The sequence below is a fragment of the Patella vulgata genome, chromosome 4, assembly GCF_932274485.2.
Source record: "Patella vulgata chromosome 4, xgPatVulg1.2, whole genome shotgun sequence".
Taxonomy (NCBI): Eukaryota; Metazoa; Mollusca; class Gastropoda; family Patellidae; genus Patella; species Patella vulgata.
In genome coordinates, this window is record NC_065882.2 from 79,336,028 (window position 1) to 79,408,116 (window position 72,089).

The 72,089-nt window shown below is 36.4% G+C and overlaps 2 protein-coding genes across 2 annotated transcripts in view; both read right to left on the minus strand.

Moving 5' to 3' along the window:
* The window catches only part of LOC126819402 (scavenger receptor class F member 2-like), a 5,121-nt gene extending 5,049 nt beyond the window's left edge, over nucleotides 1–72 (minus strand). The window contains exon 1 of the mRNA XM_056100519.1: nucleotides 1–72. This exon is cut by the window's left edge and continues 28 nt beyond it. The gene's annotated coding sequence lies outside the window, so the exon portion shown is untranslated.
* An 11,119-nt stretch (nucleotides 73–11,191) lies between these two features.
* On the minus strand, nucleotides 11,192–44,209 carry LOC126818101 (receptor-type tyrosine-protein phosphatase kappa-like). The gene is made up of 11 exons (XM_056100666.1): nucleotides 44,075–44,209; nucleotides 42,561–42,648; nucleotides 42,102–42,178; nucleotides 41,795–41,834; nucleotides 41,481–41,578; nucleotides 40,844–40,966; nucleotides 39,982–40,133; nucleotides 38,732–38,867; nucleotides 38,503–38,652; nucleotides 38,303–38,402; nucleotides 11,192–11,268 (listed from the first exon to the last, which is right to left on the minus strand). The coding sequence occupies exons 2-11, from the start codon at nucleotides 42,607–42,609 to the stop codon at nucleotides 11,192–11,194; spliced, it is 1,002 nt and encodes a 333-aa protein (XP_055956641.1). The 5' UTR covers nucleotides 42,610–42,648; nucleotides 44,075–44,209.
* Nucleotides 44,210–72,089: the final 27,880 nt, after the last annotated feature.

Genomic DNA, 72,089 nt, shown 5'->3' on the forward strand with positions numbered 1-72,089 from the left:
GTTCTCTCTATAAAACTCATCTATAGGATATACAGTATTACCACATGATTGACAGTTAGTGTTGATGGTATCTCTACATACATCTAATGCTGGAATGATTACACGATTATATACGGTTATATTGGGTCATCCACAACCCCCCCCCCCCCAAAAAAAAACAAACAAAAAAAACAAAAAAACCCCAACAAATATGTATAGTTTAAGTTTACTACATTTACCATAATCTACATGAAATAAACAAAACATATTAAAACAAATCATAAATCCACAAAATGTTACTCCCGACAACAGTTCGATTCTTAGATCACTTATACGGTGCTCAACTCTTCCGTATTTTCGTTTTATAAATATATACTGTACACAAACATGAGCATTTGCAATTTTTAAAGATATGTTGTAATTGGAGTGATAAACATCCTTTTACAGTGTGTTTCTAATCATATATTTGATTGATTCGTGAGTAAATTTTGAATGCAAGAGAAGTGAATAATATTTAAGATACTCTAACCAATGACACATGAACTAACCTTATTATGTTAACCGTTAACTAGATAGACAGTAATAATAATGATACAGTCTATAATTCTTTGTTTGATCGTACAATAATCATAATATATTTACATTCCAAATACATACAATGGTCTAAAACATTAAAATGTCAACATGTTCATAGTTTAAAAGCACGTTTAAAAAGTTGAGTTTTAAGATTCTGTTTAAAAACAGCAACATTGGTAGAGTGGTTTTTTTTACATGACAAGGTAATTCATTCCACTCGTTAGTAGATGCGCCAAAAAATGCCCGTTCACCAATTTTAGGTTTTACTGTAACACGACATAAGTTTTTATCAGCAAAGCGCAGGTTCCTACATTGTTTATACGGTGTTAAAAGTTCATTAAACATACATTATGCAAGAGCTTAATCTGCCTATTGCAGGTCTTTCTTTAGGCCTAACATGTTATCTAAATTATTAATTAGACATTAATTAACTTATCTAGAGTATAATCAACTCCCGATGTCAATGCTAGCCTGCGATATTTATTGGATTATGATCCGATTTGCTGTTCTACTTCCATTTTTGATTTAATAATGAAGTGGATAATCGAGACTATGTTTTTATCGTACCGACTTTGCTTAATTCTCGGTTCAAAGTGGATCAATTTGACTGAAATTTTCAGCAAATCACCTTTACATCATGTAGGTTTTAACTATTATAGTGTGAAGGACCAACTCAAGATACTGTGGAGAACAGCTATTATTTAGACAATTAATAGTTAAAACGCCAATCTTACAATTAATTTGTTGATAAACTGGTAGCCAACGAAGGTTTTGAAGTACTGGAGTAATGTGTTTAGATTATTTAGTTACAGATTGTATTCTGATTGTTTAGTGGATATCTGATGATGGTAAATGGTATAGAAGTGAATTGCAATAATCTATTCTGGAGAGAACAAAAGCGTTAATTAACATTTTTAGAGATATCTGACGCTATAAATGGTCGAAGTTTACCAGTGTTGTATATATGAAAATTTGACGACTTGCAAATGGTAGAGATGTAGCTTTTCATTTTAAGATCTTGATCAAAGTAAACTCCAAGATTTTAAAATGATTGTGAGGATGTTATTGCTGAATCACCGATCGAGAAAGCGATTTTCTGCTGATCAACATGACCTCTGTCTTTTCATCATTTATACACGCCTCACGTTAACAGAGTTCAGTGGTTTCAAAGCAAGATATACTTGTGTGTCGTCAAGGTAAAGCTGAAAGTTAATTCCAGGTTTTCGGATGATATCGCGAATTGGTGTTGTATAGGCAGCGAATAAAAGAGGACAAAGAACCGACTCTTGCGGAATTCCAAAGAGTTTGGTTTTTGGAGACGATGTTGCATTATCCATGATTGCATAATGTCACCTGTCTGTCAGATAAGATCGTATCCATTTCCAACATAGTTCATCAACGCCAAAACGTGTTTGTAACCGGTTTAATAGAACACCATGATCAATAGTATCAAAAGCGGCACTTAAATTTAGTAACACTAATACGACAGACTGTCTATCATCTATATTAGTAACAATATCGTTATATACTCTCAGCAGCGCTGTTTCCGTGCTGTGACCCTTCTTGCATTGAAATTGTTCGTCAAGATTGTTAATAAGACAATGGTGTTTTATCCTGGTGGATATAACTTTCTCAATTAATTTTGATAGGTATGACAGACAAGACACAGTTCTAACCTGGGAGATCCGGAGTATAGGCCTAGAAATTGCATCTGGATTTTCTGGCCTGGCTCTCACTTGTCAGGGGTGGAGGGTAAGCTTACTCTTCCGGACACCTGTTACCACTGTTTGTCGTGTATTTTGTACACGAGGAGCAGTCCATTTGCTGATTACACTATTTTGCTTTAATACACTATTTTGCCTATAACGTTTTTTAGGACTTCGAATTCTGTCTTATGGTTTGGATTGTTCGTACTTGGTTTTATTTTATTTAAAGTTACAATTTCATTTTTTTACGTTATATTTTTAAAATGTATTAAAATAAAGCCCTAAAATAGATGGTATCTATAAACAGTCTTACCTTGTTAAAGAATAATCCTATTAATCCTAAAATTCACTATTGCTAGTTGAGAAATTGGCAAAAATATCATTTTCAACTTCAAATTCAAACGTTTGAAGATAGCTATTCCATGGTGGGGAATAGGAAAACAAGGGAGGTAATTGGGAGGTAATTGTGTTATTATTTCCGGAGTGAAGATTTTTAAGTGTGAGAAAGATAACCTATGATCGTATAATAGTGAGTTGACAACCTATTGAGCAAATACCATAGAAATAATTATGTTTTGACTTTCTTAGAAAATTTGAAATTGTAATTTTAATACTAATTACCTAAACTAGAATCAATAATTATAAATACATACTATATGTTAATGATTACTGATTACCTTAAACTAGAATTTATAATCCTATATAAATGCTAAAACAAGTTGAATATTACTACTTACCTGAACTAGAATATGATATTAAGGATGATAGAGTTATAACTGCTAGCATATAAATAAATTTAATTTTTTGACCACAGTCATCTACCCTAAGAAACAATAATATGCAAATTACATTCATTTAAACACGGATTTTTGTCCTGAACACATCATTGGCTTAAACGAGCCCCTTGTGCATTGCTCCCGTCAAAAGGCAAAACCTAGTAACTCACTGTTGTATGTGCTTCCTGTTGTTGTACTAGATATTCCAATCTTTTGATTTTGTAAGCAGTTACACCCATGACACAACCTAGCATCTTCCTTCATTTGCCTAGTATACCACAGCAAAACCTAGTAACTCAATAGTCAAATCAATGGATGAGCTGGGGTTTAATATTCATTCATTACGTTTTCCTATGTTTTCTCAAAATAAGAAAAAAGTGAGTTACTAGGTTTTGCCTTTTGACGGGAGATTGGTGTATGGGTACGTTTTAATGTCATTGATAGCATACATAAAGAAGATTTTGAGGTATATTTACACAGTCCTCACGTTTAATAACCAGTTACATTTTTATTTTACATATCAATCCACCCGTCCCCTTTAACCTTTAAACAATGTGACTTCGCGTACAAAGAGAAATCTAGTAAATGCTAGGTTCCCACTATCATGATTCGCGCTACATTTTAAGTCGTGGTTTTAAAGGGACAATAACACTCTTGCTGGCTTGACAGCTCCAGAAAATAAAAGAATTAGCCTTATTCTAAGTACTAGATGTGTTAGTGTCCTACCTGTTGTGTAAATTATCCATTAAATCCTATTTTACTTGTCCAGAGGGTTCAAAAATATTTTTAAATCCAAGTCACATTTGAAAAGCTTTATAATTACGTCAGGCTTTTCAAATCATTTAGTTGAATTTTTCTAATTTTTTTAAATTAGGTGTGTCAAGATGAAATTTGTATCATCAATTAATTGGAATATTGTAAAATAGTACAATTTGTTGACCAGAATAAAGATTGGGACATATTATTCAGTTACAACAAAGGTGGTATTGAGCTTTTAATCCTGGGGTAATCGTGGTGATCCTACGAGGTATATATTGAGGTCAGTCTTGGCAACCGTGTTGATCATATCGAAACGTACCCGAACGTATCTTCACGTGCCAGATCCTGGACACATTAGGGACAACGCTATCGTAACGCATCGCACGACAGTGGGAAACTAGCATACCATAAGTTAAATTTATACGTCATGTATTTTATCCGAAATGATTTGGGGACGGTCCTGTAATACTTTGTCTATCTGTTTTGCCAGGGCCTTTGGAGTTGTTGGGTGCTGTATTTAGCAATAACACAAAATGCAATCTTTTTTGTGATTAGATAAAATAAATAAAAGAACAAAGTAAAGAGTCGGTATCCTTTAATAAAATAAAAATCAACCTTATAATACAAATAACTAGGTCGCTTAGGTGTAAAATCGTTCACCTTTTGGCAAGCATGAGAATGGCATACATGATGTGGATGTTATCGTTCGAATAATATGTGCCAGACTTATGCGATCTGACCTCCATTTTAGATTTAAAATGACCGCTTTTGAATTATGTAATATTCGCTATTTCTAAGTGCTTTGATTGTCGTATTGTCAGGTTTAATTACCGGAAACACACATTTTTTACATTCATAACGACTTAAATGGGGTTGTTTGCTTAACCTGGTTAAAACCACTGAAATGTCTCCAAAATACTGATTTATGAAAGTGAAACCCGTAAACTAGACCGGAATTATGACTACTCGTGTGGTGACTCCAAAAGTGAAAATCCATGCTACGTCACTGTAATCATCTTAAAATGTAAAAAGCCCTTATAATTCAAAAACCAAAATCAAAAACACACTTTTATGGATAACAATATTTCATTGCGACGTTTCAACAAGGTTTCACAAGTCGTTATCAAGCATATACACGAATAGATAAAAAATGAGAAAGATGTGAATATATATATATATATATATATATATATACAAACATCAGTGCGAACTATCCAATGGAATGCAAGGAGAGTGAGCATGAGTAGCTATAGGATCGGCTTATTATACAATTAAAAGATGAAACAGATGATTAACCGAAATTATCAAATATTAAAACCATACACATTATACCATAACTGAAACCAATATATACTAAGCTTAACTAAATAAACAGAAGATCAAACTGAGAGTTTATTAATTATATTGAAACCATAATCTTTTCATTGATTATAACAGTTAAGAAATATAGAATTCAACCACGTATCGAAAATTACACATCAATACACATCGTTTCATTATGGAGTTGAGGCAGGACAGTAGGACGTTAAACCTCGTTGCATTCATTTAATGTGATGAAAGTAACATTTCTTATCTGGGATATTTACACATATTGCAGTTCATTGTAGATGCGGTGACTTCACAAGGTATTTAGTTTTACATTGAATCCATCCACAATAACTTCATAGATTCGCAAGAATACATATCTCCTACGACTGTGTTAAGGAAGATTACTTTTAAAAAACTTTCTGCTTTGAATTTTTGTTTTAGCAAGAAAGTGATAGAATGGAAGAACCTAATATGTTGCTGCTATTTAGTATTTCTAGGAACTAACTAGGGCCATGTGATGTTTGCCTTTGAACTCGACTTGTTCATTTCAGGGTGCCCAAATATATACAGTTAATATGAACTTATAGGACAAAAGGAATAGGACATGTGCTAGATATTGAGTTTTGATTACATTTTTGGCTAATTACAACCGGCAATACTATATACCGGAAAACACCGGAAAAAAACCGGAGACACCGGAAAACAACCGGAAAACACCATTTTATACTGAATACCGGGAAACACCGGAAAAACACTAAATACTGGAAAACACACTAAATGCCGGAAAATACGCTAAATAGGTAACCCGGAGACTGGCACCCTAAATAGGTAACCAGGAGCCTGGCCCTCTGTGTGCCTGGGCTAGGGTTAGGGTTAGGGTTAGTTTCCGGTTTACAGTATAGCCCTTTTCCGGGTTACCTATTTAGGGTGGTTTCCGGTATTTAGTGTGTTTTCCGGTATTTAGTGTTTTTCCGGTGTTTTCCGGTATTCAGTATAACATGGTGTTTTCCGGTATATAGTATAGCCCATTACAACAAACAATATTAATTGAACATATTTATATAAAGTTAATTGAGAATATCCACATAGAGTATATAAATTTGGCAATTAGTCTGAAACTTCATCTTAATGATCGACATTTCATTATAAACAAATATTGTATTGCGTTAGGTACAACATGAACACTTTCAGATTACTTCACAATCATATTCCTATAACCAAACATCCGTCAAAACAGTGGCCTTTGTAGCGTTAACGAGCAATTGTTGATGCCGGACCGCCTGATCGCCGGACCGAGGGGGCGATATACTATGGCGACGACTACATTTGTAAAGGCCCAATCGAGGCCACGCTTCGAACAACCAGTGTGGTGGTTGCAATTAATGCGCACATCTTGTCAAAGCTTCAAACACTATAATATCTTCGCTCGCAATTGAGCAATTTGAACGAATGTTTCAATAAATCCATTTTGCATTATCTATGTTCGAACTATTATAGCAGGAATGGCCAGTTCTTTATCTTAATCTTGCATAATGTCTCTTTAATTATACAACTTACCAGTTATCTACGTCAGTATTCAATAATATTATTTGTCGAAATTTTAAACAAATCTGTATTGGATGAACGCTCTTTACTTCTGTATTTGTAACAAGGAAAATATTATAATACACGTAGATTATGAGGGCGTTTCAAATTACACAAATACTGTTGCACACTTGACCGTAAACAAATACTGATTTAAAATATCCCCATTTGCAAGTAGGAAGTAGAGTATAATATATTTAGGTTATGTTTACATCTACACCTTCATACAACAATATGCACACTTCAGAAAACTCGAGAGTTTTTTTATTTACAATAACGTGACAATTATTGAGTTTTGTCATTCCAGTCTTCACATTAAGTATTAAGTTTTGTTGAATGTTTATTCTCAAATTAAAATGGGTGTAGTATATTATATCAAATATACGCTCGTATGAATGCTAATGAGGAAGATGTATTTAAGAATAAAGTTATTTATAAACGAGAGCTTGTAACGCCCACCAAGAGTAAAATAGTCCATGATTTAAAAAAAACAAAACAAAAATAAAAAAAAAAACATATTCATAATGAAATCGTCGTTTGGGCGTAAATCAGAAAATTTAGAAAATTAGGTAACCGCAAACGCATTTTCCTGCTTTTTCAGCCCATGATTACTCCAAAGTGGTCTAATATAGCTGAAGTTAAAGGGGCATTATGGGAGATTATATAAAGAGCTGGCAAATATCGCTATAATAGTTAAAAAAAACCTAGATAATGTTAAGGGAATTTTCTGAAAATTTCAGTCAAATTGATCCACTCTGAACGTCCACTCGAGACAAAATAGGTCATTTCGGGACTAACATATGGGTCATTTTTATTTCAATAATTTACTTATTTAGCAGTGGGAGGAAACCGGAGGACCCGGAGAAAACCCACGAGGTTTGACAGGCGCCCCTACTCCTTGTCATGTACAACCGTGGATTCGAAACTCCGCCTGTTGACTCAATCACAGACCGTATAATACAGCGCAGCGCGCACCAGCTAACTATTCGGCCATCCACCCCCCCCCCTCCTTCAGTTAGTGAAGGGAAAGTATTCTTAGTGAAGAACTAACACATGGTTCAATTTTATTTCAATAATTCGTTTGCGCGTAGGGGTCTTTAGCAGTGGGAGGAAACCGGAGGACCCGGAGAAAACCCACGAGGTTCGACAGCAGACCCTACTCCTTGCAACGTACAACCGGCGAATCGAAACAACGCCAGTTGACTCAATGGCAGACCTTATGATACAGCGCGCACGTGCTAACCATTGGGCCATAAAATTCTTATATGAAATATGGTGAATTATGAGATACATGTTTAAAATATTACATATGGAGGTACATATATGTTACATAATTGGCATTGGAAAATTAGCCTGAAAGAGGGGAATATTAGCAGGAATTGGCATAAACAGCAAACTCATCCAGATATTCACCAACTGCATCAAAACAAAATCTTAACTGCTCCTGAAATTTACAAATATAATCATTAAGCATACAAACAATTCACAACTTCGATCATGAATAGCGTAATTAGCATCCAGCGGAAATAATGCAGACTATGAATGACGTTTAATTACTCAAGTTAGAATTGCATGATTTTGTATCAAACTGTGTTTAATAACAGTATATTTTGTAGTGGAATGTCTTTAACGCTACAACTGCCCGTTATCACGTTGGGTCTTTAATAAAAAGGTATCTCATTGCAAATTCATGATTGTATACGTTAGAAGAGAAACGTCCTCGTTGTTTTGTCGAAAGAAATTGCTCGCTGTCCACAGTAACCTAATTACTAAAAATAGACTATACTTTCAATTTATGTTATTTGTCGAAGCTCAGATTAGCTATATCAATCACGTGATTTCATTGCAGAATGTTCGTCCAGCGAATTTCTTATAGCGTTGCAGCTTGATTACTGCTTATCATGTGGTGAATATCCTTAAAGTGTGTCGACTTATGGTGTGCCAGGTAGATCTCGACTGACAATATGGCGATTTGCGCGCTCGATTATGAGAAAGTTTGCAGGACATTTAATATAAGAGAAGTGACAGGCATACAAACAGATGTCCTAAAAATCTCTTTGATTGGGAAGATGTTGTTATTATGTCAGTGTTTGTGTATTTAAGGTTTTTTTTGATTGGTCGATAAAAAGAACACAAACATCAAGGGCAGATAATTTGAATACGTATTTCACCCATGGATAAACCCAGGGGTTAGTGGAGTTGAACGAAATGAGGCCACCTGGGATACCGCGGGTGAAATAAGACTTACCACCGGACAGAAGCAACATACGACTTACATGTAAAATATAAGAACAACTGATGCTTGTAGTTCACGATGATTACCGAACAGGGCCGACAAAAACATGTGGCTAATCTTAGATAAACGGCCAACTGGCCCTTCACAATATTCTCAATACTTACGAAAGGAGCCATAATCTGAGGTCTAGAAACTCTTAGTTGAACCAAAGTCTGTAAAATACTGACATCTTGTTCTATAGTTAATCTTTCTAATATAGCTGCTAGAACACAGAATACACTCGATTTCTCTACACCATTTCTGAAAATGTAATATTCAAGGAAAGCTGGATGTTACAAAAAATACAGTAAGATAAAGTAAATCCACAATGTAGGTCCATTGTTATGTATATTGCTTTAAAAAGTAAATCGAATTACTAAGAAACAATAGATTCATAAGCAACGTACACACAATGAATATGATAGTACCATCTTCATTTATATTGTTTTAATAAAGTAAACAAACTTACATAGTATGCACTATAACAGGTCCATATTATCTTCACAACGTAAAACAACTTACCGACAATGAACTATGATAGGTCCATCTTCATTTTCTTGAGACCATGTTTTTATATCTTCTAAGATTGTGAATATTGGTCCGGCTGATTTTGGTGCCCTTTTAGTTGGGTTCCAGAAATTACACTGATAAATTTTGATTCTTCGCTGTAGATTTTCCTGATGGATGGAAAAAAACCAATAAATCCTTTACAGACATTCATTTCTTCTTTATATTAATGATTTACAATTATTGATCTTTCTCAATCTACCCCAGTTTTGTAACATTATTACATTAATGATTAACAATTACTGACTCTTCCCCAATCTGTCCCAGTTTTGTAACATATTACATTAATGATTTACAATTAATGACCACTTCCTCAATCTGCCCTAGTGCTGTAAAATGACATTGTATCAATGAATTACAATTATTGACCCTTATCAATTATGTTGTAACATTATATACCTTAAAATTACTGTTGTAACATTTATATTAAAATATAATAATATCATTTTACAATTATTAATCCTTACCCAATCTGACTTAGGCTTGTAACATAATTTATCATTTAATTATCCATCAGGAATATTTTACAAATTCGCACATATATTTACGTTTATTTCCCTTTATAAGAAGACTGGACTGAGTAAAATGGCCACATACACAGAAAAGGGTGCAAATATTAAGATTTGAAAAATATTACAGCAAGTAACAATTGACTAAAATATTACACAGCAATATATAATGATGATTACAAACTTTTAAAATAAAAGGTTATACTTACATATATTTCACTGTTAATTAAACAGGTAACGACTGAATAAATATCATGTTCTGTTTCATTTTGTTTTATAATATTATATGGTCCACAGTTCAGGTCATCAGTTGCTGGTATATATTGTCCAATATCCTGTAGAGTACAAATATGGAACATAGAATTAGAAAATTATATTATATGGTCCACAGTTCAGCAGGTCATCAGTTGCTGGTATATATTGTCCAATATCCTGTAGAGTACAAATATGGAACATAGAATTAGAAAGGATAAAAACACATTGCTACCAAACTTTTGTTGCATTGAAGCTATAAAGATATCTCTACAAAGTTGCAAATATCCCACATATCAATACCGTCCCGAATTTGCAAATTTACAACTGACGATTTTCACCATTAATTTGTAATTTATAGCATGGGTTCATTGATATTAAATATCTGTATGATAAATTTACCTTTCCTGTTTCTGTAATATCCATATTAACTATTGTAGTAACGTCTTGTTCTATAACCATCGTCCAGAAATCTATCACTGTATTTGGTAAGGGTGTCTGGGTCAATATATAAGCGCGTCTCTTTTTGTAACTCTGAAAATATCAGAAAGTCATGTAGAAAAGCAACTATTCAGTTTTTGTTTAGAAACCAAACATGGATTAAAGACATGGATAAAGCGAAGCCTATCGATGAGACGTAAACACAGCAGGTAACTATGTTACAGATATGTTTGTAAATGATATGATAATGATGATAATAAGTGTTTAACAATGTATATTAATAATATACTGCATTTTAGAACATTCAAATTTAAAATGCTGATTCGTATAAAATACTGAATCTTAAACTACTAAATTGTAAAACATTCCATTGTAAAAAGCCGAATTGTAAAATTTGTTTCTACAACGTTTTTCCCTAAATAAATCCAAATACAAATCTTACACTAAGACTTGCCATTTTTATCTTACCGATAAAAACACAGCATTGATATAATCTGTTGTGTATGGTTTTGATAAACACAGTCGAACTTTATCAGCTGAAATAAAGAATATGTACAAATATCAAATTAACATATATAACTTTTACACACTCTATAAATTTATGTATCAGCCGAAATAACGACAATATACATATAATAAAGAAAATGTACATATAATAAAAAAAATACACATACAATAAAGAATATGTATATAGAATAAAAAATATGTACATATAATAAAGAATATGTATATAGAATAAAGAATATGTACATATAATAAAGAATATGTATATAGAATAAAGAATATATACATATAATAAAGAATATATATATATAATAAACAATATGTATATATAATAAAGAATATGTGCATATAATAAAGAATATATACATATAATAAAGAATATGTACATTTAATAAAGAATATATACATATAATACAGAATATGTATATAAAGAATATGTATATATAATAAAGAATTTGTACATATAATAAAGAATATGTACATATAATAAAGAATATGTACATATAATAAAGAATATGTACATATAATAAAGAATATGTACATATAATAATATAATCGAATTATATATGTGTAACACACTATCAGTTATGTAGCAAATGCCATGGAATGGGGTTTAATGTCTTGCATAAATTGGGATAACATTTGATCAAATACACTAGAAATCTCAAGAACATTAGTTTCGGATAGCTCAATAATAAATAAAATGAGAAATCCACTAACATGCTAGTATTGCCAGATCTCTGTTCTTATTTTTGTTTTCTTCTGATAAAGCTACCGAACAATCAGTTTCTACATGTGGTGGACACACATCACTTAGCATCTGAAAATGAAGATATGAATCAGAAAAATAGATTTATGCATACATTACAATAGAGTGTATACTCAAATCAAAGGTATCTGAGTATTGTTATGCACACCTACCTCAAATCGTTCTTGAAGCTGTGATTTACCAGATGAACTATTGACCTTCAGTAATATATGGTAGTCCCGTTGATAAGACGACACGGGGAACGTAATATCTCCAGCTATATACCATACAGCTAAAGCATCATGTAGAAATACATATTGTTCCTGAAATATTTACATAGAGGTGAATTCGATTTTACCTTCAAATAATAATACTATAAGATATTAAGGCATACATTAAATAAACATACCCATGCCTGGACCATGTTAACTCGTTCATATCTCATCTGTTTAACACATTCATAGATATCTACTGAACACTCTGTTCTAGCTTCTTCTATCAAGTAATCTAAAGCTATAAAAGTTCCTGTTCGTCCAATACCAGCACTGAAAGACATAAAAGGTCTTTGAGAGCTACGTTCAAATTAGACATTTGTGTCCTTTGTGCTCCCATCTGTCCTAGTTTCATACATTAAGCATGTATCATCAGCCATCAGGGAAATTTTGACAAGACAGCAGCGCTACGACATCCTCTTAAATCGAATTCCAACTGTCAAGGGATCTTTTATATTTATGTGCACTCCAGTGTGTACACAGAAAACTGTTTTTTTCGTCACATAAGAACAACTAGACAGCTGTCCATTTCAGAACCGCATTCCTTCACCGCTGACAAGGGGAAACCACACGCAAAGTACCGATGAACTTTATCGTCCAACACAGTGAGCGAAACCTGCGATCTCCAGGCTAACGAGTCAGCGTGGCTCCTTAATGTGAAAGAAGATAACATTCCTAAAAGGGATGTGCATGTAAGAATAAAATAGGTTAAAATAATGAGCAGGATAACTTGCCTCACTTCCATCATTATCACAGGAATACAATGAGCTATACTTTTAATCATCCAAAGCGCCACATATGACACATGCACCACTGTTTAGCCGTCCCTGAGCTCCGATATTAACTGTATTCTAACTATATCACAAAATTTCAGAATGGCTGTAAAATACGTAAATTACATACGACATGTACATGGTCAATGGGTTTACCAACCTGCAATGTACCACCATTGGTCCAGGATGTGGTGATACGGTTTTAATCACTTTACGTCTGAATTCAAGCAATGACGCAATATCAGTAGGAACACCTTTATCAGGCCATGATGTGTAATGGTATTGTTTAATGGTTCTAGATCCACATTCATCCTAGAAATTAATATACACTATTATTATATTATTATATATTCATAATATTAACTGCTAGGAATTGAAATAATATATTCCCATCAACATTTGATTTTCTAAAAGAAATTTGATTTATCAATTTTGCCCGTAGATGTTGGAAAATCTACAAACCCAAGCAGTGTCCATCATAGTTTGCATTTTAGAGACTACTAAAATATCATCCTCAGCACCCAACCCCCCACCCCCCTTCCACCGTCCAACACAAACACAAATACACATTATATGTGTGAAATGTCAATATCTCCGACAATAAAAACAAAATCACTAAAAGTTTAGGACAGATATATTTTTTATTAAATAGAAAACTTACTTTTGTGAGTTTAAGAGTTCTTATTGCGAAGTGAGAATAGTTATCCTCGTTGACCAATGTCACAGAAATGTTACCAAATTTCATTTGCTCGCCATTCTCTGGCCAATACTGTAGACATTTCTCCTGTATTATTATATTATTATTACATTGTATTAGCCGAATATTTTTATATAGTACATTGTAAAAACCAAATAACCGGTTGGTTGAGTGAATTCGTCTTAGCGTAGATGTTGTGACCGAAACTAACACCCGCGACGAACTAGTAAACCAACGATTGCAGTAAAAATTGCTAACTATATACCAGCTTGTATTTTTAAAATAGAAAACTCTGTATATGTGGTACAACCCTATATTTCAGGTTTTTTTTTTATATTATCACACTTTTCACTTAATATTATGGCTGATGTCGAGATGCGGGGTGTCGCTATACTTTCATGAACACACGTTGCCTCTTTCCATTATGTGATTGCTATTCGATTTTATCCAATCTGTACTCTGGAATTTAATATTTAGACCGCATATTCGAGTCACGTTGGCTAAGTGCACGCCGGTGCACTAGCCTGGAGGTCGCGTGATCGATACCTGCATTGGTCGAGTAAGTTCATCGGAAATTTCTGACGTGGTTTTCACTTGTCAGTGGTACAGGACACTGACAAGGGGAACTGTCTAGTCTTTCGGATGGCACGAAAAACCGAGGTCCCGTGTATACATAAGAGATCCCTTGGTAGTTGGAAGTCGATTTTAGAGTAGGCCATAGTGCCGCTTCCCGGGCAAAATTTCCCTCATAGAACATTGTAATGTGTATGCCCGGTTTTTTTTTAGCCCAGTCTGGGAAGAAGAGAAGTATGTTAAATTTAATTTCATTTCAGACGACATATTAGTATTAATATATCAAGTCAGGTTACGTCTAATGATAAAGCCCTATACAGCACCATAACATGAAGCAAAAAGAGTAGTCTAAACAGTGAATAGTTTTACAGTTAACTACGTGAGCTTGTCATCGGACAAACCAGATGATATCAGCAACAAGTGATATCCGATGTTTCTGAAATAATAACCATATTCTTCCCCCTGAACGACAATCGACATATCACGTAGCTATGCAGTAAGAATTGGTCAGATTATGGAGGCAATAATTTCGAACCAAATCTATAAAAAGATATCAAAACCGACAGGTCTTAAAATTCTTTAAAACTATATCATGGATGCTTGAAACTGATTTATAAATCGTTAAAACAATATATTACAATATCTTGAGGTTTGATATAATTTAAATGAAAACACATACTTTTCCCATTTCAACAAGATTGGTCAATATAACAATCTTTCCTGTCTGTGAAACCCACAATAATCGCAAAAACTCTTTAATAATAACATCAACTGGACCTGATAAACATAAATAATGTATATTAATATAGGATAAAAATGATTTAAATGTAAGATACCAAATATTACGTGAGAAACCCGTCCAGTTTATCCGGGGGTTTGGATGATGGCGGGGGGGTGGGGGTGGATGGCTGCGGGGTTGGATTTCTGAATGGTTAGCACGTGCGCGCTGTATCATAAAGTCTGTTATTGAGTCAACTGGCGTGGTTTCGATTCCCCGGTTGTACGTGGCAAGGAGTAGGGTCGCCTGTCCAACCTCGTGGGTTTTCTCCAGGTCCTCCGGTTTCCTCCGACTCCTACGCGCCTGCGGATTATCGAAATAAAATTGAACCATATGTTTGTCCCGAAATGACCTAATTTGTGTCGAGTGGATGTTAAACTCCATTTCTCTCTCTCGCTCTCCAGTTGATCAGGATTGCCTATTCTTCACCCAAGTATGATATATAAGATCTCTATAGCCTATGACCATATTTAGTAGGAATTGTCAATTTCTGTGTGTGTCTTTGTGATTCAACATTCTACGTTAATGACAATATGTACTATAATTTCTCACCTTGTGAAGCGATATATTTCTTTTCAACATCGGAATATCCCTATGTAAAACAGGTATTAATATAAATTATATATACAATATTTAAATATAAATTATATATACAATATTTAAATATAAATTATATATACAATATTTAAATATAAATTATATATACAATATTTGAATTATGATTAAATCTTTTAGTTTTAGTTAATTTGTCGTTTAAAAAGAAACTTAAAAGATGTAATATTTTTATTGTTAAACAATTTGACCGCAATTAAAATAAATAAAGTAATGAAATGTGGCATAGCGATGAACACGGAAATATTGGTATCTTGGGAACGAGTTAGTTCGAATTTATTCTTTAAGACTGAAATGCAAAAATAGGACGATTGTCCAGAACGCGGGGATATGGTGCGGAGGGGTGGGGTTAACACATGATACGGTTCAGGGGGGCGAAAGTCGCGCTTCAATTGATAACTCACATAAAGAAATGTGAGAAATCAGGCCCAATTATCGTTCCTATTGCGAATACCTCTGCCCAGCTGGTAAATAATTCATAACTTACAGTTATATAGCAAGCATTGATGTAATCAGAATTAGGGTCATCGTTTTCTATGTCTAGTTTAACTCGTGAATGATCAACTGTAATAAGTAATATAAATATAATACATAACATGTGTTTATTTAAAGATACATTATGTCAGATGTAAAGAGCTGACTGTTCTCGCTACAATAGCTTCAAAATAATTACACTTCGTGCATTTAAAGTATGATTTTCACTTAAAACAAAATAACCATGGATAATATACAGTACTTTATGTTGATTGAGACACTTACAAGCACATATATTCTTATATCTATTTTTAGGCTTATTAACAGCATTCATACAATAATCAGTAGCTGAACATAGTCCACTTGGAAGACTCTGAAAGGGAATTAATATTGTTGATAGTTACATGTTGCAATAGAAGATGTCATACATGTCGTCTCTTTTCAATAGCCCCGTCGGTGCACTAAATTAGGAATATAAACCTCATTTCATTTTATCTAATAACAGTTGCGCAATGAAAGCGGGGTGGAGCTCGGTGTTTCGTAACATCCGACGGACTAGACACGTTGTCATTGACAGACTTACTCGCCTCACTCCATATAGTCGTTCATTATCATATACATTTATATTACAAAATTAAATCCATTGAAAGCCCGTTCGAGGATACGTTGAAACTCTTCTATGTTGTTAAAATTATATGACATGATAAACGATAAATAGCCACGTCAACGTTAGTTGAGGGTTAGTCGACACTTTTTCTGAAGCAACACGATCAACATGAATTAGTCCTTATATTTTGCAAAATTGGAGGGTCTAGAGCACAAGTGATCTAACTACCAACCGTTTTAGTTGGTTGTTAGATCACTTATGCTCTAGACCCTCCAATTTCGAAATGTAATATGGCATTTCTTCATTAAGATTACGTTAACACAATTAAAGTCAATTAAAGGATACTGATTTACTGAGGAAATATCGTCAAGTTTTTGTAGTTAAGCACATATTGAAATATGTAATCATCTGGCAACTTCTTATCCAAGGCGGCATAAAAGTAGATCTTCACGATCCAACAAATAACACATAAATATGTGTTATCTCAAAACCTCAATTTCAAATTATAGTATATGGTTATATCAATAATTCGCCTCTGTACAGGGTTTTTTATCATTCAGAGACATCCGAGGAAACCGAGGAAAACCAATTGGATCTACTGACTGTTATCTATTTGACTTCACTTCTGTGATCTTAACCACATCACTTTACTCATTGAAAGACTATATCATCATTATGATAGCTTGGAGGATACTGTCGATATGTATTGACACGAATAACTTACCTGATATTCCGATTTGAGTGTTTTTCTTCGGGATTTGATATATTGTAGTAGATTGACCAATTTAACACGCGTAGAAGTTCCAGTGGGTTCATCAACGTTTACATAAACCCGAGCGGCTTGTTCATCAACTTCTAGTTGGTCGGAAGAGCTTAACTGATTAACATATGTATTACCACTCTCAATAGGCTTCTTTTTCACTAAAAAAATTAATATTTTACATTGCTTATTTTTATTCAGTGAAATAGTCGTTATATAATCCATATTGTAGCAGATTTAACGTCATTTACTCAATACAAAAACAACATAAATACAGTAATTGAAGACAATCGTGAAATGTTTAACTTTAATTATAAAACACTCAACCGACCATTAACTGATTTTTCTGAAGGTCTTGATACATCAGTATTAGTATTTAGTGGTATATCGTTCACCTCTGCTTGGTCAGATTCCGTTGATTTTTGCCTCCTTTAAATAAAATCATGAAAAAATAATACCAAAACTTTCTTTAACAAATATCGAATCTTTATTTGTTCAGAATACATTAGGGTTCATTAGCTTGTTATTGATTGATATGTTTCGTAATTATGAAGGACCACACAGTAATGCTCGAATTTAAGACTTATTCAGCTTACCTTCTACGTTTCAGGACTAAAAAGATAACGACAGAAGCGATCATAACCACAACTATAGTTGACACTACAGCAGCTATTATTGTTGGGTAATTGCTTGTTTCACCTCCGGCTTGTCTGCCTACAATCATCAAAAGTTTGGTGAAATTATGAAAAGGGATGATGGAGGCCGCTACATGGGGATATCAACTCGGACCAAGCTGTCAGTTCTAGTGCAAGAACAAACGTGACTGTAAGGGTATCAAAACGAGAAAGTTCTAGAATATATTGAGGGGACAGGTGTTTTCTACATCTAAATGAAATAGAAGACAAACGACACAAAAATAAAATGAAATGAGGTTTAACGTCCTACTATTCTGCTCTGAACTGGGCTAATGAAGACGGGGATACGCCATACAGTGTGCTATGAGGGAAATTTTGCCCGGACAGCGGCATTATGGCCTACTATTATATCGTATTCCAACTGTCAAGGGATCTTTTACGTGCACGCCAATGTTTTTCGTCCCATCCGAACGACTAGACAGCTGTCCTTGTCAGGCCCTCCGTCCTGCATCACTGACAAGGGGAACCACGCCGGAAAATCTGGATGAAATAAAATAAAACCAAGTACGAACAATCCAAACCATTAGACAAAATTCGAAGTCCTAAAAAAACGGTATAGGCAAAATAGTGTAATAGGGCAAAATAACACCAGACATCCAGGCTCGCGATACAGCGCCTTACCCACTTAGCAACCCAAACGACACAAAGACAAAACGAAATCAGGTAATAATGTCAGATACTATCTTTACGATAATATCTTTCCCACAAATTTATTTCTTCGCAGTCTAAACATGTGTAAGATTGCAAAGTTCTGAAAAGGTATTTGTAACTGAATTCAAATGTTTGGTGAGAGCTTAAAGATGTAAAATAAAGACTGCTGTGTAATGAATAATACACCCTTTGAAAGTAGCTTACCCATACATGTGAGACTGGGAAACTGGGAAAACCATCACCACAACCTGCAGGTACACAGCCACCAGTAAGTATATCACATGGTGTTTATATAATAAACAATGTAAACAGTTCGCTATTTTTTGATAAGCCATATACATAGTTGTATACCGAGTGCTAGGAACATTGTCATAATACTGTTGTTAAAACAATAATTAGCTATTTCTGAGATTGACAATACTATAAAGATAGACTCGAGTTCAGACAATGTTGCCACTATATTTAAATAAATAAAATTAGAACAATCATATTCACCTAATGTACAATTTCCTATCATCTGATCACATTTACCGATAGTTGTATCTGATCTACAGTCCGAACTACATAGTTGATTACATGATGGTCCCCATCTTCCATCTATACATTCAGTACAGGAGTCAGCACTACCCTGATTACAAGACGTACAATTAATATTACAGTTGCCATCACATCTGTCTCCAGTTTTACCTTTAATACAAGATGTACAATTACCATAATTTCTATCACATCTACTATCACATCCTGTACTACAGTTCATCTCACATCTATCACCATATCTTCCAGTAATACAGTCATTACATCTACCATCAGATTTAGAACATTGATTGTATAAACAACCATCAATACAATTATGTTGACATTTTGCACCATAAAAACCTGTTTTACAATCTCCAGTACAAACACCAGTAGTAGGATCACATGTATTATTAGAACATGTATTGCATGGTTGACATGTAGAACTTGACGTATTGTAGTAACCAGTATTGCATTGTGCTAGATCTGTAATATAGATGCAATATATATCATTAGAACAATGATTTATTGCCCTGTGGTATCTGGTATTACATTTAATTAAATATCAATTTGATGCAGTATCCTGTATTATATTTTACTAAATGTGCATATATAACGTTATTGTATTTCTGGAGCGGATAAAACACGAAATATTAATCTAAGAATTCCCCAAAAGTTTTAAGAAAATATTGATTTTGTCCAAGTGACCATATTTGACAAATAGCGGACATAGTCGTCTCTAGACATACATATGGAAATAAAGAACTTGGAAATATATAATCCGCATGACAGGTTACTTCAGTATAGACGTAGAAAGTATTGTCCAACTGTTACGGTACTTGCCAACATTTACTTAGCTTTGATTGTCCAATTTAAACTCGCGGGTGTTTAAATCCATTTAAATCCGATACTCCAGAGAGTTGATCATAGGCTTATCATATCCAAATAACAGCTTTGGGTGCCAACAGAAAGGCCTACAATAGGCAGATTTCAGGCATCTTTCAGCATAGTTACAAACCTTCGCATACGTTAGCTTTAAGTTGCAACATGTGTCGTGCACGATACATGGCATTCTTATCCTAATGGAATTATCATTACATCTTAAATGATCTAACTACCTTTGAATTGGGCCAATTTAGCGTAGTGACATTTCATTACGATCACGTTTAATCCATTATATAAGAGCTAAATCTGACTAGTGCAGTTGTTTCATTTGGCCTAGCCCATAGGATTGTTGTGAGTTTGAACGGACTAAAACACAATCGCTATTTAATAATTTAGTTTACTATCGTAAGAACAGTAGCAATGAGAACTGAGACTACGCTATCCTTCAAAGAGTCACAGCGTCGCTAATGTAATTACACTGAAATGTTCAGTATATTTCCTTTTCATTAGCTATTTCTAAACTACCACATCGATAACTGCCAGCTTTTTATCTCCATCTTACATAACGCATCTTCAAATTGTTCCCGATAAAATTAGTGAACATCCCAAATGACTTAAAGAGTTGGACACTAGCGTCAGTAATCGTAAAGTAGCATATAATTACGTCAGGTACCTGCAAATATTTCAACTTCACACAATGTTAAGGAGTCGTTAAAGCTTGAAACATAAACAGTTCTACCAGAAAAAAATGTAGATGAACCTTGATTACATCCAGTTATATTATAAACAGACTGTATTGTTGATGTTGTATCTTTATAACATAATGTAGCTGATTGCGGTCCTTGTCCACTACACTGACCACTAGAACTTGTCTTTATTTCAAATCTTTGTAATCTCCTCCGCCCTGTAAATACACCAAATATAACATCAAGGACAACCGATCGCTACCACCCGTGAAGAGTTAAAGTTTGCATTCTAGCTAGTTAACAAAAAAGCGATCCCCAGTCACCAACATTCAATAGAAGGAGATCTCAACGGACAGATAAAAATACAAAAAACAGACGGGCAATTAATTGCACTGTTGTACAGTGGAATCGACCTCTTCCGGCATCGTTCGGATTCGATATTTAGCCGTTCGGTTGTAAGACCTCGTAATAAATCTAATTTCTCAATTGCATGACTGAATTAATACTTGCGACGATCATCAAGTATGCAAACATGGTTATCCATGCTGTTCCACAGTTTGTATTATAGTTGCACCTAACTCGGTACAGGTTTTCTAGACTATTTCACCTCGAATAAACTAGTTGTATGCACTAGTGTAAGTCTTTGAACAGTCGAACGTAAGTATCCACCAACAGCTTCGGTAATAGTCAAATGATTCTCACTGGCTGGAATTACAGTATGTGTAGTTTATTTTCTAATGTAACTTTATTTAGTTTATATCAGCGAAGCGTAATAAGAGATGTCTGACACCTGCATGTATTGATAATGTAGCCTTCTGTGCAATACATATTTACTGGCACTTTCATGACGAAATGAACTGGAGTTTAACGTCCTATTGTTCGGGGGGGGGGGGCGAATGGTTAGCGTGTGTACGTTGTATCGTACGGTCTGTAATTGAGTCAACTAACGTGATTTCGATTCCCCGGTTGTACGTGACAGGGAGTTGGGTCGCCTGTCCAACCTCGTGGGTTTTCTCCGGGTGCTCCGATATCCTCGCACTGCTGAAGACCCCTACGCGCAGGCGAATTATTGAAATAAAATTTAACCATATATTAGGTTGTGTCGAGTGGACGTTAAACCCCATTTCTCCCCCCCTCCCCATTGTTCTGCTCCGCTGGAATAATGAACACGGGCATACGCCAAACAGTTTTCTAAGGGCGTGGTTTTGCAAGGCAAACGGCACTACATCCTACATGGAATTCTGGCTGTCATGTGATGTCACGTACGCGCCATTGTTCCATCCGAACGAATATCTATAACTTTCTCGACCAACACAGAGAGCCAACATGTTACTCCTTGAACCACCATGACTCCCATGGTGAAAATTGCAATAACTGGACAGGTGTGGGTATTGCAAGCTTAACAACCTTATAAGCCAGTTTTAAACATAAATAGACAGAAACCCAGAACGTTTATGAGGCACTGACCCACATGAGTAAACAAGCTCAAGGTGGTTATTTAACTGAACGAAATATATATGAATAGATCTCCTCCGATTGAAAACATATTCGATGTTGTTCTTGTTCTTGTCACAAAAAAAACCTACAACACCCCATTTATATTCCCGAATTGTATTTATATTTTCATTTTGCATATCATTACAAAGTTAATTGTTCTATTTTCCGAAATAAAAATATTGGTCATATGTTTACATATGATGTACTTATACCTCATGTGATAGATACTACAATTATTAATTGATTGATTTCAAATTTGTTGTGTAGCATTCGGGTCATTAGAGGACTAACACTAGCGGTATTCAGCGTTCCAAAACCTTTAGTTCTGGGCGCGCCCTTTTCTGAAATCGGGTACTGTTTCAAGCATTGGGACAATGAAGGGGCATATCTTGCACGGCAACGGCTTGTTTTGTTTTGTTTCGGCCGGGGCGTGTTGTGAAAATGTTAGTTATACGTTTTTAAACTTATATGCTTACACATCGTGTTTTGTCTGTTATATATTTTAATTTGGTTGAAATAATACAACTGTTGTAAATCAACACACCACCAACCAGACTGTCTTTCTGTTGTATGAGTACATGAATGACCATTATCATAATCACTATTAGTATCACCATCTACAGCTCTAGAAGCGACACCCGTATATTTTGTAGAACTCTGTTGTAATGATTGTTGATGGAGAGCAACATTCGTGGGTGTACCTATGGATAAAGGTATTCTATACTTAATAAAACATGGTTATGTACGGACGTTTTCTATTTTTATCGTCTTCTCTTATCTAGTGACAGTCAATTTTGTTTGTATTTTGGAATTGTCAGATATCTCCTCACAGTATCATACGACAACTTTGGTTTTCGAAGAAATTATTTGTGATCAGAAATTCGCCAGTGTATCTGTTATCCCTCGTCACCTCAGTCAGTTATATCGAAGGATAACTAGTGTTATCCTTTTGATTTAGTCAAAAGGATGGTAAAGCGAGGGAGGATGGTAAAGCGAGGGTATCCCGATGACGAAATGAGCGCTTTGCCGATAACTGCATTCAAGAAGTCGGCAGATTCGGTGGTACGAGAGTAACGACGTGGTGCACATTCAAGGAAATTTGACAGCTCAGCGGTATTGTGGCGAAATTTTGCAGTCGCACGTTCTACCGTTATTGTCCGACCACCAACTGCTAGAATAACAAACGCATTACTCACGGGAACCAACTTTGCGGGGGTGCTTCCTTGGCCGTCCAAGTCACCTTATCTCAACCCCATTGAGCATCTTTGGGACGACTTGGACAGACGTGTCCGGCAACCCTCAATCCTTACACCAACTTGTTCATGCGTTACAAGATGAGTCGAAAAACATCCCGCAACAGATGATTCGGGATTTCATTTCGTCAATGGGGCGGCGTTGTCAGGCTGTTATTGATGTGGTGGACACACGAGGTATTGAAATGTAGTGACCATGAACTTTGAACGTGCAAGAACTGTTCTTATAAACCTATAACGGTAAATCTCTTTGATCTTTAGGATATATTCTATGCCCGGAATAACTTGCGGTCTGAAAGTCTATGGATATATACAGGGGAATTCGGGGTTATTCTTATGAAAGTTTTCTTTAAACCCGTAGGTGGTTATTCTTTCAGGGTAGGGTTTTTGTCCATAAGAAAACCTGATATTAAAGGTTTTTCTTACGGGAATTCTTGGATATTCTCATTTTCCGTACATGTAAACATAGAGGGTTTATAGGCAAGATAAAATCCTCGACTTCGGTTAGGCTGGGGAAGAACGACTACAGAAAAACCTTGGCCTGTCGATCTCGGTTTTTTGTTTTTCTGGTATTGTCTTCAGTCTCCCTTTCCCCAGCATAACCTCAAACTCGTGTTTTATCCTACACATACAAATGAACATTTAAAGGTTGTTTTATGAAGAGTAAAAAAGTTTATTATACTAAAACAAGTATTACCTGTACAAACACCACATGACCTGATACAATTATCTATATAGAACTGATCTCTAGGATAGTCAGTATCACCACATGATTGACAGTTGTTGTTGTCTGTATCTCTACAAACATCTAATGCTGTTACATGGGGAGAAAAATATGAGCATAAGGTTATTACTTCATAAAACCAGTTAATAAATAGATTGTAAATGCATACGCGCACTTGGAGAATTAAGTCGGTAGTACGCTTATGGTATCTGAACGTTGTAGCTGCTGGGTTATTATTTACTTTACCTATATACATACTACAACATAATATTATTACTTACCTAAACTATATAAATACAACGTTAATGACTACATGCCTAAACTAGAACCTATAATTTTATACACATATGTTATATGTTAATGATTACTACTTACCTAAACTAGGATGTAATATTAAAGATGATAGAGTTATAACAGTTGTCAACTGATTCACTTTCATTTTGTACAACATTAATCAGCCCTAAGAAAACAAAATTATTCAGTTTCCAATTTTATAAACTTATGAATTTAATACTGTTAAGAAATGAAAACAAATGGGGTATAACACTTCTTTTCTGTCCCGACGGAACAAATTAAGGCGGGTAGGTATATACGCCATACACTTGGCTATGAGTGTAATTTCGTCGGGACAGTGGCGCTATGGCCTGTGCCGAATGTCTAGGTTTCCTTTACGTATACTGCTATGTGTACACGGAACCTCGACGTTTCATTACCACCATGCACTACTGATATAGGTGAACCATGCCGGAATATCCCTAGAAACTTTTTCGGCTAACACCGGGATCGGACCGGAGACTTCCTGGTTCCCGAGCCAGCATCTAACTTACCGTGCCACCTGGGTTCAGGGTTCTATGTTGGGACCTTTCCCAAATCTATATAAATGACATCAAAGATACATTGACAAACATAGCATGATTATTTGCTGATGATACAGCTTTAGGCTACAATGGATAGACAGTTAATGCTATAGAATTATCTCTAGTCAATGATTTAAATATTCTAAATACTTGGTCACAAACATGGTTAATTATTTTAACCCTATTAAAACAAAAGTCTTTTATTTTCATTTAATCCCCATTCACATCTTCCAAACTTAAAACTCGGTGACACAGAATCATAAATAGTCCCAACACATAAACACCTCAGTGTTACACTATCAAGTGACTTCAGGTGGTCAAAACACATTGATACTATATGTTCTTCGGCATCCGAACAACTTGGTATTCTACGAAAACTGAAATATTCATTAAATAAAATCTCACTGGAGATAATCTATAAAACAAATATAAGACATAACCTGATTACTCTTACCAAGTATGGGATGGGTGTAAAGACTCAGACTGCGCCAAACTAGAACAAATCCAATTAGAAGCTGATAATCAAAATGATAATCAAATTATTCAAACCAGCACATATATCTAGACAACCCCCGATATTTCCAAAACGTAAGAATTGAAAACAGGTCCGTGCTGTTTATTTGTTTTACTGAGTTTCTTCTAGAGAAGTAAGAAAGAACATAACATACCCGGAACGGCAATGAACGTACAGTGTTTCTTTAGTAACACAAAGAAGCTACATATACATTCTATGTAAACGGGTGGTGGATATTATGTAAGCTGATCAAACGTGTTATCATATCATATTTCTATTATGTAAATTATGGGTTATACCAATCTCCGTCGAATGCCCAACTATGTAAACGGAAAGTGGGTATTATATTATATTAGCTGATCATATTTATTCTGTTTTTATTTTTTTAGTTTTTTTTAAATATCACCTCGAGGGATCGTGGTAGCCCGATGTCGCAGATTGCTCTGTATGACTACTTGCGTTTTCCGCTTTTGATATAGAAGAGCCAGGGGAAGCAGCTATGACCACAAAGTGTGGCTGAATATTCAATTCTAAAAAAAACACAAAAAAAACCACCACCAAAACTGTTAAATAATGTATGATACAAATACAAAGATACTCTGAAAGAGAATAGTCGTATTTAAGTCACCGTGATGAAACAAATCCATTTCACAAAGCAATCCAGACCAGTTTACTCAGTAATGTTACGTCTCCAGAATCAGTTCCTGAACCACACAAAAATCTGATTGGGACATACGCGATGGAAATCTTGTGCGAAGTACTGTGCGTATATTGGGACACCATATATTAACTAATTTGTCATTGTATACCTTGTACTAACTTAATGGACAATATTGTTGTCAGCCATTACTACATATCTGACGAACTGGTTAAACACATTCCAAATATAATTTTAACACAGAGATCATTGCTACTGTAGATGTGTAACAAACACTTGAAGAAACGGGAAGTGACGACAAAAATGACAAACACGAGTTATCGTTCTATATAAATGACTGAAGACGTAAGGAGCGATAACAGACACACGGTCGAATTTCATTTCACTGATAATTCCGTTGAAGATAAAAAGTTATTATATGATACGTTTCGAAAGAATTGTAGTTGGAAAACAACTTCTCTATGACGGACATGGTGACATCTTCCCGCTATACTTCGTTTTTTGGTGTTACTATTTTCAACTTTGTAAAATGATTTTATAGATTATAGCTTCGTGTTAATTACTTCTTGGCCAAATGTTACATATTTTATGGTGCCGTCGGACTTGTCATGTCGTTTAATGGAATACGTAATGGGTTACGATAGTATAATAATTCTTCGAAGCGAAAGGGATATAATTGACTATATATCGAGAGCGAATAGAAAAATATGTGCCCAAAATAAGCTATGTTGCCATCAATTGTTTTCACTCACTGCGCCAATAATCTACAACTATTGTTCAAATTCAAAATATCTAGTTTCATTAGTATCACATGAATGAAACACGTGCATTGGAATCCCCCCCCCCCCCCCCACACACACACCCCGCCAAGATTTAATGACAACGAATTATTGATTTGAATCGAATTAATAATAAAGAACTCACTCGGATCACAGTTTCGCGTTAATTTTGCCATATTATCAGTGAGTCAAGGGCGATAACTGAACAATATAAAACTGTTTAACTAATTTATTTTGTGTATAAAAGTTTCATGAAAATCGAATGATAAAACGTACACTACAGTGCATGATTAAAAACAACTATGGTTGTTGATAATACATATATTGTGAATATTTCTCTTGTATTAATAGATGGTGAAGCGGAGAGTGGTGGTGAAAATTGTGAAAGTAGATGTTGTAATAGTGAATGGTTACTTGTATTAATATATTGTGATGCAGGTACCGTACCAGTAAATGTGGTAACTCAGCTACATTTATACACTATTTGTCCTTCTAATGTGTGTTCCAACAATACCCATTGATACATTATACATTTGGTAAGTAACAACTTCTAATATAATGTAGTAAAATTTGTACACTGTATTGAAATATTGATTTTGTTTTGTACAAGTATCAATTTTTGGGACGTAAGGCTCTCCATACACGGTACAAGTTCTAAAAGAATTCGATAGTAAAATCTTAATCTATGTAATATCCTCCTACAAATCCCTTAATTTTAAGAATATTGCCTAACTAGAAGATATAAAATCAGTACACCAAATCCGAGTCGTAGAATAGTAGTTTCAAAACTTGCGAAAGGGTACCCCTATTCAAAAGGAGATATCTCAGTGAAAAAAATAATGCTAGAGTCACATAATTTTGCAGTTTTACACATGTATGCATGTACTGTACTATTATATTTGTCATGTAGACAAGAGCCAAACATGGGTTTAATGTAGCCTATATTTGACACTAGAACAAAGCAACCGACAGGCTGTATGTAGAACTATCTTGGTTACTGACGTACTCAATAACGGAAAGCCACACTACCCCCGTCATAAGGCGTTTGCTCTCCTGATTCTATCTATTATATAACTTGTACGTGAACGACTCTTATGTCTAACGCATCAAACTACATGCATAGGCGTAAAACAAAATGTCTCTAAGGTATCTGTATAGACCCAACCAATCAAGTACATAGTACCGCGTTATTGCCCGGCTTCATTCGCTAGCACAATCATCTTTAGGGACATTGTCGTCTTTAATAAAGGGAGCAGGCTCAGATGTTTTAAGCATCATCAACGACAGAAGAAAACACTTACAAAATGCCTTTGCCGACTGTGAAAAGGTTTTGTGTCATAAAGAAGGAGTGTGCAAAAAATCATTTATAAACCGTTGTTACAGGATGTTGTCCCATGTGAAATAAAATAAATATCACAGAACATTATGTTGCAGGTTTATAAAAGTGTCTGGTTGGTAGACTGCACTCATCTTCGTTTACTATGTTGAATGAATTATATAAGTCAACGCGATATGCTATCTGAAGAGCCCCGGGGAAGAACGATGTAAGTCACTTTTTCAACGCACCCCAGTTAATGGCGCCATCTGGTAGCAAATTGTAGAAGCTTTCTCTGGAACAATCTATTTCAGGTAAAAGCGATCGGAGTCACATCGAATCAAGGCCCTTCTGAAATGGCCCCCCGGAAAAATACAAGTCCATTGTTCCCTTTTTTTGACCTTAATTTGCCTGACAAATTGAAGTCAGTTGTACTGGTAATTATGATTCGTATTAAACATCATTTTGAAGTCGTAGTTAAACCCACTCGTTGTTCTGTTCGTGTCAAACATTCTTGCCCAAAAGTCTGTTTTGCCTTTTATGCGAAAAGACAAAAATGTTACTTAGATCGTTCTTCCCCTGGAATCCTCATCTGTTCTCCTCCAGCACAACTAGGTCATAACGTATGATTTAATATATACTTACACCTCGTGTCGTGTCTGTTATATATTTTAATTTGGATGAAATAATACAACTGTTGAATCAAACATGAAGTTTATTTTATCTCACAAATATTGGGTTTTGTTTAAATAGTGGAGCGCATTATAATGACGCAAACAGTGTGTGAACGTACTGTATTACATTTTTCAGTAATATCATCAGGACGTTATCCGCTTGTCCTTACTAATACGTATTACCTGTACAAACACCACATTACCTCATACAGTTCTGTTTATAAAACTGATCTCTAGGATATACAGTATGATTGACAGTTGGTGTTGTTTGTATATTTACAAACATCTAATCCTGGAATAATTACACGATTGCTATACGTGACTTTAAAAAAAAGATAAACAAAATTAAACAAACATAGTATCTGTTCACGTTTATATTAAAGGGGCTAAATCGCTAATATCTGGGACCTAGAAATTGACACAAATGAGTCACAACGCATATAATAATGTAATATGAATGTATATAAACTGATTTACATTCAATCGTTTCTGTCTTTACTGTAATTTCTGATCAGTTATGTTCGGCGAAATACGCCAGAAGTCTCTGTCGAATGCAAATATCTAGCGTCTGGATATTCCAGTCTACACCGACGAATATGACGTCTGCGTTTGACATGACTAGTGGGAAAATGCCAAGCCTTCTTTTGTCGAGTCCCTTATTACAAATGGCGCTGAAACGCATTATGGTACACGAGTCGTGTACCAATTATGAAATGTTTATTTTGTGTTAAATATTGGATATCAGAAGCCCATCTTTTCCTGGTAAGATCACAACATCAATGTTGATTTAAATTGACAAATAATTCGTGTTTACAATGTCGAAGATTTTGAATTATATTTAGTTAGAGACTTAGCTACTGTAAGCTGGGAACTAATCGATTGTAAAATGGACATAAATACCAGAAGAATAATGTCGGACTGATGCAGGTTTTGTGGTTTCGATCCCAGTCATGATCACACAAAAGAGTAGTCGTGCAGATATACATATTATTTCTGGCATTTGTTTTGAATTATTAAAAACAAATTTCTGAAGTATAAAGTAACATTAAAGCTAACATTCAATATGTTAGTATTTATGGGGCCCGCGGTGACTCGGTGCGTAAGATATTGGCTCGCTAATCTGGATGGCCCGTGTTCGATCCATGTGTTGGCTGAGAAAGTTTATCTGGATTTTCCGGCTTGGTGCCCCTTTGTTAGAAGTGAATAAAATATATAGTTAAAATACTGCTTACCTAAACTAGACTTTATAATAATTGTTTATAAATACTATAACAATGTTAATGATTACTACTTACTTAAACTAGAATTTATAACTCTATAAATACAATAACATGTTAATGAACACTACTTACCTAAATTAGAACTTATAACTCTATATATAACAATGTTAATGATTACGACATACTTTAAACTAGAACTGATTAAAGACGATAATTATAACTGCTGGCATCCATTGAACTTGTATTTTTGAGCTACATTCATCTAGCCAAAGCAAAAAATATTATGCAAATTGCATTTCTCTAAACACGGTTATATTTCTTCGCATTAATCACTTGTGTATGGTTAAATAGATATCAATTCACCATTGCCCTTTAAACGTTAAACAATGTGTCTGCTCATACAAATGAAAATGTAGAAACATCAGTCAAATTTATACATCTATTTTATCTGAAATGATTAAGGGACGGCCCTGTAATAAAAATTACAAAACAGCAAACATCGTTATCTAAAAATCAGAACTTCCTAAATGGGTACTGGTTTCATTTATCAAGTTGAATATACAATATGTTTAAACCGTAGTCTCTATCGAGTTAACAGGCTTTTTTTGACATTGGACAAATGACTCGGAAACGTAAGGTCGCAACTCATTGAAAATCAATACGATTTGTCTTCTCACGATCCGAATCGTTCATGCTTAGTTTGCAAAAGATATCAGTGAAAAAATGGAGCTTCTATTTCCTTAATAAGAAATCGCGATGCCAGAATGACAAGGCCAGTAATTCCAAAACGGAAAATCGGACAATTCTGAATATCTGTAGGGATCATTTTCTCATGAGCCAAAATCTTTCAAAAACCCAACACTGTCGAGTTAACGAGCAAATGTAGATGCCGGAGCGACTGCCGGGGGCGGCGACCACATATGTATAAATAATTGATGTTAATTATAGAAGTTACCAACGCCCTCGGTTATTTATTTCAATATTCAATAATAATACGTCAATATTCAATGTAAAAGATGAATGCTCTTTACTTCTGTATTTGTAAGAGGGAAGGATATTATAATACACATATATTATGAGGGCGTTTCAAATTACACAAATACAGTCTGTATTCTGTTGCACACTTGAGCATAAACAAATACTGATTTAAAATATCCCCATTTGCAAGAAGGAAGTACAGTATAATATATTTAGGTTATGCTACGATTTACCCAATACTACCCAATACTATACTACCAAATACTACCCAATACCACCCCGATACCACCTCAATCTCACCACATACTACCGAATACTACAACATAATGATGTAAAATAGGCATATTACTTTGTCACTATCATTAAGTATTAAGTTTTGTTGAATATTTATCAGTTTAAATTCAGATGGTAAATATAATCGTATAAATGTAACCGAATTCCAGATTAGACGAGAGGATACAAGATAGACACTATAAATGATATACACCTGACAGGAGGGAGGGAGGGAGACATCTCGATGTCAGGGGACGATGATTAATGGAGACGTCTGATATGAATATTTTATGTTCCGGTATGTTGTACATGTTAGAATTATCGATGTATGATGATTGTTGTTGTGCTGCTATCATCCATCGGTCGTCAAAAGTGTACTCGGCGGCCATATTGAATTTATGTAAATTAGGCCCCTCCCCAACCACCAGAGAACTTTGGATATGTTGTAGAGGATGGTTCTACGAACAAAATGATATCAATCAACCGTCTGTTGTAATTTTTCCTAGATTATATTAACTTTACCGCCGATTGACTGGACCAAATGGCACCTACAAAACTATACCTATTGACAGAAACAGCAAAAAGACGAAGAATGTGGGCATAAAACACAAAATTGTTATTGAATGGTTAGCACGTGCGCGCTGTACCATAAAGTCTGTCTTTGAGTCAACTGGCGTGGTTTCGAATCCCCGGTTGTACGTGGCAAGGAGTAGGGTCGCCTGTCATACCTCGTGGGTTTTCTCCGGGTCCTCCGGTTTCCTCCCACTGCTAAAGACCCCTACGCGCAAGCGAATTATTGAAATAAAATCAAAAACCATGTGTTAGTCCCGAAATGACCAAGTTTGTATCGAGTGGACGTTAAACCCCATTCTCTCTCTCTCTCAAATTAAATAAAATGTATAGTCGATAAACAACCCACAGTGTTATTCAATCGGTAAATAACGAATAACGATATCGATGGCGAATTGTATTTAATAATACAGTTTTATAAAAATCAGAAATAGTATATCAATTAAAATGGTATCAAATATAGGATTGAAAGAACAATTACAGATATATGTTGAAGAATAATGTTATTAAGTACAATTCTAGCCCGTGAGTTAAGTCACTTTACAGTGGTCCAATGTTTTTTTCAACCGTAATCCCACTTTATGATGACCCCAATTCCAATCAATCAATCAGACGGTCGCAGCTGCATTCATAAATAAATAAATAATAATGGATGCCCGAAAAAAAGGTCTTACTCCATAGTCAATCCATAAAATTTATGCATTGACCATGGATTAAAACATTTTTGGGGCATAATAATCGATGAGTGAAAAATGTTTCACTCCTTAGCCAATTCAGTACAAATTCGCGTTATTCAATGCAAAGAAATATGTCAGATTAGCGTGTTATTGGATTCTAGGAAATTAATTTTGCCAACTATAATTCCAAATACCCCCTCCCCTTCCCCGCCCCCCAAAATATTTTTTCTCATTTTAACGTTACACAAAATATGTTGAATTATGAGATTCACATTTATAATATTATTACACGTTTTACATAAAAATGTTGAATTATAAGATAAACATTTATAATATTATTAAACGTTTTATATAAAATATGTTGAATTATAAAATACACATTCATAATAGTATTATACGTTTTATATAAAATATGTTGAATTATAAGATACACATTTATGATATTATTACACGTTTTATATTAAATGTGTTGGATTATAAAATACACGTTTATAATATAATTTTATTATACGTTTTAAATAAAATATGTTGGATTATAAAATACACGTTTTACATAAAATACACTGAATTATAACATACCCTTTTATATTATTATACGTTTTATATAAAATATGTTGAATTATAAGATACACGTTTATAATTTTATTAAACGTTTTATAAAATATGTTGCATTATAATAGTAAGTGCAGGAGGACCGCACTACACGTAAAACAAAAATCTACAAGATAGACCTGCGGACAAGACAGAAAATAGACATTGCACCAAATAAACAAATAACTTTATTATAAGTTTTACCAAAAATATGTTAGATTATAAGATACACGTTTCTATTATTATACTTTTTACATTAAATATGCTAGATACACGTTTATATTATTATACATTTTACATAAATTAAGTCGGATTATAAAAAGATACAATTTTATAATATTATTAAACGTTTTATATAAATATGTTGGATTATAAGATACACGTATATAATATTATTAAACGTTTTATATAAAATAGGTTGGATTATAAGATATACGTTTATAATATTATTAAACGTTTTGTATGAAACATGGCGGATTATCGGATTATAAAATACACGATTATAATATCATTACACGTTTTGTATGAAACATGGCGGATTATAAAATACACGTTTATAATATCATTACAAGTTTTGTATCAACTATTGTGGTTTAGAAGATAGACGTTTACTATATGGTTATAATAACATTAGAGGTACATTTATGTGTTACAAAATTAAAATCATAATATGAAATATACTGAATTATCACATACAAGTTTAAAATATTATAGTAATATATGGTTTCAATAACAATGAAGTTACAATATAAGTTACATAATTGGCATACACAGAATTAGCCTGAATTTAGGGTAATATTAGCAGGAATTGGCGTAAACAGCAAACTCCTCTAGATATTCACCAACTGCATCAAAACAAAATTTTAACTGTTCCTGAAATTAAATTTACATAATCATCAACAATATAGACAATTCACAACGTCGGTTATAAACAGCTTAGTGAACATCCAGCCTAAAGGATGCATTATGACTGTTGGAGCAATCTAATAATGCAAACTTTTATTCAAGTTAGAATTGCATGCTCATGGAACACACTGTGTTTAATTACAATACCTTTGGTAGTAGATTGTCTTTTAACTCTACACCTACACGTTATTCCCGCACGTTGGGTCCGTAATAAAATGGTATTATAAACTGTCACGTGCGATGTTTCAAGGCTTCGATGACAATGTCAACAAAATGTAAAATAATTATCACTGGTGATATAATCTTAACAACCCTAGTTATGTTTGAAACAGTTCTCACATGTTCATCTTCATTTATGAAATGAAATGAGATTGGGTTTAGCATCCTAGCTAATGAAGACGGTCCTACGCCATACTGTCGCCATACTGTGTGCTATGAGGGACACTCTGCCCGGACAACGGCATACGGTCTAGCTTTATATCAAATTCCAACTGTGTAAACGGGACCTCGGTTTTTCGTCCCATCTGCACGACTATACGTTGACCCTTGTCAGGCCATCCGTCTTACATCACAGCGACGAAAAATCTCGATGAACTTTTTCAGCCAAAATAACGATTGAGAGCGGGACCTCCGGGTTAACGAACCAACGTCTTAATCACTGACCCACCGTGGCTCCCATGATTTTTTTGACTGGAAGAGCTGATGTACATCTCTGCCAGGGTTTATCTTGAACTAACTAAATAATACAAAGGGTCTAAAACACAAGACTAGCCGGTAATCGTAGTTCACGATGATTAACGGACGAGGCCGACAACAATATGTGGCTAATCTAAGACAAACGGCCAACTGGTCGTTCACAATATTCAATGCCGTGATATGATTCATAATACTTACGAAAGGGGCCATAATCTGAGGTCTAGAAACTCTTAATTGAACTAAAGTCTGTAAAATACTGACATCATGTTCTATAGTTAATCTTTCTAATATAGCTGCCAGAACACAGAATACACTCGATTTCTCTACACCATTTCTGAAAATGTAATATTGAAGGAAAACTGGATTTAACAAAGTAAATCGACAATGTAGAGCCATTGCTATGTGTATTGCGTTAATGAGTAAATCGAATTACGATGAACTATGATAGATTCATAAAGTATAACAACGTGCAGACAATGAAATATGATAGCTTCATAAAGTTATGGTTGGAAACCATCTTCATTTATATTGTTTAATATAGTAAATCAACTTACAGACAATGAACTATGATAGGTCCATATTATATTCACAACGTAAAATATCTTACCGACAATGAACTATGATAGGTCCATCTTCATGTTCTTGTGACCATGCCTTGATATCGTCTAAGAGAGTGAATATTGGACCGGCTGATTTTGGTGCCCTTTTATTTGGGTTCCAGAAATTACACTGATAAATTTTAATTCTTCGTTGTAGATTTTCCTGATGGATGGACACAAACCAATAAATCCTTTACAGACATTCATGTCTTCTTTATATTAATGATAAACAATTACTGACTCTTCCCCAATCTGTTCCAGTTTTGCAAGATATTACATTAAGTATTTACAATTAATGACCCTGACCAATCTATCCTAGTGTTGAAACATTATAATTTATCATCTAATAATACAATCTACAGTAGATATCGCTTGTGTGATAAATTTCATAATCTACTTTACATGAATTGCATTGGTCAGTTAAAAAGGAACTACTTTTTTGTATTTTCAAAGAACATTTCATTTTTTTATTAAAAGTAACTTTTTGTTTTATTAAAAATGAATTATTTTTATTTACTTGACCTCGATGGAAACACTGTGTCAATATAAAGGACTTTGCAATAGTTGGATTGCTATCAAAAAAATGATGTATCACTACGCCGTTATGTAATCAGGTTCAGTAAAAGTGAAGTCTATAGCAAAGAATTTTATTTATTTAATGTTGCATGTAAAAAAAGGATTGGGTGATAAATAAAATCTCCTACTCGTCTTTTTTGATATCATACGTCGGAATAAGTTGTCTAAAACGTTATAGTGTGACAGGCCCAATACCACCGGACAGGGGGAACATACGACTTGGTAACATTATATTAAATTAATGGTTTACAATTAATGATATTTTCTCAATCTGCCCTAGTGCTGTAAAATTGTATAAATGAATTACAATTCGTGATCCTTCTAAAATATGTTGTAACATTATATTATATTAATACTTTACAAATATTAATCCTTCCCCAATCAGCCCTGGTTCTGTAAAATGATATTATATTAATGATTTACAATTATTAATCCTTACCCAATCTGACTTGTAACATAGATTATCATTTTATTATCCATCACGAATATTCTACAAATTCGTGCACAGATTTGCGTTTATCTCCCTTTATCAGAATAAAAGAATGGTTAAAATGGCGACAGACACAGAAAAGGGTGCAATAATACAGTACGTAACAAATGACTAAAATATTACACAGAAATATATAATGATGATTACAAGGTATTAAATTAACAACGAAAGGTCCTACTTACATCTAATTCACTGTTAATTAAACAGGTAACGACTGAATAAATACCATTCTCGTGTGTTGTTTCATCTTGTTTGATAATATTATATGGTCCGCACTTCAGTTCATCGGTTGCTGGTACATATTGTCCAATGTCCTGTAGTGTTGAAATATAGAATTAGAAAGGATAACAAAACCTTTCCTTTGAGTAATTACATACCACCTTCCCATAAAATCATAAACTTCATTTACAAAGCGTTCAAAATATATTTACAACTGACGTATTTCACCATTTTGTAATTTGATTGCATGGGTTCATTAATATTTAAAATTGTTACCTTTCCTGTTTCTGATATATCCATATTAACTATTGTAGTAACGTCTTGTTCTACAACCATCGTCCAGAAATCTATCACTGTATTTGGTAAGGGTGTTTGGGTCAATATATAAGCACGTTTCTTTGTGTAACTCTGAAAATATACGAAAATCTTATACAAACGGAACTATTCAGTTTTTGTTTAGAACACATTAGGCGATGAAAGTCATGGATAAAGCGTCTCAAACACAGTAGGCTACTTTGTTACCGATATGTTTCTAAATTCATCAAATAATATGGTAATAAATGTATAACATGCAAATGAAATATACTGAATGGTATAACATTGTATAAAATACTGAATTTTAAACTATTAACATGTATAACATTCAAATGTAAAATACTGATTTATCTACAATACCGAATCTCAAAGTATTAAACTGTAAAACATTCCAATATAAAAAAATGTAATTGTAAAATATGTTTGTACAACTTCTTCTCTCAATAAATCCAAATATTAAATCTGGCTTATATTTCATTTCTGTCTCTTGTTATTTTTATCTTACCGATAAAAACACAGCATTGATATAATCTTTTGTGTATGGTTTTGATAAACACAGTCGAACTTTATCAGCTGAAATAAAGAATATGTACAAATATCAAATTATCATATATAAGTTTATCACACTCTATGAATTTATGTATCAAATGCAATAAAGACCTTAAACATATAATAAAGAATATATACATAGAATAAAGAATATATACGTAGAATAAATAATATATACATATAACAAAATATGAATATATAATAAAGCATATGTATATATTATAAAGAATATGTCAATATAATAATTTAGTACATATAAGTACAACAAATTATGTAGTAAATGTAATGAAATGAAATTAGGATAATATAAGTTACACATACTCTAGAAATTATTGGATCAAATACACTAGAAATTGTCTAGTAAATTAATTTTGGATGGCTCAATAATAAATAAAACAAGAAAACTACTTACATGCTAGTATTGATAGATCTCTGTTCTTATTCTTGTTTTCTTCTGATAAAGCTACTGAACAATCGGCTGTACTTTGTGGCGGACACACATCATTAAGCATCTGAAGACGAAGATAAATATTATGAATGAGATCCATGCATACACTACATTAGAGTGTATATTCATGTCAGAGGTATTCGAGTATTATTATGCAAACTTACCTCAAATCGTTCTTGAAGCTTTGATTTACCAGACGAACTATTGACCTTCAGTAATGTATGATAGTCTTGTTGATATGACGACACGGGAAACGTAATATCTTCAACTATATACCATACAGCTAAAGCATCATGTAGAAATACATATTGTCCCTGAACGTAAAAAAACCTCGTTTACCTTTAGATTAAAATACGTTATTGTGTACCAAGATATATATTTAAATAAACATACCCAAGTCTGGACCATGTTAACTCGTTCATATCTCATCTGTTTAACGCATTCATAGATATCTACTGAATACTCTGCGCTAGCTTCTTCTATCAAGTAATCTAATGCTATAAAAGTTCCCGTTCGTCCAATACCAGCACTGAAAAAACACAGTTATTGAGTGATTTTTTAGATCAGGGTCGGCGAACCGTTTACACACTACAATTAGTTCACACAATAAGTCTGATGGGCCATAGAACTCTATTTTGATATCTTAAAAGCATAATGTGGATGAAATGAAATGAAATGGGATTTGACGTCCTACTGTTCTGCTCCGACTGGGCTAATGAAGACGGCCCTACTCTTATATGGAATTCTAACTGCCAAGGGATCTTATACGTACACGCCAATATGTACGCGGGTCTCGGTTGTTCGTCCCATAAGAATGACCAGACAATTGCCCTTGTCAGGCCCTCCGTCCTGCATCACTGACATGGGGCAACCACGCTGGAAAATCCCGATGAATTTTTGGCCAACACCTTAGACTAACTCACTGACAGTTATGCCAGTATCCATTTCTATCGTCCAGGCATCTTGTGCACAGAAAAGTACAATTAAATAGAATAGCGTTGAGGTAAAACGATACCTATACAAAACACTTCCAAAAATGGTAATTGGCCAGCCCTTATAGCTCACGACGCATCTATACTTTCTATATAAGATCCTAGGGGAACATCATAACCACATCCTCCTTGGCTTAGAGGCCAGACTGACTCTCGCCAAAGAACACGCGCTAAGAGATAGAGAATTCATATTTAGCTTACATTTAATATTATAAGCTGGTGTGTAGTTTCCTGTATGTAGCTTTTGCATTATATATATTATAAAGATATAAAAACATAGTTAATCACCAAAGTTAATTGATCCTTGAGGTTTTATATGCATCGTGAATGTCCTACCGAGCCGAATGATAGTGTCACTGGCCATTTTCAGGAGCTTCATGCCTACCTGTAGTGTCACATGTATGGTTTATGAGATCCGTGACCAGGATAGTGTCACATCATGTATGTTTTTCAGTCGTGACGAAAGATCACAGGAAGACAATAATGCGCTACTCCTAATCATCCAAAGTATCACATTTGACGCATGCACCGCTGTTTGGCCGTCACTGAGCTCCGATATTAACTTTATTCTAACTATGCTACAAGATTTCAGAATGGCTGTAAAATACGTAAATTAGATGCGACATGTACATGGTCAATTGGTTTACAAACCTGCAGTGTACCAGCATTGGTCCTGGATGTGGTGATACAGCTTTAATCACTTTACTTCTGAATTCAACCAATGAAGCAATATCAGTAGGAACACCTTTATCAGGCCACGATGTATAATGATACTGCTTAATGGTTCTAGATCCATATTCGTCCTAGAAATTAATGTAGACTATTATATATTATTATATATTCATAATATTAAATGCCAGGAATTGAAATATATTCCCATTAGCATTTGGTTTTCTAAAAGAAATCTGATTTATCAATTTTGCCCGCAGACGTTGGAAAACCTAACTCAATGCCTGGCATTTTGCGTTTCCTTCGTATTTTAACAGACGGGAAGAAGCCACTATGTGTGAAACAGTTTATTTCACGTTTCTCAACTTTACAAAATAAATTTGTTAAATTATTTCTTAAATTTATGATTTACTGACTGGTCAGGATCTAGCGCAGACCTTTCTACATATCATTTGTCCAAAACAATAGCGATATCGCAGGACATTCGTAAATTTATAGATTGGATAAAAGTTCTCAACACATTTTGTAAGTTATAAAAAATAGAATATGCATCTTTAAATGTTTGCATGTTACTAAAGGATGAACCGTTAAGTGAAATAATCAAACACAACATTAACTATCACTATTGCTTAATGTGTGTGATCTGTGTTAGATATATCAATTCTGTGTAAAATATATACAATTGTGGAGACTATCATCAAATCCAAGCAGTGTCCATCATAGTCTGCATTTAAGAGACTACTAAAATGTCACTATCTGTTGCCCACCCCCACCCCCAACACAAACACACAATACACTGTTTGGAGCATATATATATATTTTTTTTATGAAATAGATCACCTACTTTTGTGAGTTTAAGAGTTCTAATTGCGAAGTGAGAATAGTTATCCTCGTTGACCAATGTCACTGAAATGTTACCAAATTTCATTTCTTCGCCACTGTCCGGCCAATACTTGAAACATTTCTCCTGTAACATTATATTATTATTATTATTTTATTATTAGCCTAATATTTTAATATTATACATTGTAAAAAACAAATCACCGGTTGATTGAGTGAATTCAACATAGCGAAGATGTTGTGCCAGAAACTACAAACCGCGACAAACTATTAAAACAACGTGAAGCAAAGCAGGTTGTTCAGGTGAATATTTAACTGTTAACTATGTGAGATTGTCATCGAACAAACCAGATGATATCAGCAACACGTGGTATCGGGTGTTTCTGAAATAATAACCATATTCTGTCTCCTGGACGACACTCGACATATCAAGTAGCTATACGGTAAGATTTGGTCAGAATTTATGGAGGCAATAATTTCGAACCAAATGTGTAAAAAGATATCAAAATCTACAGAGCCTAAAATTCTTCAAAACCATATCATGAATACTGGAAACTTATAATCTAAATTCAAGATGTTATAATTCGTTAAAACAATATATTACAATATTTGAGCTGTGATAGATTTAAATGAACAAATACTTTTCCCATTTCCACCAGGTTGGTCAACATAACAATCTTCCCGGTCTGTGAAACCCACAATAGTCGCAAAAACTCTTCAATAATAACATCAATTGGACCTGATAAACATAAATAAAGTATAAGAAAGCAGGAATAAAAATGATTCAAATGTAGGATGCTAAATATTACGAGAGAAAACCGTACAGTTTATCATCTTTGCCTATTCTTCACCCATGTAAGGTATATAAGATCTTTATAGCCTATGACCACATTTGGTATGTGTCTTTGTGATTAAGCATTCTACGTCAATGAAACTATCTATCATAATTACTCACCCTGTGAAGCGATATATTTCTTTTCAACATCGGAATATCCCTATGTAAAACAGGTATTAATATAAATTATATATACAATATTAAAATTACTCTATGATTAATTATACTAGTGTTGGTTAAACCGCCTAAAACTGATTAAAGATAAAAATATTTTAATTGTAAACAATTTGACAAGAATTAAAATAAATAATTTAATGAACTGTGACAGCGCGGAACTGTGTATGTATTTTTTCGTTTGAATTAAGGAAATATTACTACACATAAAAAAATGTGAGAAGTCAGATCCAATCGCGAAATAATAACTTACAGTTATATAACAAGCATTGATGTAATCAGAATTAGGGTCATCGTTTTCTATATCCAGTTTAACTCGTGAATGATCAACTGTAATAGGTAATATAAATATAATTATATAACATGTGTTTATTTAAATATGCATTATGTAAGATTTATATAAAGAGCCGTCTGTTCTCGCTATAACATATGCTTATTTAAAGATACATTATGAAACATTTAGATAAAGAGCTGACTGTTCTCGTTATAACATATGCTTATTTAAAGATATATTATGTAAGATATATATAAAGCGCTGACTGTTCTCGCTATAACTTATGCTTATTTAAAGATACGTTATGTAAGAGCTGACTGTTCTCGCTACAATAGCATCGAAATACTTGCTCTACTTGCATTTAATGTATGATGTTCGTATTTAATATAAAAGTCTCATGTATAACATACAATACTTTATATTGATTAAGATACTTACAAGCACATAAATCCTTATATCTATTTTTAGGCTTATTAACAGCATTCATACAATAATCAGTAGCTGAACATAGTCCACTTGGAAGACTCTGAAAGGGAATTAATATTGCTAACATTTAAATGTTTTATCATAAAAGTAAGGAAAGGAAATGGGGTTTAACATCCTACTGTGCTGCTCCGATCTGGGCTAATGAAGACGAACATACGCCATACAGTATGCTATGAGGGAAATTTTTCCCGGACAGCGGCACTACGGCCTACTCTTATATCGAATTCCAACTGTCAAGGGATCTTTTACACGGGACCTCGGTTTTTCGTCCCATCCGAACGACTAAACAGCTGTCCTTGTCAGGCCCTCCGTCCTGCATCACTGACAAAGGGGGGGGGGGGCACGCCGGAAAGTCCGGATGAACTTTCTCGGCCAATGCAGGGATCGAACACCCGACCTCCAGGCTAGCGAGTCAGCGTTTTACCCACTTAGACACCGTGATCCCCCTTTATCATAATAAGAGATTTCATATATGTCGACCGTCTCCAATAGCCCAGTTCAGACAAATAGAAAGTTAAATCACATTTCATTTCATTTAATATAAGTCGCGCAATAAAAGGGGTTTTGATGTTTCGTCATGACAATAATTCGGTCAGTTTATCGAGGGTTATGTTACGTACAAGGTTGACCTCAGTGTTTCGTAACATTCGACGGACTAGACTACGTTGGCATTGCCACACTTACGGCCTCTACCCTAATATAGTCGTTCGTTATCACATATACGTTCATATTACAAAGTAACCGCCGGGGAAGTCAGTTCGAGGATACGTTGAAACTCTTCTTTGTTGTTGAAGTAATATCAATGAGAAATGGTTCTGTATTTTGCGGTAATGTAATATTTGTAATATAATCAGCTAAGTTATTTTTAACATGGTTAAGTTTTAAAAAATAACCTAGTTTAGGCAAGTTCGAAGATAGCTTCGAAACTATTGTTGTTTTAAGGAATATCACATTATGAATGTGAAATGTTCCTTTTTTATTTTGTAACATTTGGAATATCATATATTATTTTTCATAAGATCAAGTTAACCCTGCCAGCCCCAGTTCGCAGAAACGCTGACATTCTAATTGGTTGTGGAAGTAACATCACACGAAAAACGAATACATGCCCTGTTGATTTACTGAGAAAAATTCAATCTTATCATGTCACGTTTTTTAGGTGAAGCACATATTGAACTATATATCATGTAACATATTCGTATTCATCATCAAGATCCTTCAAATAACACATCGATTCTTATAGACGGAAATATTTTCTCAAAATCGCAATTTCCAATTGCTTTAAATTCATGGTCAAACCAATTTCATCGTTTTTTGTTTTGTTCGGGGAAAACCGGAAAACTCGACGAAAACCCATTGGATCTATTGACTGTTACCTACATGACTTCACTTCTGGGATCGAAACCACATCACTTGTCTCATGGAAGAACTATATCATCTGCAGCAGATGCATTATGTTAGCTTACCTCATATTCCGATTTGAGTGTTTTTCTTCTGGATTTGATGTATTGCAACAGATTGATCAATTTAACACGTGTAGAAGATTCAGTTGGTTCATCAACGTTTACATAAACCTGTGCTGCCTGTTCTTCGATTTCTAGTTGGTCGGAAGATCTTACCAGATTAACATATGTATTACCACTGACTGTAGGCTTTTCTTCCACTAAAATAAAACAGAATAATAAGTAAACTTTTACAATACAAAATCTTTTATATTGTTTATTTAATTCAGTCGTTATAATCCGTATTGTAGCAGATTTTGACGTCAATTATGCAACAGAAAACGTCTTTCCGTTGAATAGTAAAATTGGTAATTTCCCGGTTTCTACTTGATTAACTGTAAGTATACGACATTGCACCGACCTTTAACTGTTTTTTCTGAAGCTCTTGATACATTAGTTGATACATCAGTTTTAGCATTTAGTGGTATATCGTTCACCTCAACTTGGTCAGAATCAGTTGATTTTTGTCGCCTTTAAATAAAAAACAAAACCCTTAAACAATAACACGCGTACCATTGATCATTTAAAAAAATACCGAAACTGGTTTTACTTAAATATCGAATCTTCATTTGTTCGTAAAATATTAGCATTCATTCAGTTTTCAACATCAATGTTAATTGAACAAGGAATGCCATCGCTGAAATTAGAACATCAATTATTTTTATTGTATTTTTTTTGTAATTTATAAGGTGCACTTGGTGGTGTTACAATCTACGAACGATTCAGCTTACCTTCTACGCTTCAGGACTAAAAGAATAACAACAGTAGCGATCACAACCACAACCACAGATGACACCACAGCAGCTATTATTGTTGTAGAACTGTCGGTTTGTTCGTCTAGAATAATACAAATTTTGGTGAAATAATGAAATGGGATACAAGAAGATATCCACTCAGACAAATTACTGTCTGTAGTGTGAGAACGGACTTGGCATTAAGGGTATGAAGATGAGAAGGCTCTGGAATGCATTGGGTAGTGCAGGTTTCGCCAATGTCCGAATGAAATTGAAGGAAAACGCAATAAAGCAAATATGCCAGATACCTTCTTTACTATAATATATTACCCAAAAGTTTATATCGTCGCAGTCTAATGATGTGTTGACTAGCAAAGTTACGAGTGAAAGAGAAACTACCCGACTAACTGTTCTAAAATACTGTAAAATGATTAATAATACACCGCAACTAGCTTACCCATACATGTTGGACCCTGAAAGCCATCAGCACAACCATCAAGTCCACATCTACCAGTGATTACATCACATGGTATTTTATTACGACAGTTACCACAACTGTTGGCACAATTATCACCATAGTTACCTGCTTCACAATCTACAAAGATAAGACAAATACTTACAATGATACAATAACCATATTTACTTTCAGTTTTCACTACCTGCTTCACAATCTGTTAATACAAGACAAACATTCACAAGTACAACATTTATTGTCACAGTGTTCACTATACCTCCCTGGGTGACAATCAATATATTGTTTATCCCCATCCATTGATGTTTTAAATCCGTGGTTCAAAAACTATTAATACATGACAAATACTCCTAAAATATATGTTTCATCATCTATCGGTCAGCACCTACAATTGGGTTTATTATGCCCTTAAAACAAGCATTATTAACATAATCTATTATAAACGATGTTTTCTTGCTATTTGGCCAGCAATATAAACATTGATTGATCAAAAATATAGATTATTTAGATGAGAATTGTGATTTCGAGCGCTCTATACGTATATTGACGTGCTTGAAACGTTTTCACACTACTTTCAAAATGATATTTTGCCATTTCAATGGTAGTCCTAATAGTATAAACATAGACTAAATTCAGAGATTAGTGGCACAATAAATATATTCAAATGTGCGTAGAAAAAAATATATTTACCTGTTGTACAATTTGATCCTATTTTGCCAGGTACACATCCATTTATACAATCTCCTTTCATCTGATCACATAAACCAACAGTTGTACCTATTAATGGTTTACAGTTAGTATTACATAGTTTATTACATGATGGTCCCCATCTTCCATCTATACATTCAGTACAAGAGTTGACATTATCCTGATTACAAACAGTACAATTATTATTACAGTTGATATTACATCTGTCTCCAGTTTTACCTTTAATACAAGATGTACATTTACCATCATTTCTATCACATCCAGCATCACATCCTGTATTACAGCTCATATCACATTCATTACCATATCTTCCTATACGACAGTTAGTACATCTATCACCATTCCTATTACATCCACCATCACATCCTGTATTACAGCTCATATCACATCTTTCGCCATATCTTCCAGTAATACAGTTAGTACATCTACCATTTCTATCACAAGTAGTCGTAGCCTGGTCTGGGCTTGGTTGACATTCTGTACCGCATGTTAGGTTACAGTATGGACCAACTGTATCAGGTTTACAGTCATTACATCTACCATCAGATTTAGAACATTGATTGTTTAAACAACCATCATTACAGTCCTGTTGACATTTTGTACCATAAAAACCAGTTTTACAGTTTCCAGTACAAACACCAGTTGTAGGATCACATGTATTATTATAACATGTCTGACATGGTTGGCATGTAGAACGTGTTTTATTGAAGTAACCGGTATTACATTGTACTAGATCTGTAATATAAATGTCATCATTATAAAATGGAATAAAACCCGTCTTTATTAGCGTTAACCCTCATGTCATTTGTAATAAAAACATGGATGCCATGTAGAACTTAATGCAGTGTAGTATCCAATATAGATGTACGATAGAACAGTTGACAGGCCGTGACGCTGCAGCCAGGCAACATTTCTCTTACAGCACACTCTTTTGCGTATTACCTTCTTCATGAACCATTGTATATTAACCGTCTTCATTAACCATCAGTTAATTAAGTCATAATCTACCACGCAAAGTTACTTTTTTTTTAAGGTTGTGTTAAGTATCATTGTTAAGGTTTGTCAGTTAATATTGTCTTATTTAAGTTTTCAGATAAAATTCAGGAAATTCTGCAGAAAGTTATATTAACAAGTTCTTTGGAATTTAGTCTTCAATATTATTTAACATCAAATGATGATGAATTAATCATATTAGAAATGAAATGAAATGAAATGGAGTTTAACGTCCTACTGTTCTGCTCCTAACCTGGGCTAATGAAGACGGGCATACGCCATACAGTGTGCTATGAGGGAAATTTTGCCCGGACAGCGGCACTACGGCCTACTCTTATATCGAATTCCAACTGCCAAGGGATCTTTTACGTGCACGCCAATGTGTACACGGGACCTCAGTCTTTCGTCCCATCCGAACTACTAGACAGCTTTCCTTGTCAGCCCCTCCGTCCTGCATCACTGACAAGGGAGAACCACGCCGGAAAATCTGGATGAACTTTCTCGGCCAATGCAGGGATCGAACACCCGACCTCCAGGCTAGCGAGCTAGCGTCTTACCCACTTAGCCACGTGATCCCCTAATCATATTAGAATTCTCTAATTAGACAATTGTAGGCCCATGCCAAAACTGATGTGACTATAAAATGTAATAACTATTACTGAAGGATGAATACATAACCGGTTAATTCCAGCCAACGTCCCCTCACAGATCATCATACACATAGGCGTAGGAGCCGGGGGGGGGGGGGGCAAATCCCCCCAAAAATTTATTTTCGGACAATGAAAAATTCGACGACCTTTTTTTCTATTAACGTTTAGAGAAAAAAAATATAACTAACTTATTTCTATGAGATCCACATAGGCGTAGGAGCCGGGGGGGGGGGGGCAAATCCCCCCAAAAATTTATTTTCGGACAATGAAAAATTCGACGACCTTTTTTTCTATTAACGTTTAGAGAAAAAAAATATAACTAACTTATTTCTATGAGATCCACACTGCCCAAAAAGTATTTTCTCGTCTTTTACTTGTCCACTGCATGCCCGAAAATATGCCCGAAGCTCTCTTACGATATGTATGCCCGAAAAAACGGTATTGATATCGGGCAATTTTCTCTTATGCCCCCCTGAATTACTTTGAGCTCCTACGCCTATGATCATACACCTTTACTATCACGTGAACTCAAGCTTGTACCGACTACCAAGGGGTGGCTACGTGGTAACGGATTCACACGACTACGTCAGTACTCTCTGTCATCAAGACCAAAGACCTCAAACCCATTAAAGGTCAGAATCATATATCAAACCAAATATTCTACCAACTTAAACCTACTCAACCTCACCCGCCTTATGCCAGAGCGCCTATCAAAATCATTAAAAAAACAATGCAAAGCCAGGTTACGTGTGTGTTCCAGGCACTCATTATACTACAGTTCAGTGCCCCTCCAAATCATTATCACGCTAGCCATAACTGCTAAATCATTCATTTCAGACTCCAACGGATTTTGCAGCAACATTAAAACAAAATGACTAACCCTGGGAAACACGTAGCATACGATATCCTCGACTTTTCTATCAATGTACCACGAACTGTAGCCATTAACACCCCATACAGTAACATTGGCGAAACATTAACCCCACTCGTCACCAGCCTCACCACTGACAACATCACTGCCACTTATTTCACATGAGGAGGAGACATATGCATAAACTATAGGAATACCAATGGGAAACCCACCTAAGTTTACCTAACAGTATTGGAACTTCACTATTGGAACGGAAACTGACAACAGCATTCCCTTCTAAGTTGGCATTGTCCAAAGAACCAACGACTCGTTTCAAAGAAACAAACACATAGCGATCAACATCTTCCTTATAAATCCGTCCACTGTACGCATATCAAGAAAGCAATTATATAACCACGAACACTTACTAACTACAAAGTCAACAATAACGGATCCATCAGCAATCCGCGTCAGCACAAATTTCAACGGCAGTCCATCCTACCATCGCCTGACATGATCGCAACAAAATCAATTGGGGTAATACAAAACATTGACAGTTAACCAAACAAGGCAACTCTTAGAAGCAATCAACATCAAAAGACAAAACCGAACCGTGGTCCTGTTCTGTTCATTCCAAGAGCATGTGTCAGACTAATCAAGTACGCCACTCATCCAGATTATCTAATGCTATTATTACCCATCTTATTTTCACCCAACCATCTTCATCGCCTCCCAAGTTTACAGATCATATTGATGACCTTATATAATACACTTCGATAATAAAGACGAGCATACCCATATAGTGTGATATGAGGGAACTTTTGCCCTTGCAACAACACTATGGCCTGCTCTTATATCGAATTCCAGCTGCCAAAGGATCTTTTACGTGCACGCCAATGTATACACGGGACTTCGGTTTTTCCTCCCATCTGAGCGTCTATACAGCTGTCTTTGTCTGGTCCTCCGTCCCTCACCACTGACAGGGGGGAAAGCACGTCAGAAAATCTCGATGAACTTTCTCGGTCAATGCAGGGATCGAACACGCGACGTCTAGGAAGGCGAGCTAGCGTTTTACCAACTTAACCATCGTGGCTTCCTCAATTCTTTTACAAATTCATGGTTTTAGGCAGGATGTTTGTGCGCCAACTCAAAAGTAACAAAGTCTAAAGGGGGGCTTATGTCGACCTTGCAACTGAAAGCATCTGGCGTTTCGGCAACTGGGAGCAACTGAAAGCAACTGAATGCAACTGAAAAAAGTCGACCTGGGCGCCTCTTACAACTCAAAGCAACTTTGCAGTCAGTTGCAGTCAGTTGCACAAAACATTGACAGTTAACCAAACAAGGCAACTCTTAGAAGCAATCAACATCAAAAGACAAAACCGAACCGTGGTCCTGTCCTGTTCATTCCAAGAGCATGTGTCAGACTAATCAAGTACGCCACTCATCCAGATTATCTAATGCTATTATTACCCATCTTATTTTCACCCAACCATCTTCATCGCCTCCCAAGTTTACAGATCATATTGATGACCTTATATAATACACTTCGATAATAAAGACGAGCATACCCATACAGTGTGATATGAGGGAACTTTTGCCCTTGCAACAACACTATGGCCTGCTCTTATATCGAATTCCAGCTGCCAAAGGATCTTTTACGTGCACGCCAATGTATACACGGGACTTCGGTTTTTCCTCCCATCTGAGCGTCTATACAGCTGTCTTTGTCTGGTCCTCCGTCCCTCACCACTGACAGGGGGGAAAGCACGTCAGAAAATCTCGATGAACTTTCTCGGTCAATGCAGGGATCGAACACGCGACGTCTAGGAAGGCGAGCTAGCGTTTTACCAACTTAACCATCGTGGCTTCCTCAATTCTTTTACAAATTCATGGTTTTAGGCAGGATGTTTGTGCGCCAACTCAAAAGTTGGGCCACATCTTAGACTGCAATTGTGGAAGACAGACAAGTTTCTGGACAGTTCTATGTGAACTTTTAAATTTTAAGAAACCATTACCATCTAAATATAAGGTCAAATGTCGCCAATTTAGGAAAATCATCTTATGCAACTTACAAGCGGGCCCCAGGTCATCAAAACTGAAGATGCTGGCGAGTTGATTTAACTATTTAATGCAACACCCGAGGATTGGTGGGATAATCATGCAGCACAAAGTGTCAAACTCCTTAGAAAGGAGCTTAATTCACCCCGTTGACGTTCGTACTTGGTTTTATTTTATTGCTAGAATACTTTGCAATTCCCGAACTTATAGCCACGTTTGCTCTCTTCAATGCAGACACAGTAGCGTCCAATCATAGGTTGTGACAAAAACACACTCAAATGAAATATAGAGAGCTTCACGGAAACCTTGACAGTGACCGAAGTTTGAACTTTGCAACTTATAACTACGTTTGCACTCTTCAATGCAGACACAGTAGCATCCAATCATAGGTTGTGACAAAAACACAGTGGACGAAGTTTGAACTTTGCACCTTGATTATCACCGGTAGACATTTTAGTTGGAAAGCGCGAGATATATTTGCGATAATCGAGGAATCTGATAGGCTCTCAAGCTGGGTGAATACCCAATCGAAATTAGTGTCCAAATATGCAGGGTATTAAGTGAAGGCCTTGAGATCAAGCCTTCTATTGAAGATGAATAGACGATCAACAGAACGTAAGTGGAAAAGGTCGAGACATTTAAAAGTTTATCGACAATTTTTTGTGAGTGAACGTAACAACGTGAATAATCTTTTTCTAAATTCCAGAAAAGCGTATTTTACATCAATGAGGCATTATCAAAATCTAAAGATCCAAAGCTTTGTACACAACTTTATCAACTATATTGGGAAAATCTTCAGATGTCGTTATTCCACAAATACGATGCTGTTCTAGCTAATGAATTTAGTGAATTCATCTCGTATGATATTTTCAAAATTAGAAATGACAACGGTACCAACACAACTTCGAAAGGAACTGGGCAAGATAAATATTTCTCAAGTAGAAAATTGGATCATTTCAAATTATTCTCAGATGCTACAACTCTTGAAGGAATCTAAACCAACATTGTGCTAGCTGCACCCTTTTCCTACAAAGATTTTATTACAATGTGCCGATACCCTTATTCCTGCGATAACTAAAGTAACAAAGTCTAAAGGGGGGCTTATGTCGACCTTGCAACTGAAAGCATCTGGCGTTTCGGCAACTGGGAGCAACTGAAAGCAACTGAATGCAACTGAAAAAAGTCGACCTGGGCGCCTCTTACAACTCAAAGCAACTTTGCAGTCAGTTGCAGTCAGTTGCACATGTTCAACTTTCTGCAACTGGCTGCAACTAGCGGCAACTAGTTGCAGTCGACATGAGCGTTCTTGCAACTGGAGTCAACTCGTTTCCAGGGAAATAACATCACGTGACAAGAGACACGTGTCATGTGACTGTATAAAGAGGCAAATGGAAGCGACGAAGACACCCACTTTTAAAGTTTTGATGATGTCGACAATAATATACTAACAGAATTGTAGCATTTTCGTTCGTTTCTGGGGTTTTACGTCCACTTCCACCTAAGGTGATATCGTAGACAAGGATGTTTCCTAAGAAACTTACTGGAGGAAGCCGTATGGATTAAGCTTTGGTCCAGTTTAATTTGAGACATAGTGTCTTAGCCGGGAATGCCCAAGTTAAAAATCTCATCGAAAGGAGCGGAGAAAGTTTTAGGGTAGAAAAGGGGTGGCGAGCGGGCGCAGTCTGGTCCGCTTGGCCATAAATGTTTCGATCGTTGTTTTGGGTGGGTAGGGGTAGGTAGGACTGTCAGCCGGGCCCAAGGGCCCCGCCGCCTGTCCGACCTAGGTTCAGGGGTGCAGCGATGCTTCCGGACCAGAACCAAGACAAAAAACGGCCCCCCACAGGATACCCGACATCCTTTCACTTAGGGACGTCCGACTAGCAGTAGCCCTCGGGATGATCACTTATGGATCCCGTCCGTTGGGTCTTGGGGAGGGCCCCCAAATCTTCACAGAGTAGAACACTCTTTTCGTCTCTGCGGGGTCACATCATCATATCAATGATACCGATCTCACACACGAATTCGTAGATTAACTCAAAGATTTCGTGTTTGCTTACTTTTGGAAAAAGTAAGTTCGGAACACTGAGAGCCGTGTTAAGGGAACTCAGTTTATCCGTGAGAGGTTTCCTTTCAGCTGAGAGGCGAGCACAGTCTACTAGAATATGGGTAGGAGACACGTCTGAGCCACACCTGCACCTTATAGGCTTAAATGTGCGATATCTGAGTGTTTCTTTCACCTTCAGCTTTGTTATTAACCGGCAGATTGTCCTGCTGGGATGATTTACTGATAACTTAGCCTTTAAGGACTCATCGGATCTGAATCTAAAGGTGTCGAGTTCCACGAGGGAGTTTTCCCATTCAGAGCTGACGCGTAACTCGACCATGCTTTTAAATTCGTTGATGCTATAAGGGAGCTCGACGCTAGGTTTCTCCAATTGTGACCCCTTTAGGGCGAGCCTGTCCGCCTCTTCGTTCCCCTTAAGGTAGATATGCGACGGGACCCATGTCAATACTATCTGGTTGCCCTTTGCCAGAGACTTTTCGTACGCTAGGTAGATCTGGGTCAGCAGTTCGGGACGGGCGTCCGACCTCTGATTTCTTATGGATTCCAGACTACTCAGTGAGTCGCTGAGGACAACATAGTTTGAATTTCTTTGGCTGGATATCCACACTACGGCTTCTTTGATCGCATACATTTCCGATGTGTACACAGAGCACATATTTGGTAGTCTATTTGCTACCTGTAACTCTTTCCCCGGGATATAAATCCCGAAGCCCGTCGTACCGTTCTCGGGGTTGTGCGATCCGTCCGTGTAAATGTGAGTCCATTTTGACCAATTATCCTCAATATGAGCTAAAGAGAGATGCTTGGCCGCCAATGGGTTATTCCCTTTGTCTACCCTCAGGACGAGGGTGGTATCTACCGGGGGTACTGGGAGGGTCCAGGGGGCCCTGATCGTATCCTCTATACCATTAATGGTGAGCTTATCGAGACCGTAGTCCCTAACCATTTCGCCGACTGCCTGGCCGTATGACTTCTTGGTGGGGTCCCCGACTCTTTTGAACCTCGAGATTTCGTTAAAGGCTGGACACCTTTCACCCAATCGGCTTAGTTTGGCCCAATGCCCCAGGGTCAGTTTCCTTCTTCGAAGTGACAGAGGGAGTTCGCCGACATCCTGTAGTAACGACTCGCGCTTGGCACCTAAGCCACAGCCTGTGGCAATACAAATGGCTTTGTATTGTATCGTGTCCAACTTGCTTAGTGTAACGGGTCTTGCATTTAAGAAAGCCATGCAGCCGTAATCTAATACAGGACGTATTAGAGAACGATAGATCATCATGAGGGCAACTCGGCTTGCTCCCCATTCAAGTCCCGTTATTTTCCTCATAAGGTTCAGGATGCGCTGAGTACGTGTTACCACATATTTGATGTGCGGTCTCCATGTCACTTTCCTATCAAAGATTACACCAAGGAACTTGGTTTCGTCTTTGAATTCTATGTACTGACCATTGAGCTGCAGGGACATCCGGGAAACCTCGGGATCCCTGCATACTAGCATACCTACAGTTTTCGGTGACGAGATCTGAAATCCCCAATCATTTGCCCAAGAGGTGAATCCGTCCAAGGCTCCTTGCATGCGTTTCTGAACCTGCGAATATAGACTACCCTTGGTCCACAGGGTGCTATCGTCCGCAAACGTAGCAAGCGAAATATCTTTTCCGAGATATTCTTTGATATCATTCACCATAATATTGAACAATGTTGGGCTTATAACGGAACCCTGGGGAGTTCCGTTATCCAGTCCGGTCTCTTTACTAAGGTATTTGCCGATTGTAACCCTGATTTGTCTGTCTGAGACAAAACTCTTGATCCAGTTGTACATGTTACCATGCACGCCTACCAAGGACAGTTTGTGTAACAGTCCTTCTGTCCAGACAAGATCGAAGGCCTTTGACAGATCAACAAAGATGACACAGAGGTAGGATCCACCTCTCGTGGCTGTCACCATGGCATGCTGGAGTCTGGCAATGTGATCGAATGTCGAGCGGCCTCGGCGGAAGCCGCTCTGGGTCTTGTCTAGCAGCTGGTTACTCTCTAGGTAGTATGTTAACCTATCGTTCACCAGGGTTTCAAGAGTTTTGCAAAGCGTAGACGTGAGGCTTTCCGGGCGATAAGACTCCGTTTCCTTTGGGTTTTTTCCCACCTTAGGAATTGCAACCACCGTAGCCGTACGCCACAGACAGGGTATCTCACTTTTCCGCCAAGAGAGGTTGAAGAGGTCAAGGACGATTTTCGAAGCATTTTCGGGCAGATTTTTTAGCATAGAGTACTTGACCCCGTCCGGCCCCGAGGCGCTGTCTTTTTTAGAAGATAGCGCTTTCTCGTATTCTCTCAGGGAAAAAGGGGCGTTCAGGTCTGAGCGTCCAACAAGTTCTCCGCCTTTCGGCTTAAACTTTTCTTTTTGCGGATCGAAGTCTTTTTTCCTGTTGCTAAATTCGGGCGTAAGGTTGTTATTGCTACTCGCCATAGAAAATGTTTTAGCAAGAAGTTCGGCCTTTTCTGCGCAGTTCTGGGCCACTTCTGCTTTGTAACAGAGAGTCGGTGGGGAAGCCGTCCTAGTCTTACCATTCATAGCATTAATCTTCTACCACACCTCTTTAGAGTTTGAATTTGCATTCAGGGACTCGCAGTAGGCGTGCCAATGTTGGGTTTGACACTGTTTTATGACGTCTCTTGCCGCATACTTTGCCTTTAGGTATGCGGACCACTTGGCCGGAGAGAGGTGGCGTTGGCACTTGCGAAGGCATCTACGACGTTCCCGTACTGCGACTTGACAAGAATCGGACCACCAAGGTTTTCGAGGCTTAACAGATTTGGAGCTTGACATGGGGATAGAGGCCGTAGCTGCCTCTATTATAGCACTGGTTACGTTCGTGGCATACTTTTCAGTATCCTCCGTAACCAGTTTCTCTTCCCTCCACTCACGACAGAGTAGGTTGAAGCTGCCCCAGTTTGCCTTAGACATTATCCAGCTTGATCTCCGCTCTGTATCGTCCCGATGTGGCGACTGGCTAAGAGTGATCGTTATCGCCATATGATCACTGCCAAGCGTTTCGTCACACCTTGTGGTCCAGTCGCAGTAACTTGCAATGGGTGAGGATGCCAACGTTAAGTCTAGATGAGATGGGTTGCAGCCCGGCCTAAAGTAGGTTGGGCTGCCGTCATTCAGGGCGCAGAGTCCGTTGTCTTCGATAAAGCTGTGCAGAACACTGCCTCTACGATCAGTTTTCGTTGAGCCCCACAGAGCGTGGTGCGCATTGAAATCCCCGCAAATCAAAATACGATTGTATTTGATTTGATTGTACAGGTTCTGAAATCCGTTATCTACTACCCTTTGTGGGGGTGAGTAGATATTTATCACTGCTAATCTAGAGCCGTCTGCCATATGGATTACTGCGCCCTGTCCTTCCAACTCCGTTACATTGAGCGGTAGCTCCTCGTGAGCCACGCCTACTCTAATGTACATAGCTAGACCACCTTCTCCGCCTTTAGTGACGCCAGGTCGATCTGACCTTAGACATGTGTACCCAGGAAGTTTAACGTCGCCGTTATTCGGACCTAGTTTCGTTTCTTGCAAACACAAGACGTCATAGGACCCTTTGCTAAGATGGTGACGTAGTTCGGTCGCCCTGGCCCGAATGCCATTTAGATTAAGTTGAAGTACCGTAAGCTTACCCTCCATTTAAGAGCCGGAGAGATACACCTGGTGACTCCAACAGTCTAAATTAGCAGTCCTCACCCTGAATATTGACAATAGCCTCAACATGTTGAGCTTTGCCTGATGGGAGGACCCCCTTGGGGGATGACGTCACCGTCATTTGGAACCGCTTTCGGGCCAGTTCCGATCGCTCCACATCGTTCGTACTCCGACTCCGGTGTCGTAGTGCCTTTCTGGGTGTGCTGACTTCTGGGGATTTGGCCGAATCGGAGTCGCCCTCATCCTCAGATGTCATTTTGCGCTTGAGTGGGGTATTCCTACTCACGGACTTTTTCGGGCCTTGGGTAAGGTTCTGAACATACTTTGCCATGGTTTGAGACAAGGCAACAACTAGGTCGTTATTGTCGGTGCTGCCTTTCGTGGCCAGCACCAGTTCCGTGCAGAACATAAAGCCTTTTTCGTTTCTGAACTGGGGAACGAATCCTCCCACAGCTTTGGGTACTTTGGCGGTCAATGGGGGAGCCAGTGGAGCCTGTCCTGTTTTCAGGGCAGGTAGTGAAGGTGAAGGTGAGGATGCCGGTATTTTTTCCTGCTCTGACCGGAGGGTCAGGGCAGGGGCCGGGGCTGCTAATCCCGGAGGCGGTGCCGTTTTAGGGGCAGGGGGCTGCCCTCTTTTCTTCCTGTGCCTTCGTGGCTTTTTTGGCTTTACCGCCTTCTTCGTCTCGAGTTCGATCTGACCTTTCACCTTTACCTCCGCTTCCCGGTAGCCGATCCCCTCTTTTGCTTTGATTTTTAAAGCCCGGCTCGCCAGGACGATTTTTGGGCAGTCTCTAGAATTTGCCATGTGCTCACCCTGGCAATTCCTGCACCTAATTTTCGTCCCCGGGCACACGGAACTTTTGTGGTCCTTCCCGCAGCGACCACAAGCGACCTTCGAAGCACAGAACCGCTCCGTGTGTCCCAGTTTCTGACAGTTTTTACACTGTCGAATCTTAGGGACATACGGGTGAGTGTGTCTACGCATGTAGACGATGTCGATCGACTCTGGCGTTTTACCTTTGGGAAAGGTCAGGACGACCGTTCCGTGTCGGCAACCCTCTTTGACCTGGAACCTATGGGTCCCTTCGACCTCATATCCACGAAGTTTCAGGTCATCGAGGATTTCTTCGCCAGAGTCTTCTGCCGGTATGCCGTGGACCACGCATTTCTCAGAGCTGAGAAAGCGTGGTGAGATAATTGACACTCTCACGCCCGTGAGGGTGTCATAGGAACGGGCCCGTTCCAGGTCCACTTCGTCCCGGAAAGCCAAGCGTAGCTCTCCGGTTTTCAATATCGTGATTGTGGGGAGGCAGGTCACCTTCCACACATCTCTGATCTCTTTCCCGAGGACGGTGGCCTTCTTACCCAAGAAGGTTGACCCGTCCAGGGGCTTAACTATCAACGGGTGTTGATAGGGAGCGGGTACGATCCGATGGCGAGAAGCAGCCGGGGGTGGCGTGCTTTTTAAGACGTCCGTAAAGGAGCGCTTGAGAGGCGAGACTGGTGGGGGGACCCCACCTTCAAGGACCTCTATCCCGTCCATGCCGGTGCTAGTGTTGGACATAGCTGCCGGATATCGTTCGACCAAAATAATAAGTAAATAAATAAATAAATAAGCAGGTCAGAGGCAGGTCAGACACAGAAGTCAGGCGAGAGTTGGGAACCGTGTTATCCTCGCTATGTAGAAATAGGAGGACCCCCGTAAACTCTCGTCCAAAAACTTGCCTGAGAAGCGAGAAGAAAAAAAAAAAAAAAAAAACTTCTCTACCGCCACCGACGTGCTACCTAAGTATAAAAATAAATTTATTTTATTATAAAAATACGAGTACCCACTCGCTTGAGAAAGATTGGGGGGACCGCCGCAATGAAACACAAACGATTTCCAGAAAGTGAGGATCACTAACTCAGGCAGAGACTGCTGAGTTCGAACAAATTCTGAAAAAAGTTTGTGAAATATTCAAGATGGCTGCCGTACCCACGCCAAGTCAGTCTCCGTACAAAAAATATAGAAATGAAATGAAATGGAGTTTAACGTCCTACTGTTATGCTCCTAACCTGGGCTAATGAAGACGGGCATACGCCATACAGTGTGCTATGAGGGAAATTTTGCCCGGACAGCGGCCTACTCTTATATCGAATTCCAACTGCCAAGGGATCTTTTACGTGCATTCCAATGTATACACGGGACCTCGGTTTTTCGTCTCATCCGAAGGGGGAACCACGCCGGAAAATCTGGATGAACTTTCTCGGCCAATGCAGGGATCGAACACCCGACCTCCAGGCTAGCGAGCTAGCGTCTTACCCACTTAGCCACGTGATCCCCACAAAAAATATAAAAGTATAAAAATACGAGTACCCACTCGTTTGAAATTGATTGGGGGGTAGCCTTAGTGAATTATAAAAGCTTTCCAGGTAATGAGGATCACTAACTTAGTCCGAGCTGGCTAAGTCCGTTCAAAACCTGTACTTGATTTTCAGAAATTCAAGATGGCTGCCAAACCCACGCCAAGTCAATTTCCGTCCTAAAAAGTATAAAATATAAAATATAAAACAATATCTCGGTCCACAAAGAGGTATAATTACCAGAGCAGTAATAAATGCCACTCGTAGGCCGGTATATCCTTGCTTGATTCCAAAAAACACTGTGATAGTTCACCCAAGTAGTAGAGAACACAAAGTTGATCTGAGTACTTCGAGAAAAATCACACAATGCACGAGCTGAACTTCTTATGACCTCTAGCTTCTTCTAAGTAATTCGCCATTTTGTTGATCACGTGATGAATAAATTAACAGTCACGTGTTCAGTGTGATCGCTATCAGTTTCGAGTCGACATAAGCGCTCCGAATTCAGTTGCTTCCAGTTGTCCTCAGTTGCTGATATGATCGACATAAGCACTCTTGCAACCGACTGCAACTAGTTGCTTTGGGTTGCAAAGTCGACATAAGCCCCGCTTAACCTCCAATCTGATATTGTTCCTGGCTCCTTTGACGTTGCAGTCATAAAACCCTTAATAAAGAAGTCTTCACTGGATAAAAAAACATTTTCAAAAACTATCGACCCGTTTTAAATTTGTCATTCCTGTCCAAGGTACTTGAAAAACAGTTAAGAAGAGGCTGTTGTTTGAAAACAATCATGCTACATAAATTCCGGTTCGCTTACCGCCAATCACATGAAACTGAAATTGCGTTCGAGTTTTAAAAGATCTAAATCTGACGTAGGCAATCTTGGACTGTTGGTTCTTCTTGACCTTTCAGCTACCTTAAGACACAATCGACCATCAAATTCTCCTAGACCATCTCCAGGCATCTTTTGGATTGGATGCTTGTGTGTTATTATTTCAGTTTGCAATTCCTTCCCAAAAGAGATTTATTACCATGTGGTCTTTAGCAGTGGGGGGAAACCGGAGGACCCAGAGAAAGCCCACGAAGTTGGACAGGCGACCCTACTCCTTGTCACGTACAACCGGGGATTCGAAACCACGCCAGTTAACTCAATGACAGACTTTATGATACAGCACGCACGTGCTAACCATTCAGCCATCCAACCCCCAGATTACACACAACTGATATAAATGTTAGACCTGTCAGCTCAGCAGCGTGATATTTCCAATGTAATAATTATAACATCAGCCAATGTCAAGAAGTTTGGTGCCCTTTAAAGAGTCTTATATAAGCATGGGCAGTCACATTAATGAACACAGTGTCCAAAATGTTATTTTAAGTTCAGGGCGACACTTGAAGCAAATGTTATGGATGTTTGTCGTTTATGGACAATCAAGAATTGACTACTAATCTTTTGTGTGTAGACATATTTGCTTTAACTTGTGGAACATACCGCCAATAGATTGTTAACCGAATATTCGCATACCTTATTGTCCACTGACCAATATCTACATCGGGAAAAGGGATCACATAACCACGCATGTAAGGTAATCGTTCCAATAAAGTACACCTCACACGCCACTCTCATATTGAAACGAAGATATTTATTTAATCCTTCATGGATGACGACATTACACTTCCAAATACAATATGTACTGAATTATAATTTTCGGTAATATCATCTGTATGTGGTATCAAAAGGCACTGGATTAAACTTACAGTAATATCATACTGGGCAATTGAAGACGGCCATACTCGATTTTAAACTTAACTATAACCACATCGGGATAAATTGGTAAATGTAATTACATCCCACTTCTACTCGTTGCCACTGGCAACCTTTGATAAAACTGTCCTGTTTATTTGCAATACATGCATAAAGAGTATCCGTGTATCAGAAATGTACAGAAAGAGTACTGTTCATTTCTGATACACGGATACTTTTATACCGTTTTAGATACCTAACAAGCAATAAGTAGCGGACGTTTAGTCCGACCCAGATCGCAATTGATAACGATGGCTGGATACAATGTACATGAAACAACTAGTCAAAATCATAGTAACAAAACAAAATGGGGGGAACTACATGGCAGTTCAAAAACATATACAACGACATTAAATTAACATAACAACATATTACAAAAATCAATTATTATACATAATGCAAATATATAAATTCGAATATTGAAAAATTATTTTAATTAATTGTGATGATAGAAGGCGCAGTTCTCTTGCTGGACACTTCACAGGCATTGAAAATAAGCAGGATGAAAAAAAAAACGCCTAGAAAGTCATAAACTTTATTACAAATAAATTTCAACGGAAGAACCATCCGCTGATGCATACTTTCACCAGGAATGACCCACGTTTCGCATTTCCTTTACACTACATTTAATAATATCGCAGTCCTCTACGCCATAGACAAGTTGTTTTGACGATGTGGTCTAAACAAACACGTGATTGTTTTACGCTCAGAGTATCATAGCAAGACGCACCTGTAAATACTACTCAGGTCGTCTCTCCACTGCGAAATCATTCTACCATGAAATGTAACGTGAGGCTCAGAAAGGGATAAATAATGAAAGAGCAGAAAGTATTTGTCACTTTTCGGTTGAAACGACTCGATAATAAATACTATTTTTCACAGTTTGCTTCACAATACTCGATAGAAATTTGATGTAAGTAACTTATTAGCACCTTTCCTCGGTGTATCGGTGAATATCAGGACAGTTTTGGTCGGGAGCCGCCTCGGCTGGGCCCCTCGACCAAAACTGTCCTGATATTCACCGATACACCTCGGAAAGTGTGCTAATAACTACTACATAACCAAGCATGTAAGGTAATCGGCCCTATGAAGTACACCACCCACACTCATACTGAAATGAACATTATTTTTAATTTATAAAATCTTCCCTGGAGGAGAGCATTACCCTTATGCATACAATACGCACTGAATTATAATTTTCTGTAATATCATATATATAATATACTCTTCAAAAAAAGTAGGGGATATTGAAATGCAAATACCTATGCAGGTTGTTATATGATAAATAGTCATGGACACTTGACATGCTTTGAGAGTATGTTCACAGATGAAGAACGTATCGCCCCAACAGAACCACTGAGCTGCACACGCGACACGCAATAGCGCCGTACACGTGAGAGGGGTTCATTGTCAAATTTGACACTTCAAGGAAGGGTTGATGAAAACTGCCGCGTGCTGGTTTATCTATCCATGTTCGCCTTCCTATCGGTTCTTGCATAAGATTTACTGTTTAGGGACACCTGTTACCACTATTTGTCGTGTATTTTGTACACGGTGAACAGTCCATATGCTGATTACACTATTTTGCCTTATTACACTATTTTGCCTATACTGTTTTTTTTAGGACTTCGAATTTTGTCTAATGGTTTGGATTGTGCGTACTTGGTTTTATTTTATTTACTGTTTAGCGCATCTTTGCTTTAGTGTGTTACGTTTGATTTGATCGGGAGACGTGTTCGTCAACGTCAACCCACAACACTGCAAGAATTGGCCGTGGCACTGCAAGAGGTGTGGGTCAGATTGCTCCAAATCGTGATTGGACGGTTGATTAGGAGCATGCCACGACGAATTGCTGAATATCTGAGGATTGGTGGAGCAATTATTAAGACAAAAATCAAAAACGTCCATTTTCACTTTTGACGGCGTATCTCTTTGCAAGTGAAATGGGGTTGTCAGATAAGCTGCCCATGTGACCGTTTTATGTTCATGTGTAGGCAATTGGCCTGTTATTAACATACACTGGTTACCTCTAATAAAAACCGCTGTGCATTTTCGCAGTTTTGTATTGTTTCTGAGTATCCCCTAATTTTTTTGGAAGAGTATATATGTATCACCGAGATATAATATCATCTGTACGTGGTATCAGAAGGCACTGCATTATACTTTCAGAAATATCACCTATACTATCGTACTGGGCAAATGACGGATTTTCCAGTATTTCAAACTTACCAATACCCACACAGAGATAAATGGGGAAATAACCAAGCATGTAAGGAAATCGGTCTTATGAAGTACACCCCACCACCACCATCCCACACACCATCAGTCTCGTGTTGAAATGGACATAGCTTTTAATTTATTTACAATAATGCATACCATTTTCAAAACTATCATCTATAGATACGGTATCGGTATGCACTGCATTAAAACTTTTCAATAATATCATCTTTATGTGGTACCGGGATACAGCACATTATATCATATATTTATGAAATCTGTCTTAGTTTATATTTATAACCTTTTACCAGAAAATATCTGAACTTTATATAAAACAGCTTGTTGACTTGAAACAGTAACATATACTGTTCTAGCATATATAATAACTGATGCAGGTTGATTTCAGGGAGAATGTTGGAACCTGGAGTATAATTGTGCTTTGTCAAAACCGTGACTAATTCCTAAAGTATAAATAAACACTTGCACGATGTTGAATTAATTAATATGCATCATCTATTAAATTGGGGATTGCGGAGGGTGATACCAGCCTCATTGTAGGCTTGTTTTATTTTGTCCACGGTAGAAGTTGTATAAAATAGAGGAGGATATTACAATAGCAATACAATTTTCTGTTGCATCATTTATGTACAATAAATATGTGTTTTAGTGTTTTATTACTTACCAGAAAATATCTGAACTTCACATAAAGTAAGCGGTTGACGAATTGAAACAATAGTGACATATACTGTTCTAGCAGATATACTAGTTGATGTAGGTTGATTACATCTATCTATGGTATATATATCTTGTATTGTTTGTGGTGTATCTTTATAACATGATGTAGCTGATGTAAATGCTTGTCTGCTACATGTACCAGTAGAACTGATCTTAACCTCAAATCCCTGTAATCTATCTTCATCTAGAAAAAATAACATTATTCGATCAGTTACTCGCTTTGGATTTGTTTGCTCCAGAGATGTACCGACGATACAACTAACAAACATTAATCTTTATCTGAAGACTATTAGTTATTGACTTCGATTAGGTTTTGGTATCAGGATTTCTCAAATGGAAATGGTTATATTTAACAGGAATGTCAGATGGCGAACTGTTGGCAAATTGAACTTCCATATTTTATTGACATGCAACCTAAGTCGGGGTGTAATAACCGGTGTTCTAGAGACGAAGATGCGAATCATTATCAAGCTGGATGCAGAAAAATGGAACGTTAAACTCCATTTCCTTCTATCATTATTCAAGCATGACACCCATCACTTACAGAATCGATTGATATACTGGTCTTTGAATATCCATCACCAAAATCACCATACTGATATGTTGGACTTTGAATATCGATCACCAGAAGCACCATACTCATATGGTTACAGTTTTTATAGATATTGTAAATGACTTTACAGTTATTGTCTTAAATCTACACTACCCTTCATTCCTTTAGGAACTGTTTCTGATCGGACGATGTCCACTATTCGTTCCTATCTAGCTGCAATATGAAAATACAGTTATATACCGCTCTTCCTCACCTCTGTTCTAAGGCTATTTTGGAACCCCTACCTTCTATTTTTCACCATGTCTGCCATAAATTTATAATAATTCAACACTATTTTCAAGTAGAAGTTTGTGATTAAAAACATACACAAAATACGTTTGAACTGATCAGCCATTACGAGACGCGAACAAGCGGAGACCGCATGTTTATTTAATCGCTAAATTCTACTTGAAAATAGTGATGAATTATTATAAATTTGTGCCAGATATGGTGAGAAATGATTCCTTTTGTCGAAAATAAAGAACCACGCTGAAAAATAGAAGGTAAGAGTTCCAAAATAGCCTTAGAGCAAAGGTGAGGAAGAGCGGTATTTTACCGAATTGTCATATTGCAGCTAGGGACGGATAGGAACTGTCAGCGAATAACTTCCGATCAGTGGCATTTCCTTAGGGAACTACATTGCCCTATATTGAAGACGTACGCGGAACTATTTTATTTAAGGGCGTATGTTTCCGTCTTTTTTTTACTTATTTTATTGATAATTGTAGTGTGTGCACAAAATTAGAATAATTTCAGCATTAAATATTAAATGATTTTTTCTCTAGAATTTGTCTGCATGTTTTGGATTGTATTTGTGACATTAGCCGTACCTATAATCATTCCAAAAAGTATCAACTATCTATTTACGAACGATTTTAAATACAACGTAACCAGTACTTTCAGTTTGGGTATTTAAATAACGTTATTCAACTCCCACTGGAAGGGTGTGTTATTTCATTGAATAAACTTGGAGGTCAGTCAGGCGATTTTAAATAGACCCTGACGGATACTTTCAATAAACTGATATCATATCCATAGTATCAGTCTGTAGATAAAATGGTTATTCTTCTACTACAACTTTCTTCAACTATTAAATGGTTTATTTGTCAACTTTAAAATTGTTGTTTTTCAAGTAAACTAACTAGAGTATTAGTATTATTAGTATTATTATTCTTTTTCCATTTTGATTAGATCTCAGCAACTGCTTGTCGCATCATTACGATTTCTTCCGTTTCACCGAAGCTATCGTTTCTAAAAATATTGAAGTAATTTTAACAATAATCGTTTGTATTTAACTTTCGGTACATTTTGGCATAGCCGGAGACAGGGCACATAGCTACGTTACTTTTGATTTTTAATTTTCGGCAAATCTTCGTAGATATTAGGCGCCAAATTTAAAAAATTAAATTTTTTACAAAAAACTTCTTTATTTATGAATATTTTTTGGTCGTGTTTTAAAACAGAATTAAAGAGTCATCTGACTTGATCAAAAATATGATTTTTTTTTGTCTAAGTAATTTTCCTTGGCCGCCATTGGCTAATTCAGGTTTTCAGTCCTAGATTAATTATTTATTGTTCGATTTGTATAAAACAAAGTTCATATGCTCCGTTGTCTCAATTGTCATTTTGTTTTGTTACCGATATCTGTTACCAAAACAACTACAATTTTGACAGTTTGTTACCACTTTTTGAAAGCAAATATTATTTTACTAAAAGGGTGCGCCCTGTAATTTGAATTGATTGCTGGATTTGGCTGATTTTGCATCCATTTTATTTCATGTGTGCAATGCCTATTTCGAAACCCGTTTAACGGTTTCATTGGTACCGGAAGTGACAAAAGTTCAAGGGTGGCACCGGAAGTAACATAAGTTCAAGGGTAACGTAGCACCGGTGAAACCCATCATTACTGCATCGCAGTTCTAGTTTAGCATTTTTAATTCTTCATTTTGAATTGTTCATTTTTGAAACCACAATTCCGTTATTGTTACTGGGATTTCTGAGTGTCTTTAGATAAAACCACGAACCATGTTTATTCCAAATGTCAGTAAATTCCACCCAGTAAAACAACCGCATTATATCCACAGTTGGGTGAATTGCTTGTTGTGAATAGAAATATATCCGCATTTTACAACAAAATCGAAAAGGGTTCGAAATTGACTAAAGAAGAATCAGAAACACTTACAGCCATCTCTATTATACAGTTTGATTATGTCAATATCATATAACTGTTGTAGATCAACACACCACCATCTAGGTCTATCAGTACGTATATGTGTACAGTGACCATTTCCCCAGTGATTATCAGTATTACCATCTACAGCATTACTTGAATATGATTTAGAATCATATGTTGAACTCTGGGCCGTTGGTTTGCCAAGAGCAATGTTTGTATCTATAAATACATCATGTAAATAAGATCACACATAATTGTGAAACAATATGTCAATTGTTTTTTTTAATAAAACTGTAAAAATAATGTTTAAAGAGAAAACAAATGATTTCAATATGTTCAAAAGGCCTAACACTGTAAACTGATTGTCTTTATTTCTGCACTGAGTACACACAGGCAGTTATGTTGTCGATTTGTTTGTCAATAGCAAGTCTAGTAAACGATTTATTTCCATGACCCTACTACCAATGCGATAATACAATTACTACGACCCCGTAACTATATGTTAAAATTATTCAATACAATAAAACAAGTATTACCTATACAAACACCACATGACTTCATACAGTTCTCTCTATAAAACTCATCTCTAGGATATACAGTATTACCACATGATTGACAGTTGATGTTGTCAGTATCTCTACATTTATCTAATGCTGTGACAACAAGAGAAGAATAACTAGATAAATAGATTGTAAAGGTACATGCGCACTAGCTGAATAATGTCGGTTTTGCTAATACTGTAAAACGGGAATAGTAATAATAACCTAATAATACATGCACACTAGCAGAAAAGTGTAGATTTTACGCTAAGATGTCCGCTTAAACCTTGGATCATTATTCCCATCTCATCGATGCAGGTGCTGTGGTTCCGATCCAAGACCCGTGCGTGAAATGAAATGAAATGGGGTTTAACGTCCTACTGTTCTGCCCGTGCGTGAAACGGAGAAGGGGTGCCTACCTAAAACCCTCAATAGCAAGCCAAGTTTCCAATTAATAATAAATATTGTTGAATAGGGGTGTCTGTCCAAAGCAAGCCAGTTTTTCAATTAACGATGAGTTGGTGTTGAGTGCACGTCAAACCCCATTTTAACCTGTTTTGTCCATAGAACATGAATAATATTGTGAATAGGTTTGATTCTATCTTTTCGTATCTATTGAGCTAGATACCTAAAGTAAAATTTATGATTTGTTAATGAGGACTACTTACCTAAAGTAAAATGTAATATTAAAGATGATATTATTACTGTTGAAAACTGATTAGCTTTCATTGTGTATAATATACTTAAGCCCTAAGAATAAAAATATACAGATTTTATTTGTAAAAATGAGTAACTCTATAATAATGTCGTACATTTGTATCGTAATACATCACTGGTTTTTAAGAGTAAAATGAATGCAACCGCAGATCTTGTAACCTCCTTAAACCACTCATGCAGATAGATATATGAGAATCTTCCTACGTGCACAATAAGTCACTTATAAAGAATATGGAGTGTGAGATATAATACAATTGGTAAGTAAAACATACATGATAAATACATATTTAGTCTAATTATTATACTTACTTCATTCAACCACCAGCATCAGTTAAAACTAATAACTATGGCGGGTGTTTCACTAGTGCTCTTTAACTAAGAGAAATCTAGAAACATAGGTTAAATTTATACCTGCACTGAAAAAAAACTTGTGTTGAAACAACACAAACTTGTGTTGTTTTCAACACAAGTTAGGTGTCTCTATTTAACAACACAAACTTGTGTTGAAACAACACAAACTTGTGTTAAATGTTGAAACAACACAAGACTTGTGTTAAAATTTACCAAACAACCCAAACTTGTGTTGAAACTTGTGTGAAATTCTACACAATACTTGTGTTGAAACTTGTGTTGAAATTTCTGAAACTTGTGTTGAAATTTCTGAAACTTGTGTTGAAATTTCTGAAACTTGTGTGGTTTCATAAAAACTTGTGTATAACCACCAACAAAAACTTGTGTTTTATTTTCCCTCAATTTAGCAATCTTTCCCATGCAGCCCCCACCCCTTTTGCTCTGTTTAACCTGTAAAGTTTGATAAATGAGGTAACAATTTTATTTGTTAAATTATCATTTATTCATAAAATGATAGGAAAAAGTAAATTAACACCACCAAATCAAAACTAAATAGACATCATTTGAAATGTTAACAGAAAAAAACAGAGATATAATTCTAATACTAATAAAGATTTTGTTATACTTTGCCCCCCCCCCCCCCCACCCCCACCCACACCACATCACAAAATACAAAATAGCTATTTAATTTGTTCTTTACCCGAAAACAAGAACTGAGAAAAGAAAGATCCATACCACATACCCCCAAAATATATAATTCAAATATATCTAAATTTAATAACATCCAAACCAAGACCTAATTAGATTAATTATGCACTAAATTGAAATACTTTCAGAAACTGAAAAGTGCTACAAAGTCATATTACAAGTGATTTGTGAGGCATCTGGAAATAACTAGCATACACAGAAAACTAAGAAAAGAAAAATGCACTATTTTGCAGGAGTAATAAAATGATGTAGAACCTTTTCCTCATTAAAAAAAACAACAAACAAAATGAATATTTTGTACATAAAAGGAGCAAAGCATCAAGATTACAGGATTGAAAAATAAAAAAATATCAGAGAAAATCGCAAACATTAAATAATATGTACAAAATATATATAAATAATCACAAGTCAAAAGCAAGGAGGAGTCACTGTGGTTCAGTGAGTATAAGGCATTGGCCAAGAAATTTCAACTGGATTTTCCGACATAGTTCCCACACGTTAGTAGTGTAGGAAATGGCAAGGGATAATTGGGTATAAGCCCGGAATTATCTGACTCAATGACAGACCTTCTGGTCCAATGTGCGTGTGTTAACCATTCGGCCCTCCTGGGTTCCCTTTAAACAACCCTTGACAGTTGAAATATTTGATATAAGAGTAGGTTGTAGGGCAGAATCACCATAATAACACAGAAAAGTAGGATCTTAAACCCTATTTCATTTCATAAGCAAGGGAAAGTCACCTTAATGTAGGTCAAGGTTTTTTGTAATTCTGGGTATATTTGATCTACATTTGGTTTCTAGATTATGCCTATTAAATACTTTATAATTTCCGACCAAATTCTCAGTGATTAAAATGTCACTTTACATTCTATATTATACATAAATTTCTGTAGAGAATTAAAATCTAATTGTGTTTGGGAAGAATATTTAACAGTAAAAACAAAAAATAAATATTCAAAAATTGGGTCAAATGCATTCTTTTCCAGAATTATAAAATAAATTGATGCTTGGGATCTATTGTTGTTATCATACATCAAATAATCTTCCAGCCTAAAAAATAAAAAAGTAGGCAATAAGAATACTTTCTTACTATTTATGGTTCACAATGTTTAAATAAACAATTTATTTTGCCACATCAAGACTGAGTCTCTATTTTGTTTCATCTTTGGGTAACACTTATTGTGTCTTGTCCAGTAACAGACCCAGGCAGATTATTATATTTTATTTCCATCGACAACAAATTGGATATTACCTATTAAAATCTATTTGAAAAGTAAAATATTGTCCATCATTTTTATACTGCTATTTACTGTAAAAATACACATAGGGTCTATCACAACTTGAAGAAAATCAATGGATGTGATTGTCAAAAATCAAGAATGCCAAGACTTGAATAGGAGAGTCCTAGGCATTGCCCCAAGAAGAATAACTAGATTACCAAGCAAGTGTATAGAACTAGTTGATGATAAAAAATACAAATATGTATGGTACTTACATTTTACCTGATTATCAAGCTCTGTGAGAAACAGTTTCCATAATATGAATAGCCATTTCCAACTGTCTTGATCTTTCTGATGTAGTTAACTGAGAAAAAAAACATACTATGTATTAGTTGACTTAAATCGACTCGACAGTTAAAAGATGAAAGTTTTAATTTAATTACATTGTATGGTAATGTGTTGGTTTGCTTTGTCACAGATGAGACAAAATGAAAAAAATGAAATGGGGTTCGGCGTCCTACTGTTCAGCTCCGACTGGGCTAATGAGGTTGGGCATATGCCATACAGTGTGCTATGAGATAAATTTTGCCGGGTACCGTGACCCTAAGGCCTACTCTTGTATCAAATTCTAACTGCCAGGGGCTCTTTTACGTGCACGCGAATGTGTACACGGGACCACGTTTTTTTGTTCAATCTGAACGACTAGACAGCTGTCCTTGTAAGGCCCTCCGTTCTGCATTGTCTTACTGCAAACCCGCGACCTTAAAATATGCGAACCAGTGTCTAACCCACTTGGTCACCGTGGGTCCCCACAGATGAGACAGTCATATCTACATAAATCTGGACATAAGTAAGATTCTGTCTGTGCACATACATGTACGTTCACAGTTTTACTATACTAAACTGAATTTTAATTTTCAAAATATTAAAATGAAATCGAGGTTTATGTCACATCAGCTCCAACCGGGCTATATTGTGCCAAACACATTATGGTAAGATTCCAAAATACCACAACAACAATCTTTTCTATTAGAATTGAACACTCACTCTCAAAAAACACCTATGAGAAATCATAGGTGCTCAAATCACCATTTCTTCAGCTCTTTCTTTTCCCATATTTGGGTTTTTTGACTTATTTTATTATATGATCTTTGATTTGCTATGGCATCTAATATGGAAACTGAAAAATTGGAATATGTGACATGTAATTAACTGTTTAAGATACCTTACCATATACAAACTGTGTGATATCTAAAACCATTTGAATCCCGAATATCTTACCCAAGCCGTGAAAATCTGTTTTAATAACCCTTGTTTGTCATGTGACTGGACTGTCACAGTAATTAGAAGAGAGCCATGTAGCTTAGTGTGTAAGGCACTGGCTTGCTACCCGGGAGGCTGCGGGTTCGCTCCCAGTGTTGACCGAGAAAGCTCATTTGGATTTTTCAGCATGGATTCCCTGTCTAGTCGTCATGGTGGCTAAGTGGGTAATACCCTGGCTCGCTAGCCTGGAGGTCGGTTGTTCGATCCCTGCATTGGCCGAGAAAGTTCACCCAGATTTTCCGGCGTGGTTTCCTCTTGTTAGTGATACAGGACGGAGGGCCTGACAAGGACAGCTGTCTAGTCATTCAGTTTGAACAAATAAACGTGGTCCCGTGTACACATTGGCTGCATGTAAAAGATCCCCTGGCAGTTAGAATTTGATACAAGAGAAGGCCTTAAGGTCACGGTACCAGGCAAAATTTCTCTCGTAGCACACTGTATGGCATATGCCCAACTTCATTAGCCCAGTCCTCTGTACTGCATTGTCTTACTGCAAACCCGCGACCTTAAAATATGCGAGCCAGTGTCTAACCCACTTGGCCACCGTGGTCCCCCACAGATGAGACAGTCATATCTACATGTATCTGGACATAAGTAAGATTATGTTTGTGCACATACATGTACGTGTACAAATTTACTATACTAAACTGAATTTTAAATTTCAAAACAATAAAATGAAATGGAGGTTTATGTCACATCAGCTCCAACCGGGCGTTATAAACATGCATTTCAAGTTTCATCAAAATCAGATGAAAATTGTGACCTCCAGAGGGTCCACAACCCTGATACGCAATATTTTGACACTATTTGCGAACAAGGGGCGGCCATTTTGTCCGTCAGTTTCGGTCCGATTTTTACGAAATTCGAGCTCAGCCATCCTTAGGGTGTAACGGTAATATATTCACACGTTTTGTTTAAATCGGATAAAAATTGTGACCTCTATGGGGTTCTGTAACGGGACTGTCTTTTGTGGCTCGCCAAAGAGCTCAGAGCAATCCTAGTGGGCGCGTCTCCATAAAGTTCTAGCATTCGAC

Excerpts from the sequence above, each read along its gene's own strand:
- LOC126818101 (XM_056100666.1), bottom strand. The coding sequence starts at position 42,609 with ATGAATGCTGTTAATAAGCCTAAAAATAGATATAAGGATTTATGTGCT. Across the intron at positions 40,134-40,843 it reads GAACTCTTAAACTCACAAAA|GACGAATATGGATCTAGAAC; the intron begins GTAGGTGATCTA and ends ATTAATTTCTAG. Across the intron at positions 38,868-39,981 it reads CCAATGCTGGTACACTGCAG|TGCTGGTATTGGACGAACGG; the intron begins GTTTGTAAACCA and ends GTGTTTTTTCAG.